The following is a 67,371-nucleotide window of genomic DNA, read 5'->3' as shown; positions in this document are numbered from 1 at the left end:
GAGGAGGTGACGGACGAGAGCCGAACGTTCCCACAATCCTGACTGACAGCACTATGATTTTCCCTTTTTGAATCCTCTACAGCAAGATTGTCTTCATGGTGGATTCCTCAGGATAACCACACAGTGAAAATCTGATAGCCAAGCTGCACAGACCAAGGTGCAGTTTGTCACATGACAACTTGTGACAAAAGGCTGAACTGTCCCCCTCAGAGCCGTCTTCTCATGGGGGACAAACACCAGATAGGCCGACTGGCCATGCAAGGAGCCAGCACACACCCATTCACACACACACATTCATGCACTGATGGAAAAGCAAGCGGGAGAGTTTTAAGGTTCAGGGTCTAAAGCCACTCTGACCGCAGGGATTTGAACCACGACCTCCGACCTCCCAGCCAAATCCATGAGATTTAATCACCGTTCTACACCTCTTTACAGTTAGCATACGTTTACCCCCTGAGTTTAATGATCTCTAGTCACACAAAACACTTTCATCAGTCATTTTATCAGTTAATCAATAGTTGTGGTCCTTTAGATGTATGCAAGTGTTGAAAAATGCCACAGATTCACACAGCTTAAGGTGACATCTTGAAATGTGGACAAAAACCACAAAGACAAAAACAGAAGAAATGATGAGATGAGATCCCTTTTGTTTATTCCCAAGAGGAGAAATTCGGACAGAAATACATACAGATAAATTAGAAAAAGGAGCACAAAATAAACAAAATAAGATTCAGAGTAAAAACACAAACACAAAATTCCGAGGCCAAAGCTGACGAGAGACTGGGTGATTCTGCGCATCTTGTATAAGTACACAGTGTACACCAGAAAGATGTGCGATGATACTATGATACAGACAGGGACTAGAAATAAATAGAAATAAAATCTAACATATAATGTAATAAAACACATAGAATAGCACAGTACATCAGTACTAACTATCTGATTAACTTACTGCTCTGCTCTTTAGTTACTTCAGTACAGTCACTGTCCTGTGCTCATGTCACGATCCACCTGCTGACCATTTGTTTACTTCACTTACTTGCAGTACTTCCACTCTGTACTACACCTCACTCTTGTACCAACTCCAGAACCATATTTATTTGACTTTATCTTAATTTGTTTTACTTTATTCTATTTTATTTTATTCTATTATTATATATTACTCGTTCTTATGTTCTATGTATGCACCAATCACCGAGACAAATTCCTAGTAATGTGAAACCCCTTCACTGACATGGCAATAAAGACAATTCTGATTCTGATTCTATTACCTGGAAAAAATGAATGTAGGACAGCGTGTGATAAATAATAAAGATAACATAAAGCAGACAGAGAGGAAGCTGTGTGTATGTGTGTGTAAGATCAGCTGAAACACACACACACACACACAGTGTCTGAGGTGTGACGCTAAGATGCTGACATGTGCAGTCTTTAAAGGGTTAACAGGAGGAGGCGCAGCGGCGGCGGCAGCAGCGGGCAGCTCGTCTGGGTGGAGTGAACTTCAGACATGTACAACACAGCAAATTAGCCCAGCGGACTGCATTATGGCTGAGTGGTAAAACAAAACAAAACAACAACAACAAAACAAAACAACAACAACAAAAAGCCCAACAGATCTGAACGCATCTTTTCCTTCAGCCGCTCCGGTCGACAGAAAGACGAGCTGAGATGAGTGATGTGAGCGAGGAGTCGCTGCTGGATTATTTCTACTCCACCGGAGGCGCTTCAGGCAGAGTCAGAAACGCAGACATACTGAAGACTTTTAAGCCTTTTATTGGCCATAGCGACTTGCAGTTGCGTGGTAAGTAGCGAGTCGTTGTGTCACGCATGAACGCAGATGAGAAATACGTATTGGCCTGAAAACGGGGAAATGCGCTGCGTGGTGGCCGTGTGCGGGATGGCGTTAACATCACCTCCCGCACACATTTGGATTAATGTGATTCGTGTGTGTAAAACCAAAAGTCTGGCCTGCTTTAACAAACGGGTTTTAAGTCCTCTCATTGTTCTCCGACGCGGAGCTGACATCTGGTTTGCATTAAAAGACCCTCCAAAATATCTGCAGCTCCAGCGGGAGTTGTGTCATTTCCTCCCTCTGGCCACTTGAAGCCGTTTGGTGAAACTGATGAGGGGATCTGAACCAGCCCCATCACCAAAACGTGCCACCATGCAGGGCCGCCATGGAGACCCCTGCGGCCCCAGAGGCAGGGCAGAGCCCCCCCAGTCCTCTGATGACTGGCTCAGTGATACTTTTCTGTAAAGATGTCTCACTGTGCTCCTCTCCGCCCACCTTCTTACTGTGCGTATGCTTATGCAATCCTGCTCTGAATCATAACACCAAAACTCCCCTCATATTTGGCTTCTTTTGACGAATACTCTGCATTCCTCTGCTTCATACACCTCAGCTCATGCAGCCTGAAGGCGCCGTTACAAATCCTGGCCGTTCCACTTTAAAGCTATGCAGCTTTTAGAAAGAGTGAGTGAAGAAAATGTATTTTTACAGGTGCAAAGCTGAATTCAAAAGAAATACATTGCTAACCTGCACCGCTTGGTCTGGCTTGTTCAGCTAAGCTAATGTTAGCTACAGGTGATCCACGACAAAATCAGCTGGCGTGTTGATAAGCCAGTTTTTTTTGTTGCTTGTTTCAGTAATTTCTCAAGCAGAAATGACAACATTTCAGTGGCTGCAGGTTCTCAAATCAAATATTAATTCAAACTGTTTCCTGATGTTATTAGCTGAATGTTCATTAAGAGAAAATAATCATCACATTGACTGATAATTAGAATAGCAGAAGCGCTAACATTAGCAAGCATCACATTTCAAGCATCTCAATGTTTGTTGTTTTCTGCTTGTTTGCACAGGAAAACCACTGTAATGTTTGATATCATTAGCTAAAGTTAGCCACATTAAGCTACTGGTAACACCAGACACCAGAGAGAAGACTGTGTTAGCCGAGCCGTCGTCTTTGTAAGCTGAACATTGAGTCATTTATTCCCTCAGAAGCTGCTTGGAGTTTATTTCAGGGCTGCTGTGTTAGTCTACATTTGTTTTAGCTCAGTCGAACTAAAACAGATACGTGTCCCGTTGAAACCTGAACAATCCACCGCACACCACTGACTAATAACACAATATCTGCTGTTTAACCGCAAAATATATTTGTCCCAGAAGACTAATAGCCCAGCCAGCGTGCACCGATTCATCCATCCATCCACTGAGCAGAGAGTTTACCTTTGGCACTGCCTGAAACACAAACATATTTTAACCTCCCTCAATGATTATCCAAAGTGACCTCGCCAGCGCGTACTGTCCAGATGCCAGGTCAGCACTGCAGTTGTTGACAGAGGTTTAGAGGGCTGCCTCGATACTCTGCCATCTGACACGGCCGTCCAATTAGAAAAGTGCTTCCCACACGTTTAAAGTCTGTCGTAACATGTGGCTGCAGATTTTCATGTCATAATTGTGATGATAGTGTTTTAATCATAATTAAGTCCACATGCATGACTGGATGTAGACCTCTAATGGGGTTGCTTTTTCATCAGATGTGCAAACTGGGACATGGTGGGAAATTCAGCAGTGTGTGTGTGTGTGTGTGTGTGTTGTTTGTGCAGACCTCAGGCTAATAGATAACTAACACGTATGCTATGTTACTGTGGTAAGCGAGGAATTCTTTTGTTGAGACAGATGTAAGTGGCTGCTTCCTTTGGATTTCCTGTTGTTGTAAACGTGAGCTCGGCAGTTATCCCACCACCAATGTTCTTTCCGTCCACATCAGGAAAAAGGAAACACTTCAATTGTCCCGAGCTGCGTGCCCATGTACACCTAGGCCTGAATGAAATACCTTCGTCTGGAAAGCGTGTTGCTTCAGAGCCTGATTACCAGAGCAGCTCTTAACCACACAGTCTGAATATCTGCTCGCCGGCGTAAACAAAGACGCATAACTTTATCTGCTCAGGGCCGCCACCTCGTCAGCCGGAGTTTGTTTGGCTCCCGCAGGAAAGATGACTCAGGTTTCCGCCTTGATCTGTTTGTATCTTTGCTAGAAGGGGGGCTCTTCTTCCTCTCTCTTTTGTAGTGTTTGTCCGTTGAAGGGACTGTTTCTTTGCAGTCTGCCTTATCAGATGAAGACAGAGAATCCAGCGGCACATGCAGCAGACTTTGGTTCTCAAATCACACGTGTTGGAAGCAGACACTGTTAACATCTTAGCCACTTTGGAGTTTAGAAAATACTTTGTGTCTTACAATAAAACAAAATTAATTCAAGGTTGGTTTTTTTTGCCACCCGTCTCTAACATGGCTGGGCTGAATTTGTATTCTCCCTCTCATTTGACATTTTCAGTGTTGGAAAAGCAGGATGTGAGGAGTTTGAGGCTATATTTAGTTTTCAGGGTTTTTTTCACATCAAATATTTTTCCCTGCAGCTAAATACAGAGAGGAATTCAAGCTCATCATTGACCGAATCGCTGTGGTGAAGTCAGAGAATGTGAGTAAACGACTGAAATATTTTTACCTTTTGTGGAAGAAGCTTTCAACACTGAAGCATAATGTTGTTGTTCCAGTTTAACTATGATGACTTAAAGAGTTGTCAAATCTGTTTACTTTGTTTTTATTTGCAGAACTGTTTGTACCCAAAGGGGTTGAAGCTGCAGTTTTCATTTTCCCTGAAACTATTTTTATTTGGTATTTTCACATTACAGCACGATTAATCAGTCCACACTAGACTGAGTTATCATGTACAGACTGTATTTCTTAATGTCTTTTTTTTGTGTCGTTTGTCCTTCTTCTCCTTCCTGTCCTTTGCTGGACCACTGCAGCATATCTTTGCATGCAGAAGAACAGAAAATCTTGAAAACCTTTGCAGAAAAGTGTATTGTCTCACCGTGTGACCAACTATGTACAACAGGTTATCAGTAAACTGTTTTTCTTTTAACATTTTCCAAATCCTGGTGAGCCTTTTCCACCAGCTTTTTACTGTTTATGCTAAGCTAAGCTAATGGTCTCCTGGCTGACAGACATGACCGAGTTATCAATAAGTCATACGTACAGACTGTCAGAGATGTCACACTTTATGTGTCCCACAGTCTGTGTGCAAAGCAACCAAGCTGACTTGTGATTTGGTCCCTGAATAATTGAATTCTAAGGGCGTGTGTGGTGTGATTTCCTCTTTTCAAAAGCATGTTGTGCTGTTGGACTGTGTTTGTCGCAGGGGGAAAAATATCTGGTCCTAAAGAAGAAATACAGACAAACGCTGCATGAGCGGGGGACAGACGGGGATGGACAGAGACATTCGGGCCCAGCCAGAACTCCAGCCACCGCCCAGTGGGACGCGACGAGCACCTCGAGTCCTCCTCCCCGCCAGAAGGATGAGCCGCTGTCATGTGGAGAGCGGGAGGTGAGTTTAAAAATCCTCTTTCCGTTCTGCTCTGCTCTAACGTGTGAAAACAAAATAAACTGTGGGACGAGCTGGCATGACTCAGCAACAACACTGAGTGCTGAATCTGCTCAGCACATCATGTTTACTCTTTGTGTGAGCAACGCATTTATTTCTAAACAAGGCCGTCTTTGTTATCCGCATGTGTCAGCATTTAATGACAGTCACGGCGGCCTGCACGTCCACACAGACGGATACTGTGCACGCCGTCTTTACTGGGGCAGATCTAAGCTAGCAGCTGTGAGCAGACAGGCACCATCACTGGGCTTATGTCTTTTATGTAAAAGGCGGAGCTGTTTAAAGCTAATGTATAGAAGCACTTTGCTGCTGTGAAAATAAACACTCTGCGCTGGTTTAATGCACAATAATCCTCTGGAAGTACTTTTCCTTATTGATCCCACAATAAACCTGAGCGTTTAATCATAGATTTGAATGATTTGATGTGTTTTATGCTACAGGTTGAATATTCTCGCACGTGATTTGTTCAAACAGGCACTAAAAGCAAACAGTGTGCGTCCACGCCCAGATGCTGAAGGAAAGTGCACGCAAAGTGTTAAAGCTGTCTGTTCACCTCAGCCGCCGTTTGACACAGTTAAAGTTTGGCCTGCGGACACGCGGCCCAACACATGTGGATCGGTTTTTAGCGCGCTCTGCCTGTTGTCCTGCAGGACCTGCCGACAGGAACGGCCCTCATGCAGCACAGCGTCCTACCACAACGTCCTGCCGCCCCAGTCCAGGAAGCGTCGGCACAAAGCAGCGGGGAGGATGAGCTGGACAAAGATTCAGGGTCAAAGGTGACAGTTTGTCTGGCTAAGAGGCAGAGCGTTGCTGTGTGTTGCCCACCTGCATAATGTTAATACTGTGAAGGTTTGATGGTCATTTAAGTGTCAAGCTACATCAGGCAAACATAAGAGAAATGCAAATATTTTCAGGTTTTTTTCGTTCTATGATAGTAATTGGAATATTTTGGGGTTTTGGAAAAGAATTTTAAAGATATCAGGCTTTTAAAAACTATTTAATCTATTTTCTGTCGTTTTTAATTTAATTTATTTAAATTAAATAAACCCAAGAAAATCAAGGGCAGATTCATTAAAAAGGAAAATAATTATCAGTTGCAGCCACATGAAGTCATTACAGCACAGACAGGAAGACAGGTTTCTTTAGGATGATTTTAGTGGATTAAATTGTCCCATTCAGGGATGAAGTGGAAGGTAACCTGAACTCATCTTAAGCCTGTGAATATTCTCATTCATCCAGGTCATGGTTATCTCAAGGAAATTCAATCGAATGCAACTGGACTTAGTTATTTGTCTTTGAAGACGTTTCACCTCTCATCCAAGAGGCTTCATCAGTTCATGCTCGGGACTAGTTCCAGCCTAGTCAAGCGAGCATGAACTGATGAAGCCTCTTGGATGAGAGGTGAAACGTCTTCAAAGACAAATAACTAAGTCCAGTTGCATTCGATTGAATTTCCCTGAACTCATCTTAGTCGCTTTTTCTATTTATGATTATTTTAAAAGTAATTATAAACTACCAGCTTCAATAATTAAGACTGCAACAAAATAAAAATGAATATCCACAGAACACATGATCAGATACATGTTTTAAAAACTAAATAAGCACATACCATCTGCAAGTGTTATGTTGCACACCGTCTCAGTGTCTGGTCATCCAGACTGGGTGCTGAACGAGGCGACGGCGATTACTTTGACAGATATTGGGATTGTGATGAGAGTTATGATTTTAGTGGGAATAACTGCATTAAATTTTCACCCAACTAGCAAGTTCCAATGTTTACACAATCCTTCCAAAGCTTTGTTTATATGACGATGTTGTGACATATTTTAGCTTTAAAAAAAAGAAAAGATTAACAGCTTAATCAATAATGAAAAGAAATAGTTACAGAAATTACACGCATGGAAAAATACATGAAGTGCTGGAAAGACTGGAAGACTGTCTGAGATCTTATAACCTCAGTTTCATTGGTTTTAATGTTCCTGCAGTTCTCTCCTAAATATAAGCTCACCAACACCTTTTTGATTTAAACTCAGTTTGTGTGTGGGAAGCCACGTTAATTTCATACAGTTTATTCTTAATATTATCTCTCAGTCCCAGTGAGGGGGAAACACAGCTCGCACTGCAGCAGTTCCTTCTTTAACCAGCAGGTGGTGCTAATTAAATTACCTGGATTTGTAACCTACAGCTTGTTGAATTTGGGTGGGAGGAGGACCTGTTGGGGGCAGAATCTGCATTTAAATTAAGCCCTCTGTTATTATGTTAAGCAGCAACACGTTGACACTCATTAGAAAGATAATAATCATTTGTGCCCATTAAAGAGATTGAGATTCATTAGAGAGAGATATGTGGTCGTCCTCCATGACCTGCACAATAGACAAATGAAATATGTTCAAGTGTGTTAATGCAGCACCGCAATCAGATTAAGTGTGTTTGCTTAAAGTATTAGTCACACTGCTGAACTTTGTATTTAGAACAGCCTGTTCCACATTACAGAAGCTACCTGGCTGGTTTGCTGTCATGCATCGAACACCCCGAGGCCGTAAGCTTCGCGGTTCCTCTGCCAGCATTTGATATGTGGCACATACGCACAAAGACATTAGTGGTCACAAACGCCAAAGATGTTTTTAAGGTTGCCTCCTTTGTGTAGTCTGTCCTCTGGAAAGGCAAAACAAGTTTACTTTTAAAACACAGCGGAAGAAAACGAGAGCAAAATGCACCAGACGGCAAATCAACGCATTTTTTCCCCCCAGACGTTCAACTTGTTATCACAGGAAGCAAACGTCACATGAAACAAGCAACAGCTGAGGACAAAACTACAAGCTTTTACCCAGAAGTCATCAGAAATTTTAACTTGCGCTTCTCCCTGATTAAGAGCAAATACTTGCAAAAATGACATCAGCTTCATGCAAACATAATTAACAATCGTGCCAAGATGCTTGCAATGAGCCTGCTGAACAGAAGCATGTTAGCATTGTTAGCTCTTAGCTCAAAGCACTGGTGCACAAAGCCTGACAGAGCTGCTCCAGTTTGATCATCCTACATTACAACCTGACTGGACCTGACTGTGTGAAATGTCAGCTTCACTGCACCACACAAGCTCAACAACAGACAGCACACCCAGCACTGCAGCAGTTAGTCCATTTATTAATAAGGTGATAATTTAATATCCAACTGCTGTGATAACTTAGTGATGGTTGTATTTGTCAAGCAAGAAAAGTCCAAACACCATTTTATATCAGTTTATGTTGAATGTCTACAGATTTTTGAACGTTGGTCAAACAAAACCTTTTTGTCTGTATTTTCTGGCAAGATGAGGAGACAAAAACAGTCAACTGATGAATCAGTAATGAAAATAATAACCGCTGCCCAAAAAGCACCCAAAATTACATTTTATGAAGATTAAGTGTTAGAGGAGAATTCGGGTTCTTTTAATCTTCCAGGCCTTGACTTCAACTGCGTTTTTCTCCTCTTGTTATTGTTGGTCTCCACTAAAGGAGCAAAGAAACTGACTCGTGCTCGAGTGCAATAGGCTGGATAAATACGATCTGTCCACTTTTCGTGTTCGGCACGCTGACGTGTGGCAGTTTGTCCAACAGACATGAAAGGACCGAGTGTTCCTACATCGTGTCTCCGTGTGATCTGAGAACAATTTGCAATCAAGTCCTCAAAAAAAAGACAAGGAGGTAGAAAAAAACAAAACAAAACTCCCCCCATCTCACATAAATCAGCCAAAGTGACACTTTTATGCTCTGCTAGAGGACTTTTTCTCCTGACCCCTTCAGACTTGAATGGTGACAAAAGCACGCGGCCTCACCGTAGCGCGTGTTGTTTTTTGGCTAATTGTTAATTGGATTGTTATTCATTACCCCTTATGTGTGAAACCGACACCTCTGACTCGCTGTCCCGTTACCTCTCGACCTGTCTGACACCCTTTGGTCAGGCCTCGTCATAGCGGTGTGACCCGTGTGTGTGTGTATCTTGTGATGCTGCATCATGCTGTATGACTGTTACGACTGACAGGGTACAGATAACTTGTGTCACAGGCTTTTTGTCACCACTGAGTAATAGTCGTCTGTTTTCTGTCTTTCAGTCCGAGTCAGAGCAGGACGAGGAAGGGACGGGCAGCATGGGCTCCGCGTCTGTCGCTGTAAGTCCTTTTCATGTTTTTTTTCCTTGTTTTCTTATGGTTTTCTTATTAACAAAAGCTTACCAGTGTTATAAGTAAAACATGTGAAGAGTCAAGTCTGCAGAGTTTGGGTTTCTCTTAATGATAGATGGCCGTTAGGGTTTGGTCTTGGACATAACGTCCACTCTTCCTGTGGTGTCTCTGCTGTCACTGCATGTTCCCTTTAAACCGGTAACAGAAGTAGTAACAGCATGAACTCTGCAGTGTGATTCTGGGTGTCTCCCACAGTGCGTCAAAATGTTGGTTGTGACTCAGTCATGTGCAGGAAATGGATTAGAAGTTTGTGGCCTTAGTATTATCAAAACAGCCCACAACAGGATGTGGACTGTGGTGTGTGTGTGTGTGTGTGTGTGTGTGTGCGCACATCTGAGCTCCACCTCCTCCCTCTGAAATAGCTGGATCCTATAGAGAAGGAATGGATCTACTCGGCTGCCGGCGCTCGAGTCCCTGACCTCTCTCAGCTGCTCAGACAGGACCCTTCACTGGCAAACAAGAAGGTAGCGCCGCCCTTTGCGCCCCTTTTTCCGCCTCTCAAAAGATAATTCTGCTTTATTTCAAATTCGACCTTGTTTTCACATTTTTTGCACATCTGTCTGTAGTAATCTGGGAATCTGTGGTGATATTTGTGCCACAAAGTCTGATGGGGGCGAGAAACAAGAGTTGGTTTCAGACAAACACCAAAGCTCGCCAGAGCAGAATGTCTTTATTGTATCGTGTACAACAAGACTGAAAACAACAACAGCAAGCTTATTCAGAAGAAAAAATGAGGGCAAACTGTAAAATCAGCAATCAGAATTCACCCAGTGGAGACTTTCAAGGGACCGCTATGACCTGCAAGGCGAGGGTCACGTGACAGCCAAAGTTGTCGTGAGGCTAATTCACAGTTAGCTTTGCCAGTTTGTCAAACTGTGTCATCAGACTGTCCTTTCTGATAAACTCTCTTCAGCAAAAATGCTTGATAATCAACCTGCTGCATTTCCACTGAAGTGTATGAGAAGCCAAGCAGAATGCAATCAGGTACAACTTCAGAATGAGCAAAAATGAGCCAATTCAGAGAAATAGAAATAAAAGAACTGGCATATATTTACAAAAATGCTTGAATATTTGTACTTTTTCCTTTTTGGCGTAGAGGTTGGGAATAACAAAACCACAATGTCAAACCCACAGCCGGTGTTGTCTGTTAGATAACTTTGTAATAATAGCTTGCACAGCCAATAGTTCTCACTCAGCAGCAAACACGCTAGCTGGTTAGCTCACTAGCTGGCCCAGCTTGAACCGTACTGTAGTGCCCTCAGTTTCCTGTAGATTTTTACTGACATGTTGTAGCGACTGCAGAGCCAAGGAACAAAGAACCTTTTCAGCGACTCAGGAACTGCGTTTTGACTGGAGGAACCGAAGGCTAAATTTAGTTCCTTCACTAAAGCCACAGAAGTCCCTGCTGTGGGGATTGTACTTTCCAGTGTCAGTTCGGGAAGCGTCGGGCAGCAGAACGCTGCAGATTCGTCAGCAGAGCTTCATCTCACGCAATAAGAAAATACTGGATGCCTCCCATACATTTCTCGTGACATTTATTGGAATTAGAAACAAAGCTGTTGATGAATGAGATGAGAGAGGAAGAGAAGGACGAGTACAAACAAAGAACAACATGATGTTCAGCCTAAATGCAAAAAAGGACTTTTAAGCTCCCAGTTCATTCTGAAGTTCAGGTTCAGAGTTTCTTGCCCCGTTGGACATCGTTGTAGAAATGGTTGCAATATTATCAAAACTGATACACTTAATATCTCAAGATATACAAATATGACCATAAACCAGAATTACCCTTCAGTGTTACAGGAATACAAAGTGAACTAAGCTCTATTTCATGTGGTTTGATACAAGGATTCACTAACAGATGCATCTGTGTTTTGTCTCTTTTTTTGGGTGGCGGTCAAACCAGGACTTCACCTCAGTGAGTATTTAATGTTGCACTTCGAGGCTGTTTACACCTGACATTAACGTCCATCTTGGATGGTCCAATCACAAACAACAGCTCCAAGCGCGTCAGTTCACACCTGGCACAAACATACGTCTCGGGTGACCACCTGTTTGTTGTAGGCAGTGTTTTACAAAATCCATAAAGTTTCTCCTAACTCTACAACTTGCATTATGGCCAGATTTTTAAACAGAGTCTGAGGACTTTCTATCCAAGCGACAAAGCGTTGCATTTAATGCTGAATTTACAAAGTTTCTCCTGGCTCACCAACTCTCAAAATGGCAAATTTTTAAGGGAGTTTTGTGGATATTGTCGTTGCTAGTTCAGCGATGAAATCAGGTGAAACAGACAGTGTGTTTACTAACATCAGCTGCTCATTTCGGCAGGTAGGAGAGCCCAGATACCCAGTTTGCATTGCAGTGAACCAAAAGGAAGTCGGCCAGTGCGTGTTGTGTGTATGGGAGGCCATCTTGCGTGTTTTTCTTGTCCCTTTGCTGAGGAAGTAGGCGGTCTTTCGGTGTATCCCAGGACACACTGGTGGACAAACTGCAAGAAGAAAGCAGTCGTATGTTGTCCAGACCAGCTCTGAGCAATCGGACCTCAACACGTCCTCAAGGCGTATTGGGTGCATTCACGCCGGCGATGACGCGGTTCTCCTGTGATTGGATCACTCAGGGCAGACGTTAATGCCGGATGTAAACTGGTTCCTTGTAAGCTACAGACTGCATGCAACTCATTACGAACTCATAATACTGTGTTTAATGTTGTTTATTATTGGGTGATTTTTGCCTGATTTAAAGCCTCTTATTTTCTCATTTTGACACACTGCTCCCGGCTGCGACCGTGACCGTCCTCCTCAGGGGGTAAGTGTCGTCATTCGTACTTCTGCCTACACCTGAACACCTACTGCAGCCTGTTGGAACGGAAGTTCACTGACGACTCGCACTGAAACTGACCACGTTTCAGCTGCGTGTTTCTTGATCTTTCATCTGTGACGCAGAACCGTGTTTTGCTTGTATAACTTTCACAAGCTCATCCTGCCGAGATTTTCCCCTCAATAGTATTCTGGGAACCCGGTGTTAAAACATCCAGATCATGCATTTCAAAGGTCCACTATCAAAAGGATTATGAAAGATAGCTTTTTAGCTCCTGTGCCCCCCTGACAACCCAAATCCTTTTATTTGTCTCCCTGTGCGCTTAAGAGATTTGAGCTCATGTTTGTTGTCCCTCCCCTGTGTCACAGTTCTCACACTGTCCCGTGGCCATGGCAGACCACCTTCTAAGAGTAGCCCTAAGCCTTTGCCATCCCCACCCGGACAAGATAGCACGTCCGCCATTGAAGTGCACGGAGATGGTGGGGGGATTAAGGAAAGTCTTAATGCCCCACTAAGACTTCACCCACTTAAAGATAATCTGAAAGTAATAGAGCAGGCTGGGATTAATTGTAGAACAATGCAGGTTGTGTCCCTGGGAAGGTGCTAAGTCCCCCTCGGGCCTCTTTGATGTTCCCTTTAGCCCTCAGCCTTTCCCTGTTCAGCAGAGGTGGAGAGATAACGTACAGAGATACCAGGAATAACAAAAGTCACCAGACCCATGAGAGCCACAGTCCTTAAAAGCAGGAGTTATTATATTTGATGTGTATCTGTCATGTCTGGACTTTGCTGAACAGAAGTTACAAGAAGTGCGCCAAACACTCACCTCTAAATCACATGTTTGACCAGGACTGAAGGGATTACTCTTCATCCTGGGAGGACTTAAGTGTTTCCTGTTCTCCAAATGTTTGCTGGGATCAGGTGCTTTTTGTAGATATGTGCTTAAAGTTGAGGACACAGCACAGATCTCACCTGAGTCCAACACCTTTCACTCTCTTTCTCTTCCTGCTCTGCTCGTGACGCGGGCCTGCGTTTCCTGCCGTGACGGACTTCCTCTGCCACACAGTTTGTAAGTACATCATGAGCTCATCACTCCTCTCTGTCTTCCTCCAAATCAAGTGTCAGGCACAGTGGCCATTGTGTCTCCCGTCGATGTGAGCCCTCTTTAGCCACCACTTCCCTCACTGGGGAGCGTGTGGCGGCGACAGAGCCGTCCCTGACTGATTAGACAGGTGTTTGCAGGGGGGGCACCCCAGTGGGCAGGAACAGAAACGAGAGGCGCAGGAAGGGAAGCCGTTGCATCCTGTTCAGCCTCGTCCATCACTTCTGCCCACCGGGAGAGCCGCCGAGCTGCCTGTCAAACAGCCCTTTGGCCAATCTGTCTTGTGATGCGACAGGGGACAGACAAAAGAGATGGAGATACTCGAGCCAGACAGCATCTATCACAATCTGTCCTCCAGACGCCCAACACAAGGAGGTGTAGATACCCATAGCATCCCTCCCTTCAGTGGGTACAAGCTGACATTTTTCTCCTGCTGCTGGACTAGCCTGTCCTGCTAAGATTAGCACAGTTAGCATCATAGCCTCTAAACACAAAAGGACTTGTGTCATGCTGAAGAAACCTGCAGGGCCCAGTTGTGTCTCTCATGTCTTATCAGTACATTATCATACACTTATCAGTCACAGAGCTACACATCGGTTTGGTTGCCAGTGAAGCTTGGAGCTTAGCTTAGCTTAAGGTGTTTCCAGAATCTTCAAAAACTTTCCCAACCCTGTGGATGAAAAAAAAAATCTGTTTGTGTCAATAAAACAAAAGATTTTTTAATCCATTTCCCTACCTGTGACTGTGCTTCCTAATCTAGCGGGAAATGAAAAACTATCAATAAATACAACAGGCAGTAAAATGTTGGTTCTCACTTTAATAAACTTAGAAAGGACGTTTGTCATTTCCAGATGCCATCTTTGTTGGGATTAGAAAGAAAGAAAGCTGCAACTCAGGAAGCAGGTTAGTCATTTTAGAAGTTAGAGAAGTCTTTAAGGATTCTGGAAACACCATCAGAACATCTTCGAGTTTTTTCTAAATCACTTTCTTGGCCTTTCAAAGATTGCCTGGTAATTATTATTTTTGGACACTTGGCTGTGAGACTCAGATGTAAGCTGTCCCTTACAAACCCATATGGTTTGTGTCACAGTATAACTTCAGCACACTCTGCTGTCAAAGCACAAGTCTGAGTGTGGTTCAAAGGAGTTTAACGCCGCCTAGAGACTCCATTTTAAGGATATTAATTATGGAAGGCGTGAGTCTGTTTACACATGTAAAAAGATTTCAGATAATATAAAAATGAAACATTTGAAGTTTCATACATGAGAACCTGGTGGTTTTGAGAAATGCATTGCAGCTCTGCATGCATTTTTAAAGTTAAATACTCTGTTCTTGTGGCCACAAGTTTATAAGGTTTTCATCCCTCCATGGTCATTAGGTGATACTGAAAAGGTTTCTGTTTGATTTGCCGTGTGGAGGGTCCGGTTCAGAAGGGGTCGATGTGGTCGCTTAGCCGACATCTGCACCCACGCTCTGCTTTCACCTGTCGACAAGCCCACAATTACTCGGCTTAAAGCGTGTAGGAAAAAAGCGTGGGGATCACAGTTGTGGTCCGACAGGTGGATGCGGTTTGCACTTGCGTTTTACATACACACGTCTATTATGGTTCACATCCACGCGCTCGTTGGAGCGCCTCTGCATGTGAACATGTGTGGGTGTATCTGCGAGGGTCGTGTCGCGGGGGCCCGTGTTCCCTCCTTGACGTGTGCTGACAGTAGTGCGGTGATGTCTGGGTGGGTCTCCACTCTGCAGGTCACACTAACATCATCAATCTTCCCCCCTGGTGACAGGCAGCCGGGCCCCCCAACTGTGGGCACAGTGCTGTGTTGTTTTGTAATTAGGCCCTGTTAGATGGCAGGAAACCATCTCTCCATCCCTCCCTTCTCACCATCCCTCCATCCGTCCACCCCCCCCTGCCCAAAAGCATGCACAGCTGGCCCACTGCCCTCACACAGCCAATGAGAAGCTGCCCTGCTCAGTTCAGACAACTTGTGACGATGCCTAACGACAATGCAGATCGTTGTAGACGCAGAATTTTGTGAACACTTTCTCTTCCCTTCCTGCACACAGACAGCTCTGCACTGGGCTGCTAAACATGGCAGCGAGGACATGGCCACTCTGGTGGTGAATGCTGGTGCTGATGTCAACACCAAATCAGTGAGTGCATTTTTATGGTTTTAATAAAATGGCTTTTAAAGGGGCACTCCATCTGTTTAGGACTTTAATTACCTGTGGCCAAACTGCTAAACTACATTTAATAGAGTTGAGCGAATACTCGGCTGAAATGATGTTGAATGTGTCAATATCTGTCAAGCCTCATTGGGAAGCTGACTGAAGTTTATACACGTTTATTAGAAAAATAAAAATAACTTTGATCTGAAATTCAATTCTTATGCTCTTCTATAAATAGTTTTCTATATAAATATATAGAACTTCGTCAACCAGATCAACCCATATCAACTTCAGGCTGAATGAACTCCTTCTAATTAGACCCGCCCAGTCTCCATTCAAGCACCACTTCTGGTTTAAGCCCCGCCCATTCCAAGTACAGGTACAACAAGTAGCAGAGGACAAGATATTCTGACCTTTTCCTAAAAACATCGGATCCTACATTCTTCCCAACTTGCATCTTTGGCAGCCTCTGCTCCACTCGTTTCCTTCACTCAATAAGGATTTCTATCATCTCTCTTCCTAAAAACATGTTCACATCAAGAAGGTCCTGGCTTTGATTTCAGGATGGGACAGGGTCTTTCTCTGTGGAGTTTACATCTTGTCCCTGAGTTTGAGTCGGGTTTTTCTGTGGGTTTTCTGAACCCAGATTTCCAGTTTCACTTTGGCCCTCGTTAGCCTCCCTTAGCCTGTCTGATAAGCGGCCATGTTTTCCACTGATCCTGCCCTTAGTTTGTATCACAGACTTAACAGGGCTGGGTTGTTTTATTCACAGGGAGAAACTGTAGTTCACTCCATGATGAGCACATTCAACTTTACATGTCAAATCAGCGGAGTGCCCCTTTAATTCTAGTGCAGTTTGCTTTTCTGCGTTGTGCACAATCACTGATTTATTTTTCTGCTCTTCATTTTTTTTCCCGCAGCATGTGAGTATCCAGAATTTTCGATCAGGACGCAGTGGGCTCGTTCAGTGAGTTGTTTTGTCTGATTGGATAACGACGGGACAACAACATGGCTGCTGGTTTCTTCTTTTGTGGCCTGCACTGATGTAAAGCTCCTATATGAGCTCCATGAAAATCCAGCTGTGCAAATGCATTACAGCAGCACGTGTGTTGTTGGGCTGCAGGAGGACTCCACTAATAAATCATGTCATGTCATGTTAATTGTTTCCCAAAACAGTGCGTCTATGTGCCAGCATGCACGACTCTAGAGCTGTGCAATTTTCAGCGAATTACCAAGCAATTATGTTTTTATCATTATCTTGTGTTTCCATAACCTTTGCTAATTTGTATACTTTTTTTCCATGCTGTTTTCATTGGCTGTGTTTGGTCCTGGGAAACTCTAGGGGGTACGTACTAAAACCCGTCCAGCTCTTTGCCACAGTTATTCTCCTGGACTCCACACAAAGTAAAGAAAAAAAATGTTTTAAACTGCTTTATGTGTCAGTGAAGGGAGCGTTGAATTTGCATTACCTTTGCCCATAAAAAGACAATAATCCACAACTTCAGAATACATGTTTTAGATCTTCTCTATGCATGATTTCCTTTTGTTTTGCTCTTGTTTTTGTTCTGCAGGGATATACACCTTTACACATTGCAGCCTTGCATGGTCATCGGCACATCCTAGACCTGCTCATAGGGACATATGGTAAAACTGCTTTTCATTTTTCAAGCTTTCACACTTGAATTTCGCTCGGGATCAATAAGGTATCTATCTATCTATCTATCTATCTATCTATCTGTCTGTCTATCTTAACCTGTTGGTTTCAGGCCCAGCAAATGATCAGACACAAGATTCAGAATATAAAACTCTTTCACAGCAGTTTTTACATTCATTACCAGTGAATCGGTCTTTGATTTCATGTAGAACAAAGAGCAAAACAAGTTAAAAACAAGTTTAAAGTGCTGTGAATCAGTTTAAGAGTGACAGCAAGTTCTAATCTGACATGAATATTTTTGTTTACCTTTGGATCAAGCCTCGTTTCTGAAAGCTTGAGGTGTAAGGTGTCAGTGAAGTAGATTACCTGCTGCCCCCCACCTCATGTCAAGTCTCGGTTTTCACAGATTTTATTTTCTTCTTTTCAGGGGCCAAAGCAAACGTACGGGACTACAGCGGCCATCTTGCCTTCCATTATCTGAACATCAAAGACCCGGAGGGTCCGGAGGAAGACTGCGAGCTGCGTGAGTGCCTCATGCTTGTGACTTACAAATGATTTGATGGATAATTTTTGACACTACAAGTAAGTTTTTTTTATATATAAATTTGTTATAATTTTTATGTATTTTGATGTTTCAACATTACATGAATTCATTTAATGTGTGCCTCTGAAGCATTTTTAACTTTTTGTTTTGAAAATAAATTTTACTAACGTACTAAATAAAGTAATATAAGGTCTGTATGCTTGCTTCTTGTTTCAAATATGAGGGACTCATATAGAGTTAGATGAAGTCTTTGAATTGTCTGATGTTACTGCTCACTTGTTAATCTGCACCAAAAACCAAAATATAAAGACAGTTTGGTTCACTGTGACCAGCCAGTCGTTATGCTAAGCTAATTGTTGTTCTGGCTTTGGCTTCATATTTAGCAGATATGTTAGTGGTATAAATCTCTGGTTCTTATTCAACTCTCTTGTCTTGCGATCCCAGCGTTTCAAGTCACTCAGGCCAGAGAGCGCAACAGGAACAGGAAGTTGGCGTCGCTGTTTTACTCCAAGAAGAAGTGGGGCTCGGCAGAGGAGCTCGCTCCCATAGAGGAGGAGAGGACGGCGTCACATCAGCTCGCCCTTCCAGCGTTCAGACCCAGAAAATTCTCCCGCTGAGGAAAAACAGACAGCGGCGACGATTTCTGAATGTCAGCTCTCCCACACTCGCACGGGACAGCTGACATTCACTTATCTTTACACACATAACGTAAACTTACATGTATATATAGAAGGAAGTGTTAATATGCGTATACCTGCGCTTACTGACACGATCACAAACGCGTCCGAGCAGCTCATCCAGGACGCTTTAATTTTGTCGGCTGCGTTGCAGACGATGCTGTGCTTATATGTGTGCTTTAAATACTCGTGCCTACCATAAAAGTATTTTTTGAAGCTTTTAAATTTTAATGAATGTTGCTAAATGTTACTTAAGCCTTACGATTTCAAATGGGCTCAGGCCACGTCGCCTTCGTTTGTGTTTCACTCAACAACTTTGGACTGTAAAAGTGTCTAAAAGTGAGGCTGAAGATGTGCTGTATTTTTTAATACTGTACACAAATCCAATTAAAACACCACCTGCGAGTGGTAGTTTGTATATTTTGGCCTATTAAAAAAATCCTTTCTTCTTAACACTATGTTGAACATTTGCCAGAACAGCAGCGATTTGATTTCCCACCTTTTACACCAATTGATTTAGATTAATGTCAGATATTAAAAACTATTTGCAGAGGCACTATAGGTGATCCCTTATGCTAAAAATGTTCATTTTGTATTGAATTAATTGTTTGAAAAGTGACCTTCCTCCCTAATAATTTCTCTGCAGTTCCTAATGACGAAGAAAGTCACTCATGATTTAATTGCTTCTTGTTTTTACTGGGTGTCTGGTGAAAGCTGCCCTGCTTGGATGCTCCAGCATTAGCTGATGTCCTTGAATGCACCGGCAACAAACGCTCGCAACTGATAAATAGACAAATCAAACAAGGAAACAATCAGTCAATCATTAACCTTAAATGTTTGTTGTGATTAATAGTGCGATTTGCAGATGGGTTGGCCTGTTACAAAGTCTTCAGTGTGTCACTTCAGATCTGAGCCACTGCTGAGTTCACGGTTTTGACTCGGCGCTCATTAGTTTAAGTTAAGGTTATCGACTCTACGTGTCTGTCACGTCCCTGCAGGTTGGTGTCAGACTGCAGCTTGATTTAGCTTTCTTCACGCCTTCCATGTGTATTAAAGTGTTAAATATTGCAAAAGAAATTCACATTGTGAATCTGTGTCCCTGGTTTCAAGGGCTTTTTGTATTGCCTCATGCATCTTTTTGATTTGTTGTAAAAGAAGAGTTTTTCAGGTTAACTAAGAAAAAAAAACCTGCCTTCATTACATCTTTTGCACAATATTTATGTAATGAAAAATATTTTGGTATTAAATTGTTTTATATCAAAGCATACACCTGTGTCACATGCTCACACTCTGTTTTTGCTCCTGCATTGTTCACTTTCAACGCAGTCAATATGTTCACATAATCTGCATCAGGCTGTCTGGGTGGAGTGATTGGCTGTTCACATGCAGGGTTTCTCTTTGTAAAGCAGAGGAGAAGAAGAAGAACTTGTGATAATGCTTTTTTTCTTTCATTCAATACAATAACCCTGGTTATTTAAGCTGCCTTTGATCTTACTTTAAATACCTGACTTTGTGGGCTACAGATGGAGTAAATATGGGCCCTGCTAACTCTCCATACGGCTTTAGACCTTAATTCCTGATTAGCTGAAAAGGGCAGCACTTGCTTTTGGTTCTTGGATATCAGACGACACAGAGGGGAACAGAGGCAAGTGTTTTTGTGCTTCATTTTTGAAGCGAGGATGTTGGGTGGGGGGGACTTTCTGTAATAGATACTTATCTTACTGCCCTCAAGCCCCTCAAACAAAGTCCCCCTCTGAAGAGATTATAACCCAGGGAGGGCACATTAACTCTAATCCGATGCTTTGAGGCCTTGCACCCCCATACCACCCTCTGCCCCACTTATTTCAACCCTTCTGTTGCTGGGGGGCTACCTTGTATCTAGTGCATGTATGAGTAGGGCCTGTGGCTACACATGAGAGGTGGGTGTGTGTGTGTGTGTGTGTGTGTTTGGGTGTGAGTCAGGGGGGTGGAGAGACTGTTTCAATAGCACGCTGACTCTAATGAAAAGCATTGAGGGGTGCATACTGCTGTGTAACTGATTCCTCTCTCTGTAGAGATTAGGCGCTACATTGTTGGTTCAGTTGCTCATTTCCATGAGAGCACAGCCTCCCACCAGCGGCTGCTTGGCTTTGTTATTTTGAGTTGGAAAACACAGAGCCCAATGTCCCTGGCTTCCTTGTTACCATTGTTTCACAAATAGGCCAAAATGTAGATGTCACGTCACAGATGCCCAATAACCTCATTAGCTGCTCACCGTGAGGCCAGAGCGACAAAATGATAAAAAACGCACAAGCTTCGGTCTGTTGAGCCGTTTGGAGTTTCGGCGTGAAAATCAAACGTTAATACTGCTCTTTCACTGGTCATATAACAACGTTAAGAAGTACACATCCAAAGACTTTTCACTGAATTTTGCTCTCAGTGAAGGAAGACCCCCTTTGTCACTGTTTTATACCCAGAAATCACAGCAGAGGTGTGCAGCAACATAATGATGTTGAACCGGGTGAAAAGGCATCACTTTCCCCCGTTTAGTGTTCCTAAGCACTATTTAGACATTTAATGAATAGTTATAACACACTGTAATGCAGATAAAAGTGTTTACGAACGACAGCAACAATAACTGCCCCCTCGGGCACTCGCGACAGCGCAGTGAAACAATACATCCCCACAGGACAAGTTAAAAATCATTGACTGGCCCTTACTGCTGCATGCAAAGCGTTTGTTAACGGTTTGTGTACTGCTTATAAAGTGTCAAACAGGGGGACTGAAAGTAAAGTGTCATCTGTAAAGAATTTAACTGCAGTAAACAGATAAATGCAGAGAATTTTCATTCTCTCAGAAAGAACCCCTGTGGCAGCACCCTGGGCTGGAAAGATGGCATCCAGCAGCTGATGTGCAGAAACAGGGTGCAGCGAGCTAACAAGCTGATCCGCAACAACAAGCACACCGGGGGAGGCTCATCTCCAGACCGGGCTCCAGCAAACTGGGCCAGGGCTCTAGCTGAGGGATCCTGGAGGCCCGACACAGGGAGACACCAGCAGCAGCAGCAGCTGTCACACCGGCCATCACGGCCCAACCAACGCCGCCTGTCACTCACCCAGCGGAGGGCCGTCAATCAGGCTGCACCCAGGAGGGAGCTGGGAGGCGGGCCGCTGGCCGGCCCCAAACAAAGACATACTTACATTTGCAAGCGGGTTCAGCGCCACTTTTATTTTGAAAGAATGATAGAGTGGCCCTGATAAGAGTAATGACAAAGGACAAAGAGTGGAAGGGGGTCTGGGAAGAGGGGGTCAGATAGTAAAGAGGTGGGAGAGCTTGATAACATTCACACTTTGCTTACATCTCTCCATTTGTGTTGGTGCCCCAGGAAAATCTCATTAGGCAGGAAAAATGCAGTTCTGGTTGGAGACCATTAAATATTTGTTGTCAATTGAGTCTCTGTGCTTTTTCTATGTAAATGAAAGATTAAAATGCCTCTTTGTTGGGATTTCGATCTGCATGGCCTCTATTTAAATGCCCCTTCAAATACTCCAAATATCTAGAGACGAATTTTAAACACGTAATTTTAGCTTTTTTAATGTCTGAGCACACTCCAGATTTTGAACTTAAAATGAATATAATTTTCTCCCCTAATCCAGCTGGAGTTTCTGTCCAATTTCTCCCCTTTTCAGTATCTGGTGCAGTAAAAGTAAACTAACAAGCAGTAGGTGTCGAAGACTCTGTGGATTCTCTTTAGGCTTTTGTCGTCTTGTTCACACCTACCTATCAGCTATTCTAATTACATGTTCAGGCCTCTTTGTTAGCTTGCAGGTAGGGGATTGCCTGTAATTGAGGTCACACCTACACCTTTTGTCCTGACCTGCGCTTCAGCACATTACGCTGCCATTCTGGGTTTCTAGAACAAAGTGGGGTCACTCGGCTGTCTGCGTAATGAGCTGTAAAGAGGAATATGCATTTCATTTATAAAAAAAAAAAAGAGATGGTGGACATTTAGGAGCGTTTGGACCCAGAGGAATGACTCAGGTGTCAGACATAAAGACAACTCCATCCTCTTTACTATCTTGTTCTGTATCTCTTTGTGTGCTGAGGACAATCGTTTTCCATTTGGTCACTTTTCTGTCCTGTAAACGACTGACATCCTAACGGCAAACAGCACAAACTCGACCTGTCAGAGCAAGACCAACACCTGCACTGTGGCCGAGCTGCCAAAAGAGGAAGAGAATGAAAGGACGGAGGACAAAGGCCACTGCCCTGAGCTGTTTGTGTTGTGAGATGTAGACTACTGATGCCATAAGCCTCCTTCTCTTTGCACTCTGGTCGGCCCATTGTTGGCCTTGTTCAAATTTGCTTTAGGTTCTGAGGACCCCACCCAAATAAATTCCTTCTTTCCGTCCACCTCCATCACTTTTTCTTACACTCTCTCTGTTCTTCTCTCGGGCCTGTGATAATCTACACTCATTTAAATGACATACTGTCAGAAGCACCAGGGGAGTAAAGTGGGAGAAACAAATCAGGAGACGTCTAGAGATTGTTTTTATTATCGATGAGTCCGCTTTACTTGTTTGAATATTTAATTAGTTCGTTGGCCGAAAACGTCACAAAATTATGAAGAAGCGCTTTGCAGAGCCTGAAACGACACCTTCAGACGTCTTGACCGACACTCCAAAGGCTCAAGTTATTCAGTTTATTATTATGTATGTCAAACCAAAGCAGGACGTGCAGCCTTTTGAGAAGCTCCAATCTGATAACACGTGAGCTCTTTTAAAGTGTTTTTCTGCCAGTGGACTGATCGATTCTGCTCTCGTCAGCAGCGTTTCCTCCAGAATCCCTCAGGGGGTCTCTGGTGCTACTTTTAAAATACACAACAGAAAGTACACAAAGTATACTCATTTGCTAGACAAAACACGTCGCTTTCCACATCAGCTTTCAGAGGTTTGGCTGTAGGAGCACACAGACATCTGCAAATGAGTGAGGAGATGCTTCTTTTCTAAATACTTCAATTAACAATGACGGAAAAAGTACTTGGATAATTTACTGAAGTAAAAGTATGAGTATCCCATGGTGAAAGTACTCCTGCATTCACAATCTGACCTAAGTAAAAGTACCCTAAGTAAATTATCAAAAGTAAAAGTACTCATCGACGCAGTGGAGTGACTCCTGTCAGTGTTGTATTTTTATGCATTACAGCTTTGGATTATAATCGCTAATGCAGAACTTTAAAGTTTAAAGTTACCAGGCTGAGGTGGAGCTTTAAGTTTAACTACTTTGCATGTTGCTGAATATTTTAATCTATAATATAAACTAACAGAAAATAAAGTAGAAGTGCCCTTAAATGTATCTTAAGAACATTAAAAGTAAAAAAACAGCTGAACATTAAAACCTGCATGACGGCAGCTGAGTAATAAACTGACAAACGAGTGCATCACATCTCTTTGCACTGCTGAACTCTTTCCTGCTATATTTGAAATCTCGGTTATTTTTCAGCTGTTTCAAGTAATTATGGAAAACTTCTACAAGACAATCACAGTTTATGCACAAGCTCAGACCCCCACATGACAGAACTCACAGTTTGCTTTGTGAATAATATACAGTATGAAGTGTGTGTGTGCGTGCATAATAGGCTAAAGTATAATAAATACATTTTGAGTTCTTTGGACCTAATTGTATCAACAGGGTCATTTAAATTCCTTAAAAGTAAGGAAATCAACATGTTGGAGTTCTGAACAAAACGCAACCAACAAAAAGAAAAATAATTGAAAATGAACAAACGTTAGGATCAACGACCGGAAACGAGAAGATTCTGAACATCTTATCAAGGGTCTTTAGGTTCCATCCGGGCACTTCTTTATTACTTTTCTCACTGTTACCATTCAGAAAACACGCCCCTGCCATCAACACCAGCACCAGACCTCTCAATGCTGCTAATATAATAATCGAAATGATCCAAGATAAGCGAGGTGTGCTGCTCCTTTGAGCCCGAACACTGAGCTTCACTTTGAAGAGCAGGAGGGGGGGAATAAGGAGTGTAATCTTCTCCTCTTATCTCCAACAACCCCCTCCACCCACACCCACACACACACACATTAGCATCTGTTATCTCAGAATTATCATATACATTAGTCAACACCTGTTTCACTTAACCTCGTATAATTAGGGCCATTGAAGCTTTGCGCTTCACCCAAAACAATTCCATCCGACATCTAAAGAGTCAGTTTGTTATGGTCCAGTCAATAAATTAACAAATAAAAAAAGATATGGCTCCGAGGCTGCTGAATGTGAATGACAGCTGTTATAGGCTCTGGTCAGTTTATTCAGCTAAAAACCTTCTCTCGCTGAGTGGAACAAATCGCTCAGCGACACTTTTACGCGTGCGTAAAACGTATTTTATTTATTCATTAGCGTAATTTAATGCTATTTGGGCGGCTAATTCGATTCACAGAAGTACACGTCTGCAGATGACGAAGTGTCAGAAGTGACAGTAGAGGCTGACCGAAGAGTGCCAGACATGTGAAGTGTTAAATTCGTCATAAAACGTATCCCCAAACTAACGTGACTTTCTTTGTCCGAAAACTAAAAAAAAGTCACAATAAAAATGATTAAAACACGTAAACGGAAAACTAAGTGAAACGTTTTAAACTCCTGTTTGTGGAAAAAGTCCAACTCGTTTTTGTAAGAATAAAGACACAAACCCGAGGAGGATTTTTATTACAGAAACATGAGATGTTTGCCTACTGCGCGGAGCTGATGGTTCATTCTGAGTCTTTATTCACTTCTCCAAAGGAAAACTGCATTTGAATTGAAAACTTCAGTCCTCTCCAGAGATCACCGTGTTGCGATAAGCAGCACATATTTAGCCTCTCCACGAAAACGTTAAAAGGAACAGCGGAGGGCTTCTTTGATGGGATTTATTGCCAGTGAAAGCTGTGGGTCTTTTGAACGTAGCTGTCAGTCAGCAGCGGAGGGCCCTCCCCCCTCCCGCACACACACGCCGGCAGCTGGCGGTGTATAAATAGATCCAGGATGTTGGATTGCCACTCAAACCCGAATAGCTGGGACGCAGGAAAGATGCCCGCATCACAGGTTGGATTTGGCAACTTCTTCTTGGAGAGGAACATCAGCATGCCGACTGGATATCAGATTCCGGTGCTGGGATGCCCGCCGGGAGTCCCGCAGCAGCAGGCTCAGCATCTGGCAGCGATGGCTACTGGGGTTCCCATAACATACTCAGGACTACAAGGATACAACTTTATCCCCTACCCACACCACAGGCCGATCACACACATGGTGAGTTGACAAAGTATTTTAGACGTCATACGAAAAGGTCAAATGTTTCAAACTTTTTGTTTTTGTTGTTTTGTTTTTTTTTTTTACAAAAACTTGTAAATTATTTTCTGGAAGAAATCGTCCTATTTTCTAAGTTGCGTTAGTCTCGACCAATGGATTTCTGTCCATAAATGTGACCCTCACTGAACTGTGCGCTCCAAGTCAGGGTCACCGACTCCGTGCGTAACGGCCCGCACTCACGTTCACTCTTTCTGTTTCTCCAGAACAACGGTTTCGACTTGAAGGCCGCTTCCCCCTACCATCACGCGCTGCTGGCTCGCGGGGGGGCTTTCTACCCGCCGTACCGCCCGGGAGCAGTCGAGGATCCCGGCAGGGTCGCCAAGGTGGCCACCAGAGAGAGCACCGGGGCGCTGAAGGCCTGGCTGAACGAGCACCTGAAGAACCCATATCCGACCAAGGGCGAGAAAATCATGCTCGCCATCATCACGAAAATGAGCCTCACGCAGGTCTCCACCTGGTTCGCCAACGCCAGGAGACGCCTGAAGAAGGAGAACAGGGTCAGCTGGGCGTCCAAGGGGAAATCCGATGAGGAGGATGAGGAGCAGGAGGGAGAGAGCGACGACGACGACGACAGTCCTCTGCAGAAATGCCACTTGGATGAGCGGGATGAGGTAGAGCCTCAAAGCGAGCGCGCAGAGAGGGATGAGCAGGTGGAGAGCGCGTTGGACAGCTCGGCTCCTGCGCAGGCGCGTCTGGAGATGCAGCCAAGCAGCGAGCACGACGACAGAGAACTTGCACTTGTGAAGAAAGTCGAAAAGACTGACTCTGATCATGCGCCGTCCGCTTTGGAAAGTAAAGAAAACATTGCCAGCCAGAAACCCAAAATCTGGTCTTTGGCAGAGACCGCCACCTCACAGACCGTCAAGAAACCTTTGGACAGCATTTACCACCCGAGCGGAAAAGTGTGGGCCGAGTGGGCCTCGAGAAACGGACTGTTCGTCCCGTCATGCTACACCACTCATGAAATTGTCTAAGCGGGTATTTAGACACAAATCGGAGACACTGTCCTCATCTTTTGCACTTTAAAACTTTCAAACCTCAGGAATTTGATCGCTCCTGAAGTTTGCAGTGAAATGAAAATCTGTTTTTGAGACCAAAGACTTAACACGTTATTGTAAATAAATGTAGATGTATTTTTCCATCGCCAACCTGTAAATTATGTTTCCTTTGTCTAATCATGAAGAAATATTTTTGATTAAATAAAGTTCAGCTCCTAGTGAAATTGTGATACGTGTTACTGGTCTGTATTTGAGAAGCTTAATGACAGGTTTAGGTATGCAAATGAAGCCACACAGGCAGCTTTGTTCCCCATGTGGAAGAGATGGCACAAAGTTCGTTATCAGGCACTTAACATGAAAGCAGCATCTCCTGTTCAACTTTAGTTCTTATGTCAGATAATAAGCTGACTTCTCATTTCAGAAAAAGTTTATCCAAATGTCAAGAGTTCTGGCTTTACTTTGCATATATTCTATTTAGTCTACCCAAACAGGTTTCTGCCATTACAGACCGCAGATTTCTCAGATTCCTGAATGCCAGATGACGTTTCCTTTCAGCAGCACCCCCCCACCCCCCCGGTACAGCAGACCCACAGGACATTTAAGCTCTCAGTAATGTTTAGGGGTTGGCTGAGGGACTCTTCACTATCAGTCACCCAGGGTCCAATGTAAATTCAAAGTGCCGTACCTCCATTAATCCGGGGATAATGAGAAAGTCCCTGGGAGCAATTGGCTTGAAACGCAGTTGTCTTCAGGCCTCACCTCTCCATGCAAATCCCTACAAACAGGAACACACAGAGAGGAGATTAGCTCTTATCTGAGCCCCGTTTCTTCACAGCAAACAGACACAAAGAGCAACGTAAGGAAACTAAAAACATGTTTAGAGTTGCAGATCAAACTGTGCCTCCTTCAGACCTGTACCCTCACAGTGCTTCTTAGTGATACTTTTGTATTTTACCGCATTTTGCCTTATACTGCACTATTCTCTTTTTTTTGGGGGGGGGGGGGGGGGCACTGTAAAGACAGTGTATGGTGGTCAGTGAACCTCTAGCGCCGCTCTCAGGAAATCACGGGTAACAACACGACTTGTTCAATTGCAGCAGGGACTTCAAAGTTTTTTTAATGGAAAAAGTTGGTGCATACCGGACCGGTGCTCGGGAAAAACAACTCTTCTAAGCTCTTACTGCAGTTTGGCCCGGTTATCAAAACGCACAGCTCATGGAAGCAAATAAGATACTTTAAAACCCTAAACTCACACTCCCTCTCGGTACCCAGAAAAAGCAGAACCCACGCACACGGTCTATGAATGTTTTTTATTATCCTACGACTTACGTTTTCCATTATCTTGGATGTCCATCGCGAATAAACCTCCATACATCAGTTTGGAAACCACGCGCTCCTTTTCACTCCGGAACTCGCCTCAGAATCCTCATGTTTTTCAGTTTTCTAAAGTATGACAGTATTGTAGTGGTATTTATCTGTACATTCATGAGGACAATGCAAACAGCGACTGCCAATAGCTAATTCGGCATACTTTTAATCACGCTAATGTCAACATGGAAATAAACAGGCTACAATGACTGCGTTCAAGTTTCAGCCTACAGCGTGAATCACCGAATTCACGGCGCATTACGCTTCCTGTTTATATCCCCTAAAGCACTATGGGAATTCTGTTTGAGTTTGTCTGACAGAAGAAACAAATATTCTTGCTGTTTAAAATTCACATAGCATAACTTTTAATGCAAGTTCTTTTTTTTAAAAAAATAAAACAAAAAACACTACAACTTAAAATTACAATTTGTTTTCAATGTACTGAAATCTGATGACAAACAGTTGCTGACATCAAAACACAACATCAGTACCGAATCACAGTGAAACATCAGCTCACCACTAGAACAGTGTTACCTTAAACACCTAACTAACACTAGAGGCAACTATATACATCTTTAGGTGGAGAAATATATATACATGTCAAACATGGGGCAACAATACACCATACATTCATAATTACATAAGGTCAGCTGTGATATGTTAGTGTCGGCCATCTTTCAGTCCAGAAATGTCTGTGCTTGTGATTCCTCCTGGGAGACGACTTCTGTTTTCCCATTCTCCTCCATCACAAAGTTTCCATTGTCAGTTAAACGCTCGTCTATTGTTGACTCATCCTCGTTCTCCACCGGTGTCCTCACACAACACTCTGATGGGGACCGCACCTCAGGAAACATGGACTCTTCTTCAGCAGGGTAAGCTGTGGTTTCTCTCAGGGGCTCCCTTTTGTCTCCCAGACATGACTCAACACAGACCTACGAGAGCGAAACAGACAACATAAAATGCAGAAACATTAAAAATCGAGGATATCACATTTTCACTTGTGGAATAAAAATGCATATGAAGGCAAAAGAACCATCTTCTCTCTGTATTTTCACATGCTCCGCATTAATCTGATCACTTTGGTGAGTTGAGGGATTGAGAGCGACTCTGTGCACAGACAGATCTGTGCAATACGGGAAGATATGCAGAAGATCTGAGTTATTTTATATGCAAGTCGAATGTTTTTGGGTTCATGAGACACTGAGCAACATCCATAAGAAGCTCTCCGATGCTCCATCAGGATTTTCCCTTAAAAGATCGACGAACAGTTCACTAAAACACGGTTCTGAAGATGTTTTAAGCGACAAACAGACTATACAGTCATAAAATCTTCGTTCATATTTGATCAGCACATTTGATCTGAGTTTCTTTGTTTTAAATTTACAACGAACACCCGTTTGTTCTGGTCCAATGTGCTGGTGCTCACGTGGCTCTCGTGGCAGCGAATGTTGTATATTTAAGCTTCAGAGTGAGCGTCATCCAGCGTGATCACTCACAGTAAACTGGCCATCTGACAGAATGTGAACATCATTGCAATAATCTGCACTGCTCACACAATATTCCCGGTTAACTCAACACGCATGACAGACTCATGACACAAAGAGAGACAAAAATGACATTTACCTTTACGCTTCCCCTCGCATCGCCTTGTTTACCTAAAACGAAATGAAGACAATGAGAGGATGAGTGAGGGTTCTAAGTGGATTAACACACATTTATCTCCTAACACATTCAAAGCACAACCTACCTTTGCATAGCCAAAACACGAGCACCGCGACAACTGCAACCCCGGCCGCAAGAAGCACACCAACGATCACGCCTACATGCAAGCGTGAGGTTTCCTCTGCACGAGAGAGAAAACCATCAACCACAGATCATTCACAAGTTATCATCCCTGCAGTGCAAGGTCATTGTGTTAGGAGAACATGGGTATTTATTTAAAAGGATACAAAACTCTCAATAAATATTCTCCCCAACAGGAAATGTGTTCAGGGCACAACAGTGAGAAAAGTGACTTTCACATCTGCCACATATTCGCATTTCAGCAGAGGAAGCAACCGTACGAAGCTGTTGATAAAACTTTCAGCGAGTCCCTGCTTTCTGTTCAGAAACTCTTTAGAAAAAAGGACTGGTGAGCCATTAAAACACGGCGGAGTCTGCACATATAAAGTGTAGACAGCGTGTAAATGAAAGCTGTTGAGCCCACGCTCAAAACCACAAACCAACAGAGATTTATCACATGCACCGCCGCTGCCTCCAGAGTTTCGCTCTGAACAACAGGCCACTCATCTCACAGCTGCAGGTGGCAGGGAAGCTAAGAGTGAGAAATTTACACCTTACAATTTATCTGCCCACACGGGACTCACCGCAGACGTTGTCAGATGTATCGGTTCCCCTTTGCTGAACGTGTTGTCCACTCCCACATCTGAAAACAATTTCACAGCGTTAAAGGATACCGTCTGGTTTCTTATTGTGAACGGTATGTTCAGATTCAGATGATTGTTTGTCCTCAAATGCCCATAAAGAAGACAGCAGTTTGCTAATGTTAATGTCCAACCTAAGGTAGCCACTGTAAGCCTCCACACAGCTTGGTGTGGATTCTTCAAGCGTTTTAGACTCTACAGGAAGGATCAAACAACATTCTTCCAAAAGATATTCTTATTTGTTGTTTTGATAATGCTGATGGGAAGCACCACCAGTCAGCACTTTGTTAATTCAAACATTGTGCAGCTAAGAGAGAAGAATGTTTTTCATTCTCAAATCCAGAGTGTAAGATTATGAATATGTTTGAGGAAAGATCGTCCAAAAGTGCGTCCTTTCATACCCATCTGAATGAATATTAACAGTCAGCTTCACTTCAGATGTGGTTAGACGGCCCAGCTTATGGACCAGGCCTTTTCAAGCACACTGATACCTTTAGTGAATTCAATTATAAACACACTATATAGACAAAAGTATTGGTATGGGGCTCAGGGGTTGGGCTCGACCCCTTACTTCAAGTGAAGGGAGAACATACCAAGACATTTTGGACAGTGCTATGCTAGGCAATGGGATGAACTGGAACGTAGATTGTGAGCCAGGCCTTTTGGTCCAACATCAGTGTGTGACCTCACAAACCTCTACTGCATGAATGGGCACAAATTCCCACAGAAACACTCCAACATGTTGTGGAAAGCCTTCACAGAAGAGTGGAAGCTGTTAGAGCTCTAAACAGCTTTCTGCGTGTTTAGAATGTGAAGTCCCTGTCGGTGTAATGGTCGGGTGTCCCAATACTTTTGTCCATGTAGTGTATAAACAAATTTTGAGAATGATGGAAAATCTGCTTTCTTGCCAAAACTGATACCACTCTACTGTTTTTTTGTCTTTTGTTGTGGTGCTCAGCAGCTCAGTTCACATGTAAAAATGTACTGGACTTCCTATACTTACTCTGTCCATTTCTTGCAGGGGGCGTCCAATGACGTCTCATCAGAATATGTGCCTTTGGGGCATTTCTGACACACTGTGTTGTGCGTACGATTTCCTGAAAGACAAGCGACAGCCAAAATAGATTCAACACACTGCGAAAACGGAGCCTCGGTCTTTTTCGCCGCATCGAACACTTTGCGCCATACCTTTGGACAGAACTCCATATCCTGACTCACAGGTGGTGTGCGGCACACAGGTTATGCAGTCTTCAGCGGAGCAGTGAAATCCAGGGTTGCACATGCAGATGGTTTCTTTCTTCTTCTCATGGACAGCAACCTGAAAGTTTCTGTCTGAAAGAAGAACGGACACAAGTCGTACGTTTTGCCACATCTAGCAGAAGTCTGTCAGTCTAAGGGCAGCTTTGTTTAATTCGTCACAAGGTCTTACTCGGGTCACAGTATGGCTGACGTTGACACTTGACTTCCGTGGTGTATTTATCCTGATATTCGTTCTCCCCACATTCCAGGCACTGAGGCTCCTGACAAGTGCCGATGGATGACATGCTGGTCCCTGAAAAACACAGCCTTGCTTTATAAAAGAAGTAAAACTATTCAGTTGCATGCAAAGTATTACCCTCAGCTGTATGTAGTAAATGGAAACCTGTGGCCTGAAGGAGGAATTTGACGTTTTGGGAAATACCAAAATTAGGTGAAAAGATTGACGCCACACTCACGTCAAAGCTACAGCCACCTAAAAATGTTTGATTTATTACACCAAAAGTCCAAAATCCATGTGATAAGTAATCCAGTGGAAAGGAGCAAACCCTCTCATTTCACGTGAGAAAGTTTGGATGTTTCCACTATTTCTTTTGCCAGAAGAATTTTTAAAGCCTGAAACAACTGACTGATTATGAAAAAAGCTGAGAATCGCCGTTCAACTGACAACTGACGAGCCAGCTGATCAGCTCTGCCTGGATGTTGCTTCAGATTGGACAGACGGCTATGAGGGTGCTATTGATCTTTTCCCGGCACGAAAAGCAAATGAACGAACTACTCCTTTAAAGTTCTGCTGACGTCAGGATGGAGCAAAGGGAAAAGAATCGAGCGGAGGCAAAGAATGAAGCTGAAGTGAAAGCAAAACTGAACGTTTCCAGAATCGGTACTGTGGGATGCTGTTGCTCATCAGGTTCCCATTTCCTACATTTTTTTCGAGTAAGTGAATGGGACATCACCCCTCATCAGAGAAGTACCCTCAGTGAGTGTCTGTATGACACACACACAAAGCACTGTGTAAAGTGCTGAATGAATAACCTTCATCAATATGATTATTAAAGATGTTTTTAACGGGGTGAGCAGGGGAAACGTGTGTACCTACCAGGGCCGCACATTTTGCAGCAGTCGCCGCCGTTCGCATACTGAGTGAGGGGGTCACAGCGGGCCTGAGCTGCAGTCATCTCCTGCACAACAACAAAGTGTTTGACATCAGTCAGAGGCGTTTGGGCATGTAGCCCGTCTAAGTGACGACCGTCTCGCTGTTATGACTGTTAGTTCACTTCCTCAGACCAGACTGTAAGTGGCGTGACGGAAAGTCCCCAAAACACCCAACGCTTCTGGTGACTTCAGTGGCAGAGCCAGGTGCATTTCGTTGTTTCTTTGACATTAATCGTCACGAAATATCGTTATTTTGCATATCAGGATTCGGATGAAGCCACGTCTCAACCTTCACGTCTCCCTGCAGCTGCCAAGAAAACGAAAGTGAAACTACATCCAAAAAAAATAGGGAGTGCGTCACTGGGTGTAACCTCGAAACCCTAAATGCACAATTTACACCAGAATATTAAATATGAAATAAAGGATCAAATGATACTATTCGGTAAAAGATGGGCAGAAAGAAGTTACAGAAGTCCAAAGTGTAGCCAGACGAACCACACCAAAACGCGCATCTGCAACGATGAGAGCTGAGCTGCTGTGAGCCACCGCCCGCCGTTTTCACAGAATAACTTTAACCAGATCACTCACCATAAAGTCCCACATGATCAGCAGCATCACCATCGTCTTCATCACCGGCCCAGGCTTCATGTTGGCGGACTGTGCGGTGAATCGCAGCATGCTGTCGCTCTCCTTGCCTCTGCCTCTACACAGTGACGGTCTCCGCTCTGAGATCAGATCTCCCCTATAACTACCGCACAGGAGGGTATTTCCTGCTTTGGAGTTTGGAGCTGCGCACGGGGTATTTCCTGTCTGTGTGGGTTTCTGTCACATTAGTTTATTGTATTGACATAAAATAGGCTGGATCCTTCAATAGTCAGTCGTGGTTGATTTTAGAGCACAAATCCTCAGCAGATTGTTGTGAATATTGAAGTTCAGTAAGCAGCAGTGGGGGTGAGGAAGCAGAAATCCATGTTGCATTCAAGGTGAAACTCTGGTTAATTATTCTTTTTATGACTTTAGGATTTTACACCTCAGTAGTAAAACCTGTGAACAATATTTAACCATTTGGAAAGCACATAGAGGCCAACTCTTTTTCCAGCACACAGAGCAGCCATTATGGCGCCGCGTCACATTTTCTTCACCTTGGAGGTGAATAAGGTGTTTGGTGTGTTTTATCTACCAGAAATGCATCCCAGGGGACACTTCTATAGTGTATTTCTCAAGCATGGGGGCACCTGGGGAGCACCTGCCTCCCTCCCCCACATCCGCCTCGAGTCCACCACAGTTAAAATGTGTGCTCAAAAGAAGCATAATCATCAAAGTGTCCTTGTAATATGACAAGGAGTCTGCTACTCAAAGAGAAGACTGCCCCCCCGTCATGGTTACATTACTGTTACATCACTTGACTGCCAATGCATGAATACACACTAAGTGGCTGTAACAGTTGGCTGAGGTGTAGCTAATGTAAAGACTTGGTATTGGCCAGTTTAATCTACAGCAACGCATTAAGATTGATTAAACTCATTCAGTATGTTGTTTGTGAAATCTTAATTTGCAAGGTGATCGATAACTGTGATCACTGCAGGTGAAATGAGGATTTTATCCGCCGTTATCTATCTATATCTCATGTATATACTATATACTCTGTTATTTTTATATATGTTATTATATTTTGAGAGGAAATTACTTTCTACTTTTGTATGCTTCTGTGTATTGCAACCCTGGCACAACAATTTCCTGCGGGATCAATAAAGTTCTTATCTTATCTGTCTAATCTTATCTCTTAAGATGTGTGTTTCAAACACCAAGCGGCTGCACGAACTGGAAATACTCAAGTGAAGACCAAGTACTTCAAAAACGTACTTTAATGCAGTTCTTGCCGACGCACGAGCTACTCTGGAACCAGATTTAACCACGTTGCATTTTAAAAGACTGATGAAAACAAATATATATCTTTTAAATATTTGTGGATGTCACGTCTTATTTTATCCACAGGGAAATACAGCAGCTGTTCCTCACAAACTTTGAATAAAAGATCACTTCTTAGGAAATGTAGTGCAGAAAACGTTGTATTGTTCTCACTGCTGTGGTAGAATCCCAGTTAAAGGGATTTCCCGTCAAGTTTTAGCGGGGGAGTTTCCCACATGGTCACCGTGTGGCCGCTGGGAAAGCTGCTCCTCCCTTCTCGTGTCTGCTGTTTAATAAGCGCCTGCACTTCACTGCGCATGTGCACGTCGCATTTAAGCGCTTCAAATTCACATCTTCAGTAGGCGTAGAGTTCAGTAAAAAGCGTAGCACCGACCAGACCCCATCAAACGGCCTACAAACAGCCGGACGGGCGTCGGTGTGTGTCACATGTGTCCGCGCCTTGAAACCGAATCACATCAGCCGCCGTTCAATATCGTGTTGCCCGTGTATTCGTGCAATTATGGCACAGGAACCGGGTGCGGCCAAAAATGACGAGCGCTTCATTTCTCGCAAGAGAAATTCCTTGTTGGGAATTCTCACAAGGCCAACGTTAAGAATGAAGCCATTTTGTTGAACATTTTAATCTGATTCTGAACACAGTGACACCTCTGACTGTGAACTGTGTGCTTGTCGTGTCATTTTCTGAATGTCTTTCGTGAAAGTGCGGAAACTCAAACAGTTCGACTCCCTTCGGGAACAAATGATCTCCATTTTAGGAGCCTTTCAGGAGATCTAAGTGTGAGAGATGGTTAACTTGAATGACAGATTACACAGATGTAAAAGTACCTGTAGACTCGTAGATTTGTTTTTAAATCCTAAATTGAGTAGGTTTTACTGACATTTGAGTCCTGCTCTGTCTTATTTACTCAATTTTCACTACTCATTTTCTATTTTTCATTTCTCTTGACTAAGATATAAATACAGTGTCCGATGTTTTCCCTCTCATGTGCTTATGAACATATTTTATCATTTGTGAGAATTAGATGTTTGGTTAAAATCCAGATTTAGTCAGTAGATTTCTCCTGATACTGAATTTGCTGAAAATTCTTAATAAAAGTACCAATACATTTGTTGGTGATAATTCACCTTACGTGGGTAAAGTCCCTCAGTCTGTCTGTGTTGAATGTGAGTCCATATTATTAATAAAACCACCTGAACACAAAAAGAGGAGAAAAAAATGTGTGTATGTGTATGTGTAATGTAATTCTGACATAAAACCATAACAGATCAATAAAATTAACCAAAAGCATAAAAAAAGATTAAAGAAACAACTCTGAAATGAAAATATGAGTAGGACATGAATCGATAATTAGTAACTCAAGATCACAAATGATTAAATCTAGACAAGAATTTATTTATTTATTTATGTGTGTGTAAAACTCTCCTTCTTTTGACAACATATAAGCTGGAAGTCTTGGTTGTTTGTTTTCACGATAATGAAAACAACAGCAGCAGCTGCAAGTTTCTTTCCTCAAACTGAGAAAACATTAAAGGAAATCCGTTTCCTTGGTAATGTTAGTCAGCCTGACTGACAGCTGGTGCTGATATCTACTTAAATCATGTCATATATCTTGTGGGTGTTAACAATCATATTCTGAGGAGGAGTATATGAGACAACTCGTGTTTTTGTATCGTGTTATTGTGGGCTTGTGGGCCTGAGCTTTGGATTTCTTTGCGCTCCCTCCTGGACAAAAGCAGGTGAGCAGCGGGTCTGATCCACACTGCGTGTTGCTGTGGGTGTGGCCGAGCTGCCGCTGCCTGTCTCACCTTGAGGGCGTGTAACCTGAGCTGAAGGAGGGTGGGGGCAGAAACATGACACAAATCACTGCTGTTCTCCCCGGCCAGAGAGGCACATCCCAAAAACACAAACTAAACTTCCTTCATGTACTTTGCCATAAAAGACGATTACGATCATTCAGTTTTTATTTATTTGTTTTGTTGTTTGTATTTGCATGAATTTTTGTGGAAAATCTGTTAAGTTATGATGCCAAGTTTAGGGTTAAAGAAGAAAGAGAATCTGTCCAGAATGGATAGATACTCCGAGGACTTGCCACAGGTAAGATTTCACTTTTCACACTTAAAAAGGAAGCATCAAGTGTTATATTAGAAATGAGCATGTCCATGAGAGTGTAAAAATAAAAACTTCTGCAACTGTCAGAGTCACTAAACTTCAACAACAGCTTTAGTGCAGTCGGCTCCAGAGTTAAACAGTCTGACATTACTGAAAGGCTTGCATTAGCGTCAGGCCTGTGCGGTAAGATGAGACAACATTTTGGTTCAGTGTGTCAGAGACTCTCGAGCATGTTTACTTCCTCAATTCAACCTGACTTCCCTGCTGTTAGTAGTTTCCCACAAAGACGCACTTTTTTACTCGGAAACTTGACAGACAATGACGGATTTTAAAAAGCGTGTTCCTGTAAAAGCACGTGTTTGACAGATGCAGATGCTGATTGCACTTTGCGACATAGTGGTTCCTCTTCACAATTCCACTGAGCTGAGTCTGACTAATCTTGTCCCTTATATCAACCATCACACATATGTGAGAGTACTCTTAATCAGTGCTTCTGTGTTATTGGAGCCACATACTGCATGACAGCCAAGTCAAAGGCCTAAAGGAGGTTTTAAAATGATTTTGGAGCACTAATCTTGCGTTATTTCTTAATTTAAGGACAAAAGTTTTGTCATTTCAATTGGCCTTTTAGGTAAATGTGTACCATAATTAATAACCGTTAAAATAATCGTTGCCTTGTACTTGTTATCTGTGTAATGACAATAAAGTTGAATCTAATCTAATCTATTACAGTATGTTCACCTCTCCATTGTGGACGTAAAAAGAAACATTTATCAGACTTTTCCCCCTCTTTGGTGGATTACTTTCAGTTGAGCAATGAGATGCAGCTGAGCATCATGAACAAGGTGAAGAGTGGCGAGTTGTCCATCGAGGATGCTCTGAACCAGGCCAGGAAGGACGGGAACGACCTGCTCAAGCAGAAGAGCCTGGCCCAGGAGGTAGCAGCATATTAAATCAAACATCCTCAATATTTCATGGCCTGTGATCCCAAAATTCTCATGTAGACTTGAGTTTGATTATGACATAGTTTTGTACTTTAATTTGAGAATATAGGAAACTATTTGTAGCCAGTTGATCACACCTATGTTCAAAAAACTAGATGTTTCTAGTCTCAGTGCTAACCTGGTCCCTTCTCCACACAACACATGGACATGGCATCCATTTAATTCTCTGCCACTTTGACATGCAGCCTAAGCGAGACCTCGTTTGCTTCCTTTATCGCTTTGTGGATGATGCGCTTGAAAAAAGTGAGTTGAAACCGGTTTTGTGTAATGACAGACTTGTATCTTTGTGTGTCTGCTGCTCCTCAAACATTACTGTGATTAATAGGCTGCTCAGCCTGCCGGATCTGTTTTAAAATAAATCAGTCTCCGGGCAGTTTGATTCGTCCAGAGGCCAAGAGGTGTTTTTATGACCAAATACAGCGTTGCAGGAAACAGTCAAGGGACAAAAGATAGACGTGCTAAACATACCAAAAGGTGTTTTCCCATCAGGTTGTAATATCAGATGTTTTTGGCTGTTGTTGCAGGAACAGCAGCCCTCACAGTACAACTTCAGTGTTCACAAGCACAGCCACTACAGGTGGCAGAAACGGGTTCTTCAGGTGAGTGAGGTGGAAAAAGAAACAATAATAATAATATGTGGTGCTTTTAGTAGTAACGTGACATGATGTTATTAGATTCTGTTTAGTCCAGAAACCAAAGTAATGAACAAAATAAATCTGTACCTGATACAGTGTATGAAAAATTAATTGAGCACCAAAGTGATTCATCTGTTCATCATGAACGTCTTACCCAAATTTTCTGATTTCCTGGTAATCCATCCACTGGCGTTTGAGATATTTCAGTCTGCACCAGGCTCAGATCAGAAGATCACATATGATCATTTTCCCTCAGCTGGACCTGCAGCAGATGTGCACTGATACACTAATTACCTTCTCATTGTAACAACACAGATTGATTTCAAGACCAAAATGCTGTGCAGCATACAGAAAGGCATCATCAACCGACAGTTTCCCTTCTCCGCTGTCAAGAGCTGTGATGACGGAGCAGGTTCCAGGTTCTCCATCTCCTTTAAAGGACATCACGATTATGAACTGGAGGCCACTTCGCTGGAAGACAAACACAAGGTGGGCCTTAGGCTGCTTACCTACTCACTTGCTGTTTATTCATGCTTGCATAAGGACTTTGCTCATGCAGGTGATTCTCTGTGTTTGAGCAGATTATTCAGCTTGTGAATCAGATCATTTACGGGAACATATACAGCGATCCTGAGGAGGGCACTGCAGAAACACTTCAGCAGCCCCCAGCATCACGGAGCCTCCGGGAAGGCGTCTTGTTGCTGCACCGGGGAGGCCTGGCGTCATTCAGATGGGTGAAGTACGGATGTGTCCCTTTTATCGTAAAGCACCTGAAACAACAAATGTGCAGCGCTGATGAGAAATTATGTGTGACTACAACTTCAGTCCCGCACCTTCAGTTAGTTTTTTATTCACTTTACAAATCCTGCATTTCTTTACTTAAATCAGCGTTGTGAATTCTTAGCACGGGTCTGTGAGTGTCTTCAGTGTTTCATCATACTTTGCTACTGACGACAACATGTAGAGGTGCTCATAGACAGAACCTTTAAACAGAGTCAGGTTGGCTGTTTCTCCCGAAGCCAACCTTCTCCTGGCTGTAGTTTCATATTTAGCTAAAGGACAAACGTGAGAATGTTGTTAGTCCTCTCATACACACTCAGGGCAGGAAAGCAAACAAGTGTATTTTCCAAAATGTCCACCCTACTGACTCTGTAATCAGACCGTCACGGGTTCTCAGTTCCCAAGTAAAATTCTATTGTGAATTTATTTCCTCATTTGAACATTTCCTGTTTTGCCACTACAACAATGCTGACTTGGTCCTTCCTCACTCTCACCTGGTCCTGCCTCCTCCTCCTTCTCCTCCTCCTCCTCCTCCTCCTCCTCTCTCTCTCTCTCTCTCAGTCCATGACATTATTCTAACTGAACACTGAGTTTCTGTGGGCAATGCAGTCAGGTAACAATTCTTATTCTCACCTGAACCTGACTGTTTTGTTGAAAACAAAAATGAAACAGATAAGATTCATTTATGGAAACACTGACATTTTGTACAGTAATACACAAAACTGAAACACTGCATTAGCATAAAAAATGTCTCAACTGCCAAATCCATGCTGCATCTTAAACAGAACAAAACAGAGAAGGACGTACACAATGCAGCATGACGAGTTGTCAGCTCAGTTACCTTCACCTTAGGGCTAACCTGAAGTGTACGGCGCATACTGAATGGAATCGGGGCGCGGCTCGGATCCTCTCGTTGCAGCTTACATTACACATTGCTCCTCCACTTTGTTCCAGATACGACGTCCAGCTCCACCCAGGCCAACTGACGCTGGTCCCCGTCAAGCGACGAGGCCCCGCCAATGGTGAGGCGACATCATCGGTGCCCGTGTCCATCGTGATTCACCTTTCAGATGGTGACACCAGCGTACAGAAACCTGCCAGCTGCGACGCTTTCACTCTGATCACCCACAAAAATGAGTACCAGTGAGTGAAGATTGTTAGGATGTGGAAATAATCACAACAACAAGCGTTAATGGATTCTGTCTATCACACCAGCTTCTTTTCAGATTTGCGTGCAGCCTTGTAACAGTGTGTAATATCAGTCAACAGGCTTTTTTTTGTCGCAATGAATTCATTTTTTATTGTAGCAGTTATGATGCAGCCTGGTTTGAGTGATAACGTCATACATTTAGGCCTGTTATTTACAAGACCTATCTCTGGCTGATGAGGTTAAGTTAGGTTTCGCTGATTTATTGCAGGTTCCGGGTGCCTGTACCAGATCAAAGCTCTGGTCCCGGGACTGTCCAGAGTGAGCGTGACGCCTGGGTGCAGGCCATTGACAAACTGTGTTCAGACTGGAAGAGGAAGTCAGTGGGTGAACACACGTCTGTGGGAACAAAGGGTCTACGAAAAACCAGCATAGCCGAAGACACAGAGAATACCGACACAGATCCTGAATCCAGTGGTGAATTCGGTGGAGGAAATACGAGTCGCACTTCTCCCCCTTTTGATAATGAGAATGCAGACCTCACTTCTAGTGGCGAAGATCATTTATCAACCGGTGCCCAGGGTCAAACTTATCCCTCCACTGGTGATACAGAGCCTGTTCCTAGACCTCACACCCCTGGGAAGGCTGAGGTACCTCCCGTCCCATTACCAGCCTCTGCTGGTGCTGCTGCCCCATCTTCACCCACCTCCCCTCAACCCCCACGCATACGTACCGCCCTCACACCGCCCTCTTCTGCAGTCCCAGAGTCTCTTGCCCTTGAACCAGGTTCATCGAATGTGAAAGGGCCTTCGTCTCAGTGCGTCCCAGTCCCCCCACCTTTGCCCATAAAAGCGAAGACAAATTCAAGAAAACAACGCACCAAGGCTTTCCACTGGGACTTAATCAGCTCAGAGAAGGTAACACTGTCAGTTAAACCCTATCCCATCAGAAGATACTAAATTACCATTAGTTCACAGTTAGATACAAAGCTCACTAAAGTTTCATTAGTCTGAATGATTCATATTTAAATGCAGCATTTTTATTATGTTGGCAAGCACAGACAGGTCAGTTTCAGCTTGGTTTCACTTCATTATTCCTCATTGCATCATTGCTGGGAATCATTCTTTGTTTTGACTGTCAATTACTGCTTCCCCGGCGTTGCTCTTTTCTAATGTTAACATTGATTTACTGATAAAATGGAGTTGTCTCAGCACTGAATTAATTTGTTTCTCGGCAGATTGAAAAATCATTTTGGATACAAGAAAGCAGCAGGAGGATTGAAATCGACACAACTCGCTTATTTGAGCAATTTGCTGTCAAAGATCTGGGGAAGTTTGGAGCAGCAGAGCCGAGTAATGCCCAGCATATTATGCTCAACCAGAAGATTGCACACAACTTCAGTAAGTCACTCAGCAATGAATATGTTTTTGAACATTGAGGTGAAATTGCTTATAAATATTGTCCGCTGCAGCACATCATTTTCAACATTTAATGACTGAAATTGGATTTCCGCAGCAAAATAAGAAGTATAATTTCCATGTTGTAATGAAAAGGCATTCATTCAGATTAGGTCAAATAAAGGAGCTTATTCCTTCTGTGAATTGGAAGTCGCAGTGTAAAATAAGACAAATCTTCCCACAACCACCAGAGGGAGCCACCACAAAGAAAGAAGAACCAGGATCTCTGCAGAGGCAGAGTTAATGTCAAGCTCTTTAATTTTCATAAATTAGACTTTAATTGTCCAACTAAGAGGAAGCCGATCTGAGAGGTCTTTTAGGGGAAGGCCCATAAATGCTGCCACTCTGCTCTTTTAAAATGATGGTTGAAGCCATAATGATGTCACAGAGGCTGTAAAGCAGATAGATGGATGTTCCTCCCATGTGTCTGCAGGGGGCAGTGTGTCACCGGTGCTGCAGTCAGCCATAACCGGTCCTGCAATCTGCAGAGCTATTGTGAAGTGGAACATATTCTATATCTCCTCTAATGGCTTTTCACTTTTGATTAACCAAGTGAACGTGGCTTGTATATTTCAAGACCCGAGCCAGGGGAGAACATTTCAGAAGCTCCTCCAAGAGGGAATCAGTGTGAACGTGTGGACTGGCAACATAATTAGAGTTCACATGTTCATAAAATATGTATAGGGGATCTGAGCGACAACAATAGCGATTTCACGTCTTGATACAGAATACCTCAGCGTTCGCAGTTTGTGCTCCTCCCTGAGCTGGAAACTTTGGTTGTGTCAGGAGCTGAGTGATGAGGGCCTGCAGGCAACCCGAGGCCGTGCATCTTTCTGCTGCAAGCCTTAGAAAAATTTAGACATTTGAAGAACAAGGGAAACTTTCTGTTGTGCTGTCTGTCCTACTTTGGTTTTACTTTGGTTCTTTTAACATCAATGTACAAACTGGCATTTTAGCAGTGGGGGGAGGAAGTATTCACATCCTTTACTTAATTAGTAAGTAGCAATATAGAAATACTACAAGTCCTGCATTAAAATGTCACTTAATTGCAAGTATTGAAGTTGGTATTATAAGCAAAATATAGTTGAGCTATCAAAAGTAAAAGTTTTCTTAATACAGAAAAATGGCATCTGCGAGTGTTATACTATTATAGATTACGTTATTGGATTATTATTGCTAACACAATAATGAGTCAACAGCATTTTATGGTTGTAACTGGTCAAGTTGAAGCTAATTTGAACTCTTCTTGGGTAGTTTTGTGTACACATTTAAGATTTTATCTTATTTATAATCTCTGATGTTTTGTATGTCAAATCTGATCTACTTGTAACTAAACTGTGAGGTGAAATTAGGTCTAAATCCTCTGTCTAAAGTAGCTTACACTTAAGAAAAGTGAGACTAAAGAACTACCTACATTACATCACTTATTATTTGACCTACAGCAATTGGAAAGACAACCAATAAGCTTTTGTTTTGTAATAAAAACAGAATCAGGCCAAAGGTAGTGTAAACCCACTGAGGTGTCACCCTTGTGAACTGTTTGAGGACTTGTGGACTTGAGTTTAGTATTATGACCATCACCGTCTTGGGCGGAGGGCGGTGCGGAGGAGGATATTCTGATCAGATCTGACTGAGAGCTTGAGTATCACGCTGTGGCGAGTTGTTGTGGAGAGTTAGTAGTAGCCATGTCCTAAAACATAACCTGCTTTATTGTCTACTTTACTCTGAATGTCAGCATAATTGATGAAATGAACATCGTGCTGTATTGAAGAAGACTTGAAACTAGCGAATGAGACCATAAACTCGTTAGAAAACACTTTACTGAGGTCATAAATCAAGTGAGCAGTGCAGTCATTTTCTCGTAATCCCACATAAATCTGACTTCTTTTTGAAACCAATGGAGTCGCCCCCTGCTGGCCATTAGAACGAATGCACATCCCATCCATATTTTATACAGTCAAGGGACCTAAGGCGATTTCTGCCGGTTTACACTTTGAAAACACACTAAGTCCTCCAGGATTCAGCTGCCAAGAAAAGAATCTGTTAGGACATCTTCTTCTCTCCTTCCACCCCTCTCTCTCTCTCTCTCTCTCTCTCTCTCTCTCTCTCTCTCTCTCTCTCTCTCTCACACACACACACGCACACTCTCTCATGGCATCCCCCACACAGTCACGCTCACATGCCCTCCCTGCACTTGTTTGCATGTTTATCACCACAAAACTGTGCTGGTTATTCGGCTCATATTCTTTGCCACACTATTAATTCACCTGGTCCCAATATGTGACACAAGCACATGATCAGTAAGTAACAAATAAACTGTTAATTAGAGTCAGGAATAAAGCTGCCACTGTGACTGTTTCCACTGTGACTTTAAATTCATCACGTTGTTTGCATTTACACGCTGAAGCAGATGGAATTTGACAGCTCGAGCAGGTGGTCGTACTACTGTTGTACTGCGGTTTTGAGTGGTTTATTCTGGAAATCAACATGATCCTTGTGGGCAAGCAAGAACATCGGCTGCATCAACACTGAGGACAACGCTGTAATGATCCCTGCACTTATTTATAGCATTCTGTGTGCTCTACACAAATTCAAAAGGCCTTTGACGATGAGATTGTAGCCTGTATTGATTTTTCTGATTGCATTCTTTGGAAAAATGCCCACAGAGCAGACGAGAGACAGCCATAAAGGCTTGTGTGGTGGGATATTGTAATAGCTGCAACTGTCTCTCCTCTGCATGTCACCACATCACATAAATCAGTTTAAGTTTTAATGAGGTCTGATCGAATCAAAAGGTCCTCACAGAAACCAGCTTCCGCAATATGTCGGTCTCACCCGTCACCTTTGATCCAATCAGTGATCAGCTCCTGCACAACAGAGAAAAAAAATATTCTGTTACAAGTAAAAGTCCTGCATACAAAATCCTACTTCAGTAAAAATACACAAGATGCTGCAACTTTCAAAAGTCAAAGTACTTTTTCAGTAGAAAAATACCTCCTGTGACCGATATATTGTTGTATTTTATGTGATTAGATTGTTAAAACTGATGCGTCAGTTCATAAGCAGCATGTTACTGTTGAGGCTGGTGCAGGCTGAGCTAAGTACTACAGTTAAGTATTGCAATCCAGTTGTTCCTGGCCTTGTGATCAGGCCTCCACGAGCCATGAGATAAATCTGCCAGTGATGAAATGTAACTGTGTTGTACAAAAGTACAATTTTGAGGCAGAATTTTCTTTACTAGAGGATTAACATTTTATGCTACTTTATACTTCCACTCCACTCTATTTTGGAGGCAAATGTTCTTCTTATGACTCCACTACATTTATTTGACAACTTTAGTACATTTAACATCAGATAAGATTTTTGCTCATAGGTGACTTTCACTATTACCTAAGTTTCTTTTTATTTTAACACAATATTTTCACTTTTACTCAAGATGGACTTTTGGGTACTTTTTACAACACTGTTAAAGAGAAAGGACAAATGAAAAAACAAATTTATACCTTTCTGAAAAGTTTGCTATTTTTCTGAAATGTTGAATACTTTTACTTCTTTTGGCCTCAGTTTTTAAATGAAACTATTTGAGAAGTTTAGAGAGGAAGTGGAAGTCTGATATCTGAAAGGTGACAGGTTTTATAAGATCACTGTTTAATTGTAAAATCTCAATCTGAAAAGTAACTGAATGTAGTTGTCAAATTATTATTCTGGATTAGAAAATACAACATGTTGCTTCTCAGCTGTTGTCGGTTAGAAATGTCAAGCAGCATAGCATCTAAATATTCAAATACAAGTACTTAAGTACAGTACTGAAATGAATCTTTCCACCACTGGGTGAAATCCGTTGAGGTTTTGAGTGATCAAAGTGTTTTTCTCTTTAGGATGGCTGTTTAATGTGGTTATGGTTTACCTTGAGAGCCAGTGTGCAAGCTGCCCATTTATTGACTGGAAATGTCGCACTCCTAATTAAAAGTACACCTGTGGCTTCCTGCACCCGGTGGGATACACTCTCCACCTCTATGCTCTCATTTGTCGGGACAATCCACAGTTTGTCTGAGTGCCAATCAACAAAGGCCTTGATTTGCACTTGTGTGTGTGTGTGTGTGTGTGTTTTCAGCCAGAAGCCTAAGCCTCACTCTGGAGGACACTAGCAGCGCTCAACATGATTTGGATGTTTGATGCTTGTGATTCCTCATTTGAAAACGTGACACGACAGCCTCTGTTGGTCCTGGTGAGGGAATAACTGTGTCGGGGCTTTAGTGTCAAGGATTCAGAGTTGTGTCGATTACTTTGTACCTGCAAAAAAGCATCTCGCCTAACATGATTATTTTATAAACTTTGTCATGGGTATATTTTTAATCATTCTGATGATTTGGATTCAGCAATAGCACAGCCTTTAGGGTCAGTTAAAGGAATAGTTATAATAATAATAATGAGAAGATCAATACTCTGTGTCTGTTCGGTATGAAGCTGGAGCCAGCAGATGTTTAACTTGGCTTGGCAGGAAGGCTGGACACATGGGCGTTTGGGCCTCTGCAAACGCCTCTAAAACTCATGAATTAACATATTTATTTCATGTGCACAAAAACAAACACATTAAAACAACAAGTTAAGGTTTTAACTACTCTTGGCTGGGCCAGCAACAACAGCTTTTGATAGGACTAAAACAAATAAGATATAAAGTGTTAATTAGCGAGGTGAGGCTAGCTGTGTTTCTGCTAGGCTAAGCTAACGTCTCCTAGCTGTAGCTTCGTGTTTAATGCACAGTGGTGTCAATCTTCTCGCTCAGCAAGACAACTTATTTTTTATTGCATGCGAAAGCATTTTTGCACATCTTACATGTAAGGAAAAGTTTTGACCACAAGCTGGTTGACAATGTCACAACTTAATGAGAGAAAGTTGGATGTGCCAGTCAGTCAGAGTCCGACTGGCTCGAGCAGCTCAGCTGTGTTTTTTCACCATGCATTTTACATACAGCTCACACAGCAGCTCCTGAATTATGCAGAGGTATTTTCTTAAAAAAAAAAAAAAAAATTTAAAATCACATCAGCTTTGACTTGATAAGAATGCAAATTTGTGCATTTCCCTCAGGCATTTGGGGAAAGTAATTAAGCAAAGGACCCTTTGTCTTCAGAATGCTTTTTGAGTCATTTCATCGCAGGATAAGAAGACTATCTGTCAAGAGGAAAGCTTTCATGTACTGTTGAGTGTGTTGACTTTTTCAAATCTATTGTTCTTCTAGACATTTTCCTCAAAAGTTTTCCGGTGCAACCGGGAGAGCTGAAGGACAAACTGTTCATCGTTAATGAGGAAGATGGAGGCCTGTCTGATGAGCACATCACCTCTCTGCGGAGGTATGAATTTGTGCCAAAAAAACGCTGATTTGTATTCATTCCTCGTCATGTCGCAAATGAAGCTGAGAGGTGAACGACTTTTTGTGCCTGAGTCCATGGGAGGGTTGCATGTGTTTTCATTGGCAAGAGACAAGACCTTTGGAAACAAGCAGCTTTGCAAATCATCGCCAACAGATGCGAGAGCACGGTACAGTCAGGACAATGTGAAACAGGGGAAAACACAGCCAGTTCAAGTGAGGAAGACACATAGTTTGCACTGCAGTCCTTCACAGTGTTCTAATACTAAATAGCAGATGCCAGAACCTTTTACCAGAGCAGCTCACTAATAAAAGTTTTATCCCGGGTTATTTGTGGAGATGGAAACTATTGACATGCCCTCAGGAATATAAGTCTGAAAGCGGGTAAAATGCTTCCTGATTCTTACCTGCAATTTACTCAGTGGCTTTGGATGCTGACCCCCTGGAAGGCGAGTGTGATCTAATGTACGGTGTGGAGGATTTTATTTATTCTTTGAAAACATAATATATATTTTAATGCATCGTGGCGTAGGCCTGAGGAATACAATCTTGAAAGAAGCACTCCCAACAGGTGCTGCAATATTAATGACCAGTGCTACTCTGGTGGCACATAGCCAGGCTCATGAAAAAGTGAATGTCTTCGGTCTGAGGTCAGAATGCACGGAAATGACAGAAGGAGGAAGCCCAGTTTAAGACGCGTGGGGTTCAGATTCAGTGCAAGCGAGTAAATGGCTGTTCCCATCAGAGTCTGGCTGTTTTATAGAAACTGACGAGGACCATCAACGTTACTTGGCTTTTAATCACTCGCCTTTCTCCAGGCCACTGGAAATCAGTGTAATGGCATCAGATCAGCGGAGGGAGTTAAAGAACATGTGGTGACACATAGAGACAAAGGTCAAAATGGGGAAGTGTTTGTGATGGAGGAAGAAAAAGAAAAAAATACCCCCAGTTGTTCCATAAATCTTTTAAATCAAAATCTCCTACCTCACCATCTTGGTCAGCTTGGCTGAAGGATGGGATGTTTTTCTCCAGCCTTGAAAAAAATTAAATACACACCTAGAGGATATAATACTGGATGTTTAAATCTTATATGCCAAAGTATACACTGTATTTCCACTAATAGATGTTAAGATTTTTTTTGAATGAATCTGTAGGCAGTGTGGGACTTTTAAATATAAATGAATGTCTGTCACATTCAAGCCTTGGCCAAGTGAATTCACACATGCTTTCTAAGTCTGTCCCTGCCAGTTAAGTCTCTCTGTATGTATACAAGAGCTTTTAATTGTGGAATCAGTGGCAACTTTCCTGTGTTGATGTGTAATTACTCCAACTGCCAAAAGGGGGAGACAAAAGTTCCACACTGCATGTTTTAGGAAACAAATGAGGCGTTCCAAACATGCAGACGAGGAACAGAAATGTGGAGTTTAAACGTGTTACTCCACCTGTGTGTCCGGTTTGTAACCTGTAACCAGTGAAGCCATCATCCAAGCTGGCATGTGGAGCTGTCCACCGTCAGTGACGCTTTCTGTGCTGCGCCTCACCATTCAGCGCAAATAAATCAACTTTACAGTACAGATGAGTACGAAAGCTCAAGACTTGAGACCCTCATCTGGTTGGGCAAACTGGTTTTAATAATATCAGTGTAAATAAATCATTTCCTAAAGTAAAGTCAAGGAGTTACTTCAGAAACACAGAAAATTTGAAACCTTATGAATCTATTCAGGCAGTAGAAATTGAGTCCATAACTCATTATACAATAGACTATACAGGCGCTATATATTTCCAAGATGCACTGTTTCCTTTTCCCAATAAAATATTCACCACAGCATCTATAAAGATCTGGGGTTTCTACTTTTTGCAAATGTTGCCAGACTTCCCTTCATTCTCTCTACTAAGATTTTTTTCCATGTGTGATTATTTTTGTGTTTGTGACTCTATTGTCCCTGTTTCCAGTTATAACCATTATTTTTACAATAGCAAAGGATCAAATGACTGTGTAATGTGAAAGAGGTCTCGAATGGTGGTAAATCCTGCAGTTCCCCTCAGCTCTACAAGCTGAACAGATTTTCTTCACTTCACAGTTTTGGTTTAATGGCCCGCGGCGTTAGCGGCTCGCTGTCATCACCATTGTTTTTGGTGGCAGGAGGAAGCTGTTTTAATCAGAAAAGCTTTGGTGCTGAGCAGATTATTAACAATAACTTTATGAATTCATAGTCAAATATATGCTAATGTTGCTATGCACCTATGCTAACATCTTAGATAAACTTTAAAGGTGTTAATACTTGCTCTGCTGTGTTTATAGCGCATAAGTGACAAAAAAAGTTTAAAGATTAACTTAACACCATGAATGGAAAGCAGTCTTCTGCTGCCTTCTCTGGTCTAATTTCACCTCTGAAACAGACTGACTTAAATTTGCGCTGTTCAACCTGTGAGCACACCCACCTGTGGTGTCACCTGTACATCACTGCAGCAAGGTGAGAAGTTGAACCACTGGAGATCAGCAAGGACAATTTATTTTCAGGTGATGGTTAAGTTACTCCTTAAAGACTTCTAACACTCTTTTAGTAATTTATTCATTACGGATTATACGGATAATCTTTAAAACATATTTTTTGTTATCAGATGATCTAATATCATTAATGATTAAGAAGGTGTCGGATTTAGCCAAACAGCTAATGTGTTCCTGCCATGGTGCCATCAGGAAGCAAAAGGGTCATTGGTTAGACAAGTATTTTAAAAACTAGTATGTCATCTAATGGTCATATTATTATGTTTGTTTATATGTTCAAGGTACGTCCCTACCACTGACGATGTGGAGATGTACAAATCCCACACGGGACCTGTGACAGAACTGCATATCGTGGACCGGTACATGATGGAGGTACAGTTTTTTATTCACCATATTATGTGGAATTAGATAACGGGAATTAAGAAAGTCCTTCGCATTTCTCTTGTGACACTAACACTTTTTTTAGGAGGGCTTGCTGAGTCTTCAATCACCTGCCTCCTCGTTCACACACCGTGGGTGTCATGACAAGCTCTTAGCATTCATCTGGTTATCACCTCCCAGCACGCCTGGCAGTCATCTGACCTGCGTGCTGTTAACTAAAGGTTGCAGGAGGGGGTAACAGATGAACAGCAGGATCAGCCCACAGTGTCTTTCAGGAATATTTGACACCAGACATGAGGGATTTCATATGTGAGAAGCAGGGTGGCGTCGCCTATAGAAACCTCATATACCTCTGCAGGCGCATGCCTTCTGTGTTAGACTGTTGATAGGCAACATAATCACCCCTCTTTATTGCTGCCAACTGAAGCAGGTATTCAAATATCACACTTAACAGAAACTGAAATGACATCCGTTGAAACTCCAAAGATTAGAGGTGATTGCTCTTTCTTTTTTTCGAAATTTAATGTTCTGCAATTTTCAGTCATTCCACACATTCATTGCCCCAAAATCAATTAAATTATTGAAGAAAATGAAAGGGCTGGCACATTCTGTATGAATCATCACAGTTTCACAGTTTTTAGCGTCATCGTTACTTAGAGTTAAGTGTGTCCTCCACGAGCCGCAGAGGATAGTCTATCTCAGCTGCTTTCTGTACCACACTCTCTATTCCCTCGTGTTTTGGCCTGCTGGTGCTTTGCAGTAGCCATACGAGCTGTGTGGCTCTACGGATGGAAATGTCTGATGGGCAGGCCTAACAATTGGTCCAAAACTTTGCTCAAGAAATAGCTCAATAAGACTTACAATAAGACATAGACTGCCACGTTGTACTGAGTTCCCACCCATAAACCCATCTGACTCAGTTGAGAGTTGATTTCAGTTTCAATTTTACTCTCTTTTTAAAGGCATCAAATAACTAATTAAAACCAGGCTTGTCAGAAAAATGAACATTTGAACATACATGAGCGTGAACAGAGCTACCTAAAATGACCATCTTTGACGTGTACTTGGATCCCTCTGTTGACAAGGAGGGGGATTGTTTTATGGGCTATACAGCAGCCGGCCACCAGGGGGCGATCCTGATGTTTTGACTTTATTTTTGGGGAGATCACCTATTATCCATCTTTAGATACACTCATTGTTAATTACCTGCTAAAGGAATGAAATTCCCATCAGCCTCAACTGTACTTTGTTTGTTTATTGTTAATTAGCACACCAAGATAAGACAGTGAACATGAAGAACACCTGCTAACGTCAGTACGTTAGCATTGTCACCGTGTTAGCATGCAGCAAAGTGTTTATGTCTTAATCATTACTTTAAATGCAGTGACTAATGTGCGAGCACAATTTTAGCCCAGAAGGAAATAAATAATAACAGTGTTATCTTCGCATGGAATCACTGTGATCTGTTAACCTCCCATTAGAAATATAAAATGTGTCAGAAAATGTGAGAAGATGAGGAGAACGGTGCTCGAGACTGTGGAGGATGACATAATCTGGGACGTTTATTTTTATAAAATAGCCAAATGATCACATGGCCTTGATTTCTAAGACTAATCCTAACATCTCCCCTGAATATCCGTCAGACAAAGTGCCCTTTGGCTTTTGGGAGATGGTACCTGAGCACGAGCGAGGCAGTCTGACAATGTGGAGTGATTTATTAGAGGTTAGCAGCGACTCAAAGGTCGACTAGGCAGCTCAGCCAATCGTTTCAAGGTGTCAAGCCTTCAGTTTCTCTATTAAATGAGCCTGTCGACAAGCACTCTACTTTTGCCTGAGGTAATCTCGTCAAAGAGCTTGAGCCTGTGAGAACAAGCTCCAGCCGTCCGGCGGCTGTATCTCATCACAGCATCTCCCTGCAGCACTGCTTTTTGAATAATACTGAATTAATCACATGGAAATGGGTTGTGTGATGATGTGATAATTGCACTCTCTTCAGCATACACACAGCTTATTACGCTCACATCTTTTCCCTCCTACAGATGTGCAACATCCCATACCTGAGCAGGCAACTTGACCTGCTGCTGACTCTGCGAGAGCTCCCCATCAGCATGAACGACCTGCAGCCTGTGAGTTCGCTCAGTCAAATCAAAGGTCCAATCAGAGGCTTTAAAGTCCGTCCCGTCCCTACAGGATAGAAAAGGGGGCAAACCTCGACCTCCGCAGCCTGTGGTGAAACACGAAAATGCAAATTCATTCCATACTGCAGGCGCTAATGTTGAGCCACACTGTAGCTTTAGACATAAATGAAAAGACTATCTGGGGACAAACTGACATTAATACATGAAAGCTTTTTTACCTTCGGATTGAGCTTTATGTTTGAAGCGGTGGGTGAAGTGGCTTTCTATTCTATTTGCTGGATGGTTAAGAGACTTTAAAGCAGAAAGGCATGAAAGCCACTTTAAGACCCTCTCTTAAAGTGACAAAAAGATGGATCTTAATCAAATCAAGATCCGTTTTTCTGTTGTGGTGGTGTAAAACATACAAAGTTTTTATCTTTTTCAGTGAAACCCACAGCAGCGTACCACCCTGGGTTTTACCAGGGAGAGCTGTGGAAAAAAATTAATCAATTTAACTTCTGGGGTGTCTTCATAGATAAATGCTATTAAAACAGTTCAGGTAAAATTAAATAAAAAATACATAAAGCTAGCTAAAGCTTTTTTTTTTTTTTTTTTTTTTTAGCTTATTTTAGTGTTTCTTAACCTTCACGCATGCAGTCAAATGTTTAAGGCAGTGAAAGTGCACAGATATTTCAGGTTCATCATTAGTCAGACTAATGGTTAACACTCCTATAGAGGATTGCTGTTTATTGACACTGGAGGCTGCAGGGTGTGAAGATATTGCAGTCAGACAAGAATACCCCCCAGCTCCTCTGCTTTTTTTATACGTGATTCTCTCAAGCTTCTGTTCCTTTCAGCATCAGTGCCTCAGTCCTAATCTCTTGTCTGCTGACTGTCTGAGAATGAAGAGAAACAATGGATAAGAATGATGGCACTGTAATCCATTGACTGTGACAGCAATTTTTCTTTGTCTGAAACGCAGAGACAAACATATCGTGTGCAGGCGAGATGACTCAACAGGAAAGATTAGCGATTTCATTAAGTTTCAATTTACTTGGGGCTTTTTCTTTCCCATGTTTTTCTCTTTTTATGCTGCATCGAAACTTAGATTTAATAAAAAGAAAAAAAGAAAAGGTCACTTTTTGATCAAACTTTGGTATTTACATGCAGGTACTCTGTGACTAAAAAATATGCTGCTTTCCAATCTACTGTCGTCCACAGCACAGTGTGTCACAATAGGAGGTTAGGGTCTGTTCTGGTGCTGAATTCTCCAAATCCTTCAATCCTCTGACACGACAGACTTGTTCAAACCCAAACATTAAGGACGATTAAGTTGCCACCTGACTGACAGGGCTTGAGGAGAGAAAATCACCGGCTACAATGTACTTGCTGATGCTAAGTTTCACCGCCGGTGACTAAGGCGGCTTTTGCTCTGCGCTGCGAACCTGGATCCTTCTTTACACTGTTTGCTCTGTGTGAAGCCTTTTCCAAATATGAAAGAGAAAGGTAAAGAGACAAAAGTGAGGCCGGTGATGCAGTGAGCAGAGAGAACTCCTTACAGGGAGGCATCCCCCGAAGCTGTGGTGCGCTTAAATTTAAAACCAATTGTAGCTTTTTCAGCAGCCTCCTTAATCACACCTGCTCTTTCAAATTAAAGTCACAATGAAATGAAAAGTGCGGGGTGGGGTGTTTAGATGAGTGGTGTGTTTCAAAGATCATCTACGTGATTGGCAGAACCCAAGGGTTTGCGAGATGATTAGCGTTATTCCCTTCGCCTGTGAGTGGTGTTAATGTTGTAGCTGATTGGCGTGTGTTTAAGCAGAAATGTTTTCAAGCAGTGTTTCTTGTTTTTATTTGAAAGGAGAAAAGATTGAACAACTGATTTGTAAATTGTACATCTAGTTGACTTCCTCCTCACCTCCACCTCCACTCCCACGCTGGGTCAAGCCTACACCCACACCTCCATCGCACGCAGTGTTAGCTCAGGAGGTGGAGGACGAGGAAACCACACGTGGCTCGAGACACAAAGCAGTAAAAGTTTTGCATGACTGGAGGACTTAGGGGGTAGTTGCCTTAAATGCCCAGGCCCTTGGCTTCAACATGAGTCATCCAAAATGCCGGAACATTTCACAGGAAGAGGAAAGCCACAGAAAAGCATCATGCTTGCAGTTTGTTCTGTAATAATCTAAAGAGTAACCTTTCGACTTATTCTGGTACTATAACTGAACTTTGATGGAAGATATGATCGCACTCTAAGAGCAGGCTGTGTGACGTCATGGCCTGAGCTGTTTCAGTTGTTTGTTTTGCTTTATACAAACTACAGATGGTCCAGTGCAAAGCCAGTATGGTGTGGCTGGATACCTGAGTCTGTCCCACCGGTAGGTTTTGGGAGGTTATTCTTAAAACAGGAGCATATGGTGGGAGTGTTGTTGCTGGCTGGCATGGACCTTGTTTGGAAAAGCAAACTATTTGTCAAGGACTTTGATTCCCATGGGGTCAGCTCCTCTCTCCCCCCACCACACCATTAGCAAAAGCTAAAATCCCAGTTTCATTTCTTCTCAGTGTGATTTCCATCCATATTCAACAGGGTCTGTTCAGAACTGGTTAAACTGAGCGATATTCTAGAGGGATATTCATACTTGACACTATTGCATACCAACTAATAATCTTGCCAGACAACGAAGCCCTGATTATTCATTTTATGAGGTCATATGGGGTGTTGTGAGCTTTGCTGTTTATCCTTCTCATGTAAAATACTAAAAGCCTTGAGTTATTTTTGTCTCTGCTTTGTCAGCCAAAAAAACCCAAAACAAAACCAAAAAACAAAACCAAAAACAACCGTCTGCCTTTTGTTTTTCTCTCTCTCACATTTCACCATTGTTGTGTGGAGAAATGAACACCAGAGCCAGTATGCAGTTGGATTACAGAACAAAATGACTTTGCTCTGTGCCCCTGTGTTTGTCTTCCAGCTGATTAACCAGAAGATCAGAATGTGCACACAGCTGAACAACTGCAGGTCATTTGTTTCCGTGCTGGAGTACCTCCTCGCCATTGGCAATTACCTCAACGAGAACGCCAGAAAGGAAAAGGCCAAGGGATTCCGCCTCTCCTCCTTAGTGAAAGTACGACTCCGCCGCTATTGCCTGACCTTTGATTGAGTTGCAGCGCTGGGCTAATAAGACTACTCATTGATATACACGGCAGGGCTTCTCCCGTCCGTCGTCCTTCATGCGGCGGTCTCTCAGGTTCACTCAGGTGTTTGACACACTCCTCCCGACAGGTGTGTGATTGTGCCACAGTCTGCCGTCGTGGGAGAAATCAAACTTTGCACAACGTGTGACCACTCGTGGGTGAATCTCTTGAGCCGCCGTCAGTCAGTGGATCCGTCTGTTTGATCTGATCCGTCTTTTATGTAAAGGAAAAGTTTGAACTTGTGGGAAATACACTTTCTTTAGATGAGGTAGATGAGAAGCCTGTTCTCTTTGTTTAGTCTGTATCTGTAATTGATGATTATGAAACCAGACTCAGAAATATAAATTATATATTACAAATATAAAAGAGGTGCTGGTTGGTGGATTCGGTTACTTTTGGACAGAGTCAGGCTAGCTGCTTCACCCGGTTTCCGAAAACCGGATGCTGGCTGTAGTTTCATATTTTACTGTTCTGATGTGAGAGTCGTGTCAGTCATCTCATCGGACTCTGAACGAGCCAGGGGTTAAATGCGTTTCCCAAAATATCAAACTGTTTCCATGAAGGTTCAGTAGTTGTTCTGTTTGAACTGCCTGCGAGAGTCTTTTCTTCCTTTCTCCAGATTAAGTTTGAACCACGCTTTGTGTGCGAGTCCCTCTTCTGGGAAGGTTTAAGGGGCAGCGCTCTCGGCACAGAAGCAAAACGTCCTCTGCTCAATTTAATGAAGCCGAGGCCTTGTGTTCCCTCAGAGGCGTTTCCAGGTCTAATTGAGAATAGTAAACTGCGGCTGCTTGAGACAGACTCTCATCAAATTAATGACCAACGGCTTCCAAGAAAAATGTATTGAGTTTATCTCAGATCTTTTTCTTGCTTTTTACTTTTTACTGAGCATCAATACTTGCTGCATGTCTTGTATATATATATATAGCTAGTCCTCGGGGGCCGGACTGGGCCTTAAGTTGGTAAACAACATAACCTAGAAAGAGAACACGAGTGCCTATCACAGCATTAGAGAGCTTCCTCTTGCATTTCAATTATATGGCAGCATGAGGTGCAACTTGGCCTGAACTGCAGAGTGATAATTGACATTTTATACAAATCTGTAAAAGCAAAGTCACTGATGGTACCCTTGCTGCTGCCAGTAAGTATGAGTAATAGTTAAACATAAGTAAATTACATAAACACATTAATGGAAGAAGTATTCTGAAATTTTACTTCAGTCAAATACAAATACTATAGTGTAAAAATATTGCGTTACACTCCGAGTCCTGCATTCCAGATCTTACTTAAGTAAAAGTACACAAGTATTAACAACATAATAGAATTAAAGGTGCTCATTTTGCAGAATGCCCTATTTCAGGAGTTAAAAAACATTTTGTATTAATAATCTGACTCTCCAAAGTTATAAAAAATAAAAAGAACAAAATTTGATTCTGACATGTAGTGGAGTAGAAGTACAGCTCAAATTGTACTCGAGTACGGTACAGTACGGTTAAAATGCACACAGAATTTACAAACTGTTTCACATTTACTGATATGTGAGGTTACGCTGGTGTTAGCACTCACAGCAAAGTTATTTCAAGTATAAAAACTGCAAGGTAAAGCAGAATCCATGCATTGCTGTCCTATTAACTGGCCTTCAGTGAAGAAGCCACACACACACACACACACACACACGAGTGTAGCCAGTGCAATGCACACACACCTTGTTTCCTTTGAGTCCTTGTGCTGTGTGTCAGGGGACCAGAGGTTAGTGCCCTTTTCTCTTCACTCTGTGTTTTCTCCATCCCCAGCTCTCTCAGCTCCGCGGGAGGGACAGGAAGTTCACCTTGCTTCATGCCCTTGTGGAGCAGATCATGTTGCATGAGCCGTGCTCGGCCACTTTTACCCAGGAGCTGGCAGAATTTGAAACTGTCCCGGGAGGTATTTGCTAATCAAGATTTGATCAAAGCTGAAAAAAAATCTGTGTGGTACTTTTAATCTGAGGTCTGTTAAGTGAAAGTGTGTGTGTCACTGGTTTCTCTTTTGGATAGCTTCCATCAAAGGCCTGACCGCAGAAGTAGATGGTGAGTAGATCACATTTTACTACTGTGTCCAAAGAGTCAGTTTGCTGAGATCACCGTAATGCTGACCCTCCTGTTTGTGCCAGTGTAAGTCCTTTGTGAGGGACCGGGATAGTAACATTCACTAGATCTTCCTGTAATTGTAGTTTCAGTATACGTTGTCGAAACACAGTGATCTCGTTGTCGAGGGAACATAGCGGCTCAGTCCAATAAATTGTCTGTATGGATGACGACTTACAAACAGTTGCCACGAGCACAAATACGACACATCACAGGATCACGCAGGAGACAGCATGTGATTTAAAGCAGCTATTTGCTCCAGTGGTCAGACGTGATGGATGGTAACCAAAGTGTGTGTGTGTGTGTGTGTGTGTGTGTGTTCAGTCCTGAAGAATGAACTGCAGAAACTCATTCAGTATAGAAAAACTTCCAAGAAGAAAAATGCTGGAGTTCAACACCCAAACTTCTTCAAAGACCTGAAGGTGAAGCAGTAAATCTCGTGTTTATTATTTATTTACACGCTCATTTAAAGGTCCAGTGTCTGTTCTTGTAAACAAATGCAGTATTGATTCCAATCATTTATTTCTTGCTCAAATGAACTGTTCCCTCTCTGCTTTGCTGCTGTCAGTCAGTGGTCTTCGTCTTTTATTTTATGGGCACATTGATGCCTTTTATGGAGCCGTAACACAACGAGGGGAACAAATGCTACCTGGATATTTTGTACCACCTCCCACCACTGACCCATTCCTTCACTGACTTAATATTTTTACAAGCCTCACGCACACTGACAGCACAATCTCGCCATAGTGACAGGAGTGCAAATGTCCATTAAGTGTAAATCCCCACAGATGCACTTAAAATGATTGGGGGGGGGAGGGAGCAGTTTATTGATGACTTAAGATTTCTTTAGTATAAAAAATAATTCAGAAGCTCATCATCTGTTGCAGTGCAGACAGGAGCCTGACTTTTCATGATGCAGATCTGCTGAAATGTTAAAGTGTGCAGGATTTAGTGGCATCCAGCAGTGGAGTTTCAGACCGCAAACGACTGAACATCCGTCGTCTCTGTGGCCACTAAAAACTGTTGTTTCTAGTCTGAGCGAGAACGACGTAAACACGGTGAATGCAGGAGCAAAAATCACCCTTATTATTATTAAATTCATTTTTTAACATCTTTTACCTAACTTGGTTCTCAAATGTCAAACTGCTCCTTTAAATTATTTCATGGACTTCATGAAACATGACAAAGCAGCTCGATTTTATAGTAACTGTTTAGATTCCAGGAGGCCCTGATATGATTGCTTGATGAGAAATATCAAAACTTTCCATGCTGTCTTTATTTGGCTTTCAGCTCAGCGTTAAAAGTGTAACTTCTGAGAGGTAACAGTAAAGCCTGAGCAATGATCGCCTGAATGAATGAACAAGCTCACCAGGGGTCCCTTGTGCTTTTCCCTGCTCCCCAGATGGCAATTGAGAAATACAACACGGATCTCTCGGCATTGACGAAGACGTGTGAGGAGATGAAGAAACTCTACTCTGTCATACTGGTAATCCTTGAGTTATTATTTCAATATGTCTTCTGAACAGCCTCAGAGATGGATTGCCCTCCATCCCAGTAGCGTGTAGACGGCCCTCTTCAAGTATTTGTCACTGTATCTCCCCACACTATGCTGGGAGAGTACATATATTTCAAAGGAAAAAAAATCCCCAAGGTTGCTGCTTTTTCGCGAGGTGTCCTTTAGGGCCAACACAAGGACGCAGTGCATGGTGATCTCCACATCATTTAACACCAAGTGCCACTGCTTTGCAGCTTTTAAAAATGCTTTACTCACTCCTTTGGATCGCTCCTCTCAGGATTAGTGAACTTTATCTGCTGTCTCCTGTGTGGGACTGTGAGCTCATCCTGACCGTTAACGTGTCACATCGATGAACGGTCCACACACGATTAAAAATGAGTATGGCTGTAAGAGCACCCTGATGGGTTTCTGATAAGGTTTTAAAAGCAACATTTTAGCCCAAAAGGACACTTGTGGTTGATTGCTTTGTGGAAGCCATCTGTAACTTTTTCGCATTTGAATGTAAATACACTGGTGCAATGTTACAGTGCATTCATGTTGGCACTTGGGATTTGGTTCTCTCCAATGCTGACTGGACTCCACTGACACCAAAAATGATGATATTCTGTGTGAGATCTGCACTCGCCTTTAAGCGTTTGTCTCAATGTCAGATTTCTCATAAAGAAGATTCCACACATATCATCGGATTTAGAGGAGGTACCGATCCCTGTGTATTCTTTTATCACATTGTCTCTGATGCGGGGGGTCATTTTCTTTGTTCACTAACTTGGTTAGATTAGGTTTATAGAGCTCAAGCCTACTTTTGACATCTTAACAGGTGCTATGTCTTTCTTTTTTATGGAGCTCCCACCAAAAACAATCAATACAAAAGTAGTGCCTATTTTCTCACCCTCCCCATATCTCCATGGACAATCCATCATCATAGAGAGTCCACTTACCCTTCCCACTATGTCTGAGCTCTGAGATATTATAGTGTGAGCTGTGAGCTATAGACCTCGTGGAGAATTGTGTTATATTAAGCCCACAATTAGATTCCTGTGCACTGCAAACTTTTTTCCACAACTTGCACACGAGTAAGTGAAGGGGAGTGGGGGTGGAGGTGGGGTGGGTTTGGGGGGGTTGGTTTACAGCACCTGGCCAACGTGCTGTAAAATAAGGACGTCCTTCTGATACTCAAGTGCCATTTTCACAAACAAGAGCACCTTCAACTCTCTTTATCGGCGTCTTGGTAATGTATTTTAGAGGCATTTTTCATTCTCTTAAATGTAAATATGCTCTGACAAATAAAAAACAAAAAACTGGTATCTGTGGATGTAACATGCATATAATAAGCCCATCCATCATTTTATTTGGTATATTTAATGTTCAAAGAAACCTACATATCTGCCAACACAGCTGCCCTCACTGAGCATGACTGAAGTCAAGGCTGGGCGGATATAACTCTAAACATATTAGCGAGCTAGAGAAAGAGTGGAAGAGTAAGTGCAGCCACCGTTTCCCAATGCTGACATGCTAGAGCGGTTTATTTGTGTATTTATAAGACTAAAGAGAGCTTGATAAACATCCAGTTACCTCCCAACTGGAAGTAGTACTCCTGAATGCTGTCAAAATCAAGCTACTCTTGCTGGTTCTCCGGCTTTACCAGCTCCATATTTGACATCAAACAGCGTCAAGCCTTCAAGATATCCATATTATTATTTTTTTTTCTTAACATAAATTACTTCCCTAAATATTATTGAAAAAGGCCTGGTGGTGTAGCGGCTGTGGCCTTTTAAAGTTTAATAATTTGACCTTTAACAAGTGTCCTCCTTAGGCCAGGAGTTGTTTTTAATAACCAGGAATTATCCCTGCATATTTAAATCAGGGTTGGACCTGTGGCATCTGGACAGTTTTTAAAAATATATTTTTTCTTATCTTTTGCAATTAAGTTTCAAAATATACTTTTTCAACATCCCCGTCAGTCCATTCTGTGTCGTCTTCAGTGCCATCAAGCATCACTGATCCAAATCAAACCAGTGGCATTTGAAGACGGATACAGCCCAATCCTTAGTTCCCAGCACCACCTGCGTCCCCCCCCCTCCCCCTCCACCGATTTCACCGCATGCGGATCCAGTTCTAATATTGTGTGGTGAAACAATAAACCCTTTCTGGGGGCGCTGGAGAAAATGATTGAGACTGACTGTGCTGTGCAGAGAAGCAGGCTGGGGAAAAGGCGTCACATTTAGTCACATCTCGTCACAGGGAAGAGAATTCATAATGATGCCCTTGAATAACCAACATGCAAATTTATTAAACATAGAAGGAGCTCATTAATTTTTTGGCATTTGGTTTTGGAAGTCTATTGTTTTTTTGTTTTTTTTGTAGTTGTTAATGTGGAGGCATAATTTTAAAAAGTATCTCGTAGAAGGAGATGTTAATTTAACATGCTTTGCTGTAATGCATCCTTTCTAATTTCTGACAGTTTTATATATTTTCCAAAAGTCTGACATGTTGCGTTGCCTTGTCACAACACGAAAAGCTGGCAGCCATGTCACCTCAGCAGCTTCTCATATCTTTAAAACATAACCAAATGGTTTCCACCTCAGTGACTGCAGATAAGGTGCTTCTTCAAGCAAAGAGCTCAAATCTGCAGATTAAAATGGACACAAGATGCTTCTGCTGGGTGAAAAGAACATGTTAGTGTTTACTACATATATTATGTATAAACTCTGATTTACGCATTTGAAACACACTATATAGACAAAAGTATTGGGACATGTGCCTCTTTATTATTGAATTCAGGTGTGGTATGGGGACGGGGTTGTTTCTCAGGGGTTTGGACTCGGCCCCTGACTTCCTGTGAAGGGAAATCTTAATGCTTCAGCGCACCAAGACATTTTGGACAATGCTATGCTTCCAGCTTTGTGGCAACAGTTTGGGGAAGAACCTTTTGTCGATCTAGCTTCTCAGTCATCTGGATAGAGGTAGTTGGAGTACTAGAAGTGAAAGCAGCCTTTCCTCTTTAGGTTGCCGAAGACATTTCAACTCTCATCCAAAAGGCTTCTAGCACTTCAACTACAGCTGCAAAGCTGTCACTAAAGTCCCTATTGGTGTAATGGTCATGTGTCCAAATACTTTTGTCTATATAGTGTATATAGCTTCTACAAGGTGGATTTCTTGTGCCAGTTATTCTTTTCTGAGGCCGCCGAGCGGATGAAGGAGCTTCAGATCTTACCACCACGCTACGATACACAAGCACCCAAGGCAACCAGCAGTGGATCTCATTATCCTTCTTATCCTCACTCGTTAAAGTGAACCACTTTGATTCACAAAACAGGCGCTCCCTTTATTCTCTTAAAGCTATTCTGAAGTGTGGCTATAGATTTGTTGACTTTATTGTGCGAAGCATGCTTTTGTAAAAAAAAAAAAAAAAAAAAAAAAAAATGTATGCAAATATTTAGCGTGCACAGAAAACAACACGGCAGGTCAGCCAAGAGAATATGCAAAGGATTGTGTTGACAAAACTCTTCTACCTCAGCTAATAAGTAATATTCCTGACAGATTGTGCAAAATATAGGGGGAAAGGTATGCAAATAGCCTAATTTACACATCTGATGCATGGAGAGAACAGGTGATAATAATGACTCGACATCCCCCTCTTACTATCAGGGTGTTTTGGAGAAATGGGCATCTTACAGCTGCGTAAAGCTTTCAGGAAAACGTATTAATAGACAACATACTTACTGCCAGCAATTACATTTTGAGCTTTTAAAAGACACTTTTTGCAGGCAGTTCAGGCATTACTCTGCCAGTGTTACTACATACTGTTTTAATGATAAATTATAATTAATTAAGCTCTATATGTATTCATGGTGATTCATTTGCGACACTTTTCAGTGACACCTACAAACTGACTGCTGTTTAATAAGTAATTTTGAGTTTAAATTTCTCCATGCTGAAATATGTGACAAACTTGAAACTGAAACCTGGAAACTGTAGTTGTTTAGTTCTCCACCAGAAAACTCTGATCTGCCCAAACCAAGTGAAACTAGGTGTTCTGGCCATAGAAGAACTTGACATTTGGGAAACTAAGATTATTTGCTTCCATGCTGTCAGCTAGATGAGATGATTTATACCAGTCTCACATCTGGATGGTAAATACAAAGCCACAGCCAGCACCCGGTTAGCCTAGCTTAGCATGAAGGCCGGAAACAGCATTCTGTCCAGTAATAACAAAATCCTCCTACCAGCGTCTCTAAACCTCACTTATTAACTCATTAAATGTCATTTGTTGTGAGGTGCTGATGGATGGTTGATATAGCGAGCACATCCTCTCTGTGTGTTTCTGGTGGGAAGCAGTTTCTGGAACATTAAGATATTTCAAAAACCACATATACTTAATAAAGAAGTACTGCACTGAATGTCATTTTAAGATCCGTTCGACATCATAAGAAGTAAAGAAAATGAGGAGAGCAGCAGCAGCAACTTCAGCCTGCACAGTCAACAGCATACAATAAGCCAATTAGAACAGTTAACTCTGTGACCCTTTCTGATAAAGTTTGACTTGAGAATCATAGTTATTTTTGTGCCCGTGACCCTTACCCACCTGTGTATAAGTATTAATTCAGCAGTGCATGTCTACCGCATTGTATAAGTACACTCAAGGAATGGGCTGCATGCTGAGGAAGCATATGAGGTAATTATATCATAAGACCCCTGTTAAGGAAAATATCCATGACTTAGGCACGAGGTCACTAATGAAAGTGACTGCAGCTGTTAATTGTAAAATGTGTTTTATAAGCTCTGAGGTCGCTGTCGGGTTAAAGTTTTTAACTTCCAAGCAGCTCATCCTGTGTTTCTTTTGTCAAGGTTAAATTCGGAGAGCCAGCAGATCAAGACTCTCAGGAGCTCTTTGGGCTGATCTGTCAGTTCGTCCACGACTTCAAGAGAGCCCACGCTGAAATTCTATGAGTTATACTGTGTGAAGTACTTTATCTGTAGCCACTGTGACTGCAGGCATGCTCATTAAACCAAACAGATCCCATCTTCTTAGTTCAGACACATTAAGACACAAAAAATATGAGATATAACTTTGATATAACTTTGCTGTATTTGATGTTAAAGAAAGTACTGCATGGATCTAAATATTGTTGTAACTATGTGCATTTCTCCTTTGTGTGTTGTACAGATATTTTATTTTAATGGACTTTGCATGTGATTCATTGTAAAACATACAGTATGAAGTGTACAGTGATGCTGATCTACCTGGATGAACAGTTGGAAATCATTTGTGTGAATATAAAACTGATCTCTGTCACGTTGTTCCGTGTCAGACGTCGGCTTGATTTGGGGTGACTTCACATTTACTGAACATTTGCTTCGAGGCGGATCAGTAACGAAGGATCTAAAAGCTCTCGGCTGTGAGAAACACTCGGATGTTGAAGTGTGCTGCTGATACTCACGGTCCTGAGGCGGCGGAGGGACACAACAGGCGGCACTTCATAGGAGGTCCGTGTACTTTGGGTGTGTGATTAGGTCGTGAACCTGCCGCCGTCGTGCTGCGGCCGGAGACACTTCCCATCCCCAGCTCTCCAGGTGGAGCTCCAAGGCCACCTCTCATTAAGGACCACATCTGCACTGTGGCGATGATGGATGATGAGAAGCAACAAACTCCCCCTTTCAGATGACTGAAAGTTATCTTCAGCAGCGGTGAGAACTGATTCATGTGTTACTGTGCGCCTGATATTTTAATCAGTTAACAGCAAAAACAGTATTTGTAGCTGTAACTGTGAACCGTGGTGGTATAATGAAGCAGAGCCACACTGTGCAGGACGAGCTCCACGTGTTCTTGAGAAAGAGAAAGATCACAGTTTTTAATTAAAACTTTGCATCTGCAGAAACCGGTGATTCATTAGCAGGAAACATGCAAAACTATTTCATTAAATGTTTCCTTTCACAGAGCTTTATCTTTTACATTCCCAATTGTCAAAATTGTAGCCAGATGGATCATTAAGGCTTTTTATTACTGATGTAGTGCTTCTGTACCGCTTTTGAAATTAAAAAGAGATAAGTGACCTGATACCAAGCATGAACACAAAATCAACTCCAAAAGTCCCTCCAGGAAGTTATGGGTTTCCGTTTTCTCTTTTAGTTTGGAAATAGTTTCACTTTTAACAAGACAAAGATAAATATATAATAGTTATGCATTTACCGTCGCCTTTTTACACGCCCCAATCTGAAGTGCTACTCATTTTTTCCTAATACCTAATAATAATGAGGATTAAATCTCAGTGTGTACGGGCTCTGTTGTACATGACTTTTCTCTTTTTGGTTCTCCTCGTCATTACTGGGTTTTTCCGAAGTCTGTGTAAAAAAGAAAGGTTACAGACATTTAATTTCTCTTTTCTCACCATGTTCGGGTTTGTCTGAAGTTTGGCTCTACTTGGTGTGACTTTTCAAAGCTATGAGAGCTTTTGTAACTCATACATTATGACACTTTCTCACTCAACTCTGCAAGGATGGTGTGAGCTCCTTGGCTTTAAGCAAGACACTTACTGTATGTGTCCCATAGCAGGAAGCTGTTGTTATGAACATGTTATTATTCATTGTTAATCCCACTGTGAGAGCAAAATTTGGCAACACGTTTTCAGCTGAAAACAAAGCTTCATGTTTGTAGTATTTGGTGGAGATCTAAAATGCTGCATTCCTGCTTGTGTGTTTGTTTGTTTTTTTTATGTGGGAAAGCTACTTTGAATTCCTCCTCTGCCTCTGTTTATATCTTCATACTGTTATCGCCTGCCAAGTTCTCCAACCAACCCTCCTGGTTTCATGTGGTGAACACTGACATCACAGGTTTTTCATCCCTCTTGGGGCCAATAAAGGCTTACTCTATCTTAGAAAACACTCAGGAGTTACTAACATTAAAGGGGCATTCCATTATTTCCAAACCTGGACCCAATGTCTGCATATTTTGATGTGTATATGACTCAAACTTACCAGAAAGTTTAGACTGTTCCACTAGATCTCCTCAGCTGGCAGCTGCAACACGGCTGCAAAACAACATCTTGAAACCAAAACAGCTAAATGGGATTCGTTCATTTTATGTTGTACACCTGTTCCTTTCTTACTGTGACAAGTCAAGAGGTCTTCAAAGAAAAATATTTTAACTCATATATTGAAATTATTATTAGCAGCAGATGCCTGTTTTCAGCACAAAAAGCTCTGTTAGCCCACACTGTCTGCCCACAACAAGGTCTGCAGCTAGCCGGTGAGTGATTTAGTGGAGACTGGCCGAGCCAAATGAAGACTGATTATGGGATTTAAATTCATCAGCCTCAAATTCGGCAGACAGAATTGTACAGAGAAAGTGAGGTTTATATGGTACCAGTCTAAACACATGTGGTGTCATTACTGTAACGCCATTACACTGTGCCATCAACATAAAGCACAAAACGCGTCTCTCGTCAGTTTAAATCAGCAGCTCTTGACAAATCTGCTAAATTACTGATTCAAACTCAGAAAACATGTTCAAATATCACCTTGAAGAACTGTGACTGTCAGCTCGTGTCTCTGACTGTCTCTGGCCTATTTTATTGCATTGAAAAGTGTCCCCTGCACTACTTTGGATTTAGCTTAATTAGTGTAAAAGTATATACAATGACTGCGTTATAATGAACCCGCTCCTTTTTGGAGCTTACCAAAGCAGCTCATTATGTGCGACAGGACTGTCCGACATGATCAGTGTGTTATGTGCAGACTACATACTCTCCTTTTGACTGCTAATTAAATTCTTTAGAGAATTGTTCTTTTTATCAAGACCCTGTGATGGGTCTGATTTCTTTCTTTCTTTTTATTTTGTCAGATGATAAAACGATCCAAGTCCCTATAGACTGTGTTTTGAAGGGAAATAATTTCTGGATGAAACAGGTAAAAAATGAATGTGATTCATATATATATATATTT

General features: G+C 42.4%; 4 protein-coding genes across 5 annotated transcripts; 3 read left to right on the top strand and 1 right to left on the bottom strand.

Moving 5' to 3' along the window:
* Window positions 1-1,400: 1,400 nt before the first annotated feature.
* On the top strand, window positions 1,401-19,887 carry LOC124063342 (ankyrin repeat domain-containing protein SOWAHB). 2 transcript variants are annotated; one of them, XM_046396906.1, is made up of 15 exons: window positions 1,401-1,555; window positions 1,639-1,801; window positions 4,417-4,478; window positions 5,202-5,387; window positions 6,095-6,220; window positions 9,535-9,591; window positions 10,026-10,127; window positions 11,567-11,578; window positions 13,541-13,543; window positions 15,647-15,733; window positions 16,669-16,671; window positions 17,091-17,093; window positions 17,320-17,392; window positions 17,830-17,925; window positions 18,391-19,887. In XM_046396906.1, exons 2-15 carry the CDS (start codon window positions 1,669-1,671, stop codon window positions 18,561-18,563), a joined length of 1,116 nt encoding a protein of 371 aa, XP_046252862.1. In that variant the 5' UTR covers window positions 1,401-1,555; window positions 1,639-1,668; the 3' UTR covers window positions 18,564-19,887. The 2 variants fall into 2 exon arrangements, with proteins under 2 accessions (XP_046252862.1, XP_046252863.1); XM_046396907.1 differs by lacking the exons at window positions 1,401-1,555; window positions 13,541-13,543 and adding an exon at window positions 12,463-12,465 and having other exon boundaries at window positions 1,564-1,801.
* Window positions 19,888-25,648: 5,761 nt separating this feature from the next.
* irx7 (iroquois homeobox 7) lies at window positions 25,649-27,186 on the top strand. The gene is made up of 2 exons (XM_046396909.1): window positions 25,649-25,904; window positions 26,168-27,186. Exons 1-2 carry the CDS (start codon window positions 25,686-25,688, stop codon window positions 26,936-26,938), a joined length of 990 nt encoding a protein of 329 aa, XP_046252865.1. The 5' UTR covers window positions 25,649-25,685; the 3' UTR covers window positions 26,939-27,186.
* A 1,071-nt stretch (window positions 27,187-28,257) lies between these two features.
* cd40 (CD40 molecule, TNF receptor superfamily member 5) lies at window positions 28,258-33,931 on the bottom strand. Its single transcript, XM_046397530.1, has 9 exons — window positions 33,754-33,931; window positions 33,110-33,191; window positions 32,183-32,305; window positions 31,942-32,085; window positions 31,757-31,850; window positions 30,697-30,755; window positions 30,078-30,173; window positions 29,954-29,985; window positions 28,258-29,262 (listed from the first exon to the last, which is right to left on the bottom strand). The coding sequence occupies exons 1-9, from the start codon at window positions 33,841-33,843 to the stop codon at window positions 29,008-29,010; spliced, it is 975 nt and encodes a 324-aa protein (XP_046253486.1). The 5' UTR covers window positions 33,844-33,931; the 3' UTR covers window positions 28,258-29,007.
* A 3,016-nt stretch (window positions 33,932-36,947) lies between these two features.
* On the top strand, window positions 36,948-64,730 carry LOC124063566 (formin-like protein 13). Its single transcript, XM_046397345.1, has 17 exons — window positions 36,948-37,189; window positions 38,014-38,142; window positions 38,733-38,807; window positions 39,159-39,332; window positions 39,425-39,582; window positions 40,578-40,766; window positions 41,042-41,687; window positions 42,008-42,170; window positions 47,467-47,578; window positions 50,386-50,476; window positions 52,525-52,611; window positions 55,572-55,724; window positions 57,585-57,714; window positions 57,825-57,857; window positions 58,239-58,336; window positions 59,317-59,400; window positions 64,279-64,730. The coding sequence occupies exons 1-17, from the start codon at window positions 37,115-37,117 to the stop codon at window positions 64,378-64,380; spliced, it is 2,499 nt and encodes an 832-aa protein (XP_046253301.1). The 5' UTR covers window positions 36,948-37,114; the 3' UTR covers window positions 64,381-64,730.
* Window positions 64,731-67,371: the final 2,641 nt, after the last annotated feature.

This window comes from Scatophagus argus, chromosome 8 (assembly GCF_020382885.2).
Source record: "Scatophagus argus isolate fScaArg1 chromosome 8, fScaArg1.pri, whole genome shotgun sequence".
Taxonomy (NCBI): domain Eukaryota; kingdom Metazoa; phylum Chordata; class Actinopteri; family Scatophagidae; genus Scatophagus; species Scatophagus argus.
This window is presented reverse-complemented; position numbering and strand designations above follow the sequence as displayed.

Bases quoted from the DNA above. Each gene is read 5' to 3' on its own strand.
- LOC124063342 (XM_046396906.1), top strand. From the start codon at position 1,669: ATGAGTGATGTGAGCGAGGAGTCGCTGCTGGATTATTTCTACTCCACC. The intron at 9,592-10,025 runs GTAAGTCCTTTT...CCTCTGAAATAG, and splicing joins TGGGCTCCGCGTCTGTCGCT to CTGGATCCTATAGAGAAGGA. The intron at 17,926-18,390 runs GTGAGTGCCTCA...TTGCGATCCCAG, and splicing joins GGAGGAAGACTGCGAGCTGC to CGTTTCAAGTCACTCAGGCC.
- cd40 (XM_046397530.1), bottom strand. From the start codon at position 33,843: ATGCTGCGATTCACCGCACAGTCCGCCAACATGAAGCCTGGGCCGGTG. The intron at 30,174-30,696 runs GTGAGTCCCGTG...TCTCTCGTGCAG, and splicing joins TACATCTGACAACGTCTGCG to AGGAAACCTCACGCTTGCAT. The intron at 29,986-30,077 runs GTAGGTTGTGCT...ATTTCGTTTTAG, and splicing joins CGTGTTTTGGCTATGCAAAG to GTAAACAAGGCGATGCGAGG.
- irx7 (XM_046396909.1), top strand. From the start codon at position 25,686: ATGCCCGCATCACAGGTTGGATTTGGCAACTTCTTCTTGGAGAGGAAC. The intron at 25,905-26,167 runs GTGAGTTGACAA...CTGTTTCTCCAG, and splicing joins ACAGGCCGATCACACACATG to AACAACGGTTTCGACTTGAA.
- LOC124063566 (XM_046397345.1), top strand. From the start codon at position 37,115: ATGATGCCAAGTTTAGGGTTAAAGAAGAAAGAGAATCTGTCCAGAATG. The intron at 39,583-40,577 runs GTACGGATGTGT...ACTTTGTTCCAG, and splicing joins GCGTCATTCAGATGGGTGAA to ATACGACGTCCAGCTCCACC. The intron at 42,171-47,466 runs GTAAGTCACTCA...TTGTTCTTCTAG, and splicing joins GAAGATTGCACACAACTTCA to ACATTTTCCTCAAAAGTTTT.